The sequence below is a fragment of the Prosopis cineraria genome, unplaced genomic scaffold (genome assembly GCF_029017545.1).
Source record: "Prosopis cineraria cultivar Desert tree isolate PC_DT_omini unplaced genomic scaffold, ASM2901754v1 PC5, whole genome shotgun sequence".
In the NCBI taxonomy this organism is placed as follows: Eukaryota; Viridiplantae; Streptophyta; class Magnoliopsida; order Fabales; family Fabaceae; genus Prosopis; species Prosopis cineraria.
In genome coordinates this window covers 11,534,604-11,597,696 of record NW_026555336.1, presented here as the reverse complement: position 1 = coordinate 11,597,696, position 63,093 = coordinate 11,534,604, and the positions used below count along the sequence as shown (strand labels likewise).

At 32.3% G+C, this 63,093-nt stretch overlaps 1 protein-coding gene across 1 annotated transcript; it reads left to right on the top strand.

Annotated features, from left to right (window-relative positions):
• Positions 1 to 13,130: 13,130 nt before the first annotated feature.
• On the top strand, positions 13,131 to 19,197 carry LOC129310567 (uncharacterized). Its single transcript, XM_054952452.1, has 9 exons — positions 13,131 to 13,200; positions 13,961 to 14,112; positions 14,419 to 14,506; positions 15,393 to 15,627; positions 16,194 to 16,247; positions 17,169 to 17,263; positions 17,435 to 17,560; positions 17,701 to 17,790; positions 18,793 to 19,197. The coding sequence occupies exons 1-9, from the start codon at positions 13,141 to 13,143 to the stop codon at positions 18,919 to 18,921; spliced, it is 1,029 nt and encodes a 342-aa protein (XP_054808427.1). The 5' UTR covers positions 13,131 to 13,140; the 3' UTR covers positions 18,922 to 19,197.
• Positions 19,198 to 63,093: the final 43,896 nt, after the last annotated feature.

Below are 63,093 nucleotides of genomic sequence, written 5' to 3'. Positions count from 1 at the left end.
CTATGATAACTATATCCTTGAACAAAGTATAGTGATTGTCCTAGATGACCTTAGTCAATTATCTATGAGGGATCGTAGATGAACAAGACTAGTATGATTTGATAATTATTAGAGATATAAATCAAAGTCATAAGCATTTGAAAAGGTACAAGGTGCTGGATTGATCCACTATGAGAAGTTACATGGTACAAGTCCAAAGTTTATCTCATTGTAACCATGTCACTAAGCCCTTTGACCTAATCATTATACATTCCTACGATAGCCACTAAACTTTGACCTAGTCAAAAGCTACCTTTAATTGGGTGATCACAAAGGCTATGATTGAGTTTAATGATATTCACGAAAAGGAATATAAGTGGTCAAGATAGAATTTATCCCTCACATTAATTGAGAGATATTGCTAGGCCCCTCGATAAGTAAGACTGAGAAAATGCATAGTCATACTATAATAGAAAGGTTTTTTCATTATTATAGTCAGTCCACTCAAAGATTGAGAAAGTAATGGTCAATAAAGGAGAATAATAATTCCATATCTTACACTTGACCAAAATATCGCGTGACAAAAAGGATGTGATATGGTTATATGATAGGTTACATTAGGATTATCAATCCCTATATGAATTGGGTAGTTACAATGTCTTACTAGAGGTCGCTTGTGACTTGTAGGCTAGTAGCATTATTGGCGTACTACTAACTTCATGTTGGCCTATAGGGTCACATACAAAAAAAGCTCAACTCGGGCGATAATGTCGAAGTTCATTAAATAAAAATGTGTCTAGATTCAATGAATGTAATGCTTTATCTAGGGTGAATATATATATATATATATATAAATATGTATATATAAATATGTATACATATTTTCGAAATGTGTGTGCGTGTATTGTATTGTATTATTTATTTATATTATATTATATTGTGTTAATTTTAAATATAATTTTATATGATAAATTAAATTTAATAACTAATATGATACGAGAGGATATCATATCAATTCCATAATTTAAATTTATAAGATAAATTCAAATAAGATATGATATCATAAATTTAATTTATGAGATAAATTAAATCTTACTTTCACTAGCTCAGGATATGATTTTCCAAATAATTATGATTATTTTCAAAAATTCATAAGGGAAGACATAAAATCTTAATCTATATAATATAGAAAAGGATGAGCTTCCTAAGTGAGAGACAGACTTTTTGATAGTAAAATTCTTGAGAGCCACAGAAAATCCCTAGAGAAAAAGAAAAAAAGACGTCCGACTAAGCTTCTGCACAAACTAACAGACGTTGGGAGCGTTAGCACATTGTTCGTATTGAAACCTGTTTGTGTGGATAGTGACAGAGGGAGCCAATATGCATTGTTTGCCCTTAAGGTCCAAACGCTTGAAGGAAGCTCTAAAGTTTGAGATCTAAAAGGTATTTTTTCCTATCCATCTTGACTTAAATGAATTCGATCAGTCCATGATCGTGATTAAAGTTTATTGATTTTGATTTTAACATTTTCACTTTTCCCCCAATCCAACATATGTTAAGCTACTTTTATCCTTATCAGGTAGGGCTAAATTTTACCAGGCTTGGGTGGGCACACTAGGCAATTAGGCTTTGCAAAATATACATTTTACATCCCTCAATTTATGTTACTTTTAAAAAGTGACATAAAAGATAGAGACGTTGGCAATTTTATAAATAAGTGTTGAATATGTAAGACTATCAACGTTACTTTCCATAAAAGCGATGTTGAAATTTAAATCCATATCATTTTACAAAGAACAATGAGAATTGTGAAAAAAATTATTACTTTTTAGACATTTTTCACATGCTTTCTTAAAAAGTGATTATCCATATCACTTTTTTAAAAAGTAACATGGATTATAAAAAATAAATTATTTTAAATTATTAATTTTTTGGACATTTTCCATGTTGCTTTCTTAAAAAGTGACATGGATTTTAGTCAACTTTTTAAATTAGATCGATCTCCTCCCTTGCTCTATCATTATGTGTTTTGAAACCTGACTTATCTCTCTCTTTCCTTTTAATGGCAGCACTTCTCTCTTCTACTCCCTCCTGCATCTCTCTCCTGTCCTTTACATAGCAACTCTCTCTTCTCCTTCCTACTGTATTGAGATCCATAGTTGATGGACTGAATTAAGACCTAGAGCTAACATGTAATGGTGAGCATTTAACAGACAGCTCTCTCTTCTCCTCTTCTCCTCCTCTTTCCCCCATTCAATAGACAGCTTTATGACCCACAACTTCTCCTCCTCTTTCCCCTGAGCGAGCAATAGTTTGTTACTATCACTTTCACTCATAAAGTGTTTTTCTTTATAGATATTTCCAACCTCTACTTAAGCCTTTTCTATTATCTTTAGTTTTTTCATCAATTTTGGTATCATTTTTTATTCATTTTTGCTTTAAAGTTAATATTTTTGAACCTTGTACAGTTTTTCCTCTAAGTTAATGAATCTTCCCATTACATTAAGGAAAAAAAAACAGACAAAGAGAGAGAGAGAGAGAGAGAGAGAGAGTAGGCTTAGAAAGAGATGAAGGGGATTTTGGGTGAAGCAAATTTTAAAATTTATATTTTTTTCTAAGTTGTGGTTTAGACAATAGATTTTTTTCCTGTAATGGATTTTGGTGAAATAATTAGTTACTACTAGCTAGCTGAAATGATGAAATGAAAATGGTAGATATTTAAATTTAAATTATTTCAATATCTTGTTTCTGGAGAAACCACATCGCTTTTTGTAAAAAAAAGATGTGGTTTCTATAGAAATCACATAGAAACCACATCCTTTTTTTTTGCCAAAAAGTGGTATGAATTCTCCAAAAACCACGTCCCTTGTAAAAATGCCATAGATAAATCAACTTTCTATGTCTCTTATCTATGTCCACTATAATAGGGATGTGAAAGGCCCGAAAAAAGTGACTCGAAAAGCTTTTTTTTATAGTTGTGTAGTGTAACATCCTAAAACTTCAAATCTAGAAAATGGATTAATTAAGGGATAAATTAGTTAAAATATGATTAATTTATTTAAGTATGTTTTTGGGTGGCTAATTGGATTTTTGGATCATATTTGGCTCTAAATTTAAATAGGATGAAAGTTGGATCAAGTCGGGAGGCATTGGGAGGAGCAAAAATCAAGTTGTTGCTCGCTGTACCATGAGCCACGGCTTGCGCGGTGTGCACTACAGCGTACGGCACAGCAGGCAACTTAAATTTTCGGAAATCAATAGAAAAACTCAGATTTTGGGGTGGAAAACCTAGAGCACGAAGGAGGCAACTTTAGGCACTACTAGGGCATCAATTTGGAAGGATTTTGAAGATCATTTGAGCCTTCAAACTCTTGGGTAAGATTTCTACCCTTCTCCTCTACCTTTTCATCTCATTTTCCATGGGATTTGGAAGAGTGAGAATTTGGTCTGATGGGATTAAGCCATGAATCAATGTTTTAAAGGTTTCTATTGACTCTAAAGGTTTAATTTAGGTTTATTGATCTTGGATATGTGGTAATATGAAGCTACTTTATTGTTTAGTGGGAGTTGGATCAAGCTTTATCTTGATTATAGGGTGTTGAAGTGTAATAAGTTAAGATATTGAGTTTTATGCTGTGATAGAGTTAGAAGGAGACTTGAAGAGATGAAGTGAAAAAATTCTAATCTTCACAAGTTTATTTGTTGAGAATTTGAGTGAGAAGTGGGAGAATTGGGAGGTTATTATTAGCTAATGGTGCATGTGTTAATTGAAAATTAACATATAGTACTTGTTGATGTAGATTATGGTGTGGGAAGACTTATATTGATACAAGAAGAGAATTAGTACCACGGGTAACCCTTTTAGTAACAAAAAGGTTGAGGTAACTAGATAATTTACATTGTTTATTACCTTGTATAAGTTATTCTCAAGTGCTTTTCTATGATTTGTTGAGTATATATGCATAAATTCTTTAAAGGTTATCTATTTTAGAAAAAGTGGATTATTGGTTTTGTAAAATTCTATATTTTTGAAGGTAATGGAAAGATTTTGTTATACTTTCTTGAAAAATTGTTTATGCATGGTAAAGTAGAGATATGCAGTGAAATGTGGCATATTAGAGGGTAGGAGGTCACCCTAGTGGAAATAGTGAAGATTAAGTCCATATGGAATTGCTAGCACCTCGGGACGCTAGGTGGAACATTTACTCTCCTTAGTGCTCGAAAATGGGTGCGGTGTTGGAGACTTACTCTCCTTAGTACCCAAATGGGTGTGGAGTTGGAGACTATGCTCCTTAACATCTGTAGGATGCGGTGTTAGAGTAATGACACCCTAATTACTTGTAATAGGGGAAACAGTAGTCCAGAAGTGGTTTGGACACCTTGGCCGGGTAGTCCTACCATGGATGGTGAGCTTGGGGACCATACATGTGGTTTGGTTCTGTGAAATAGCCTACTGGTTTGATTGGGAGTATTAGAGGACCGGATGGTTAGGGATTATGCATGCAAATTTATGGTGATATTACACGATGTGATTAAGTTACTCATTTTAATACTTGTTTATAACTTGGCTTGTTAATCAATAATATAGATTATCTTAGTTATTGAGATTTTTATCTCACCCTGTGGATTTTCATTTTACAGGTGCTACCAGTGAGATTGAGCGTGGGAAGGAATCGGGCAAAGATTTGTAGATTTGCTACATCGAATAGTAATGCTCAATTTTGGTTTGAGTAGTGTACATAAACTTGTTATATGATATTATATGTTACTAACTAGGAATGCAAATCATTTTGATTAGTTACACTTGTTTCATACTATGTTGTTGTGTATTTTAGCCCAATATTGTATATGAGGTGAATATGTGGTAATTTTTATGGTGATGGGCTAAAGTACTGATACAAGTGCAAGGCATGTTTTATCTTATGGTGACAATGTAATTGTAGTATATTATGTGGCAATAGAGGCCAAATAGTGCTTATAGTGCTAATTGTGCATTTTGGCCATATTGGGCAAAATGGCCATTTAGTAGCCAAATTTTGTGTTTGGTATGTTTTTGTGTGTTTGATTGGTCACTCAAGTGTATTTTGGTTTGTTGGACTTGGTTCAAGCCTCACAATGGGTTAATGGTATAAGTTATGAGTTTTGAGTACTTGGATGGATGAAAATTTCTTTAAAAAACTGACTTTTACATCCGAGTGTCTAAAATTCTCATATAGTATTGGATCGTAACAAAATGTACCATTAGTTAGCTTATTGAATAAGCTTCGCGTGGGCGCTTGAATCACTCCAATCAGACATCGTATGTGAAAATGGCGTGCGTTCGAAGTTCGTCCAGAAAAGCTGTTGCTGTCATGGACACGTGCGTCGCGGCGCATTTCGCGCATGCCGCGGTGCACGGTACAGCGAGGAAACTTGGCATCCTATGCCACAAGCCGCGGCATATAAACCAAAACACTCAAAAATGACATTTTTGGCCCTGTTTTGAAGTAGTTTGCTTCCCAAAACTTTTCCATACTTCCAATATCTTTATAAATCATTAAGTTTGAGCTCAAACTATTAATTTAAAGGGTTTTTATGGGATCCCAAATATTCCACAATTATTTTCAAAAGGTTATTAGTTTTAACCCTTTTATATATAATGTGACATTAGGAGCAAATCCTTGCTCCCAATTATGATTGGTTGATATGATTGTGTGGTGAATTTTGGTAATATCAAGGTGAACATTACATGTAGCATGGCCTATGAATGTAACATCTAAGGGTGAGCATTGATTAGTTTGGTACTGAAATGATTGATAGAACAACATTGACCATTTGAATAGAATTGAATCAAATTAGTTGATTGAATTGAACTAGGATCAAAACAACTTTTGATGATTCCATTTGGTTAATTGATTTGGTTACTGGGCTTTACAATGGGTTACATGGACATATGTTAATATACTTAATAGCTAATCTCTTCTTGATGTAATCCCTTTCCATCTTAGGGACCTTCTTGAAAATAGTACTTGGAATCTCAATCTCCTCATGTTAGTTTTACGTAATTAGGCCCCTCTTTTATACAAAAAAAAAATATTTGTCTGTCCATTTACAATGAGTGTAAATGATATTACCAATCCATACATGCATGCATGCATAGATAGATACATATATATGTATGAACATGCAAATGATAATGACCCATATATGATTATGAAAAAAAAGACATAAACAACAAAAATTACCACAGAACACCAAGAAATAGAAGTGGAATTGAAATATAAGTTTTTTACTTTTTCAAGAGTATAAAAAGAAAAAATAAAAAAAACTATACATATAAACTAATAAACCATGTATATGTAGAAAAATACTATATAAATAAGTGAATCAATTTGATCTATTTAGTTTTGAAATTTGCTGATCAAATTGAAGCAATCAACTAAAATTTAAAGGAACAAAACTGAATAAAAAAGTGTAACTGAATAGACCGAATCAAGTAAACCAAACTCAATTTAATTTGATTTGATTTTTTATTTTGGTTTGGTTTTGCTCACCCTTAGCAACATCTCAACCTTTTGAAACATGTTTAGATGTCAAATAAAGGATTTAGTCTCATTTTCTAGTGAAAAAGGGTGAAATGAAGTAGGAAACATGTCATTGGCCATATCCATTCACAAACAACACACCAAAGAGAGGTATCTGCTTGAGGACATCATCAGAGTAGAAGTAGGTAACCTTTGTTGATATCTGATGCCAGGGACAACATTGTTGTGTTCAGTGATGGACATGAGATTAAGTCAACTGGTCAAATACAAGTTTCATCCAATGATAGATACTATTACAACATGCAAGACAGACGCCAAACATAATTGCTTTTAACATTTTAAAACATGAAAATTAGACAAAAATGTTAGTATTTTAAAGAGAAAGTGGATGACAATTAAAGGAGATGACATTATGAGATATCTAGGGTAACAATCCAAGGATTAGAGGCTTCTAATCATCCATTTGAGGTTTGGGGTAATGATTCCTCCTCCTCCTCTTTAATATAATTAGTGCAAATGAGTTATTGATGGAGTTTGGTGTTTTGGCAACAAAGGATTTGAATTCTTGTTAGGTTGAGGAAGTTTTTCTTACTCATTGAGTGGTTAATATAGTGGTTGTTTGGATAAACCCTAGGTTGTTAGAAGAGGAATTTAGAATTTATGAGGATTTAATGGTCGTATAACATGATTAATTACCTTAGATAAATTGTTATGCTTGTTGAATGTGAATCTATGGTTGAATTGAATGTTATGGTGAATTTTGGATTTGACGAATATTTATTTTTATTTTTAAGGAATTTTTGGTTTGGATAATTGGATGGTTGCTTAGCCAAGGAATTGATTTGTTAGAAATTTTAAATGACAAAGGTTTTATGTTTAATGTTTAATAATGATTAGAATTGACTTGGTTTGTCATTTTAAACTTGAGATTTTAGTTTTAAAATTAGAGGAAAGTGTTGTAAATGGAATAATTGAGTGTAATTGGTGATGAATTATATTGTTTAGCTTATAGGCCAATATTAACTTCATTGGTGGACTTGAATAATTCAATTGGAGTCGCATGCCCCCAAAAATATTGGTTGTACCTACCCCATTTAACTTGAATGATAATGGTTGCTACTAAGGTTTTTATTTCTTCTCTTTACTAGTCACCAATTGTTATAAATAATCGTAATTAATGTTGTTGATCAATTATGACATTGATTTTGACATGACTATGAAAAAGTGAATTATGTTATGATATTGAGACCATTGCTATATATGGACATATAAACAAACAAATATACATGCATGCATACTATCCTGGCTAGCTTAGATACCTTTAGCCAGGCAATTCTTCCATGAAAGGTGAGCTCGGGTTAAACTATGTGTTTTGGTCTAGTGGTGTAACCTACAAGTTCAATCAGGAGTATTGGAGGCTCAAATGGATATATAATCATGCATTGCATTTATTTTATATACTTATTTAAAGTGTAAACATGTTTTAAATACCTTGCTATATTACTTGTTTATAATTTTACTTATTAATAGATAGTATAAATTATTCTAGTTACTAGGACTTTATCTCACTTTGTGGTTATTATTTTATAAATCCAAAGATGGAAGGAAGACAAGGGAAAGAGCAAGGCAAAGAGTAGCAAGACTTCTTGTTTGTGAAGACTTTACATTTTAGGTATGGTAAATGAATTTATTTAAAGTTAAGGTTGCTAGCTAGGAATCTACATGATTTTGGACTATTCTTGTACAATATGTTTTGATATTTTAGCCTAGGTTTTATGTTTGTAGATTTTTGAATTACATGTAGAAGGGCTAAAATATTAGTACAAGCATAGGCATATCTTTTAGTGCATATTTGGATAACCACACTTGTAATGAAAAATTGGGGTATTTTAACCTATTAGGTATATTTGTTGAAATATTAAGGGAATAGGTTAAAGGTTTTTACAAGTGTACTTATGATGTTTATATGTTTTGTGTTGAGATGATTTCGCCTAAAAAATGACATCTAGTGAATTTCATGAATTGCCTGATGTGATGTGAAAATGGGCATTAGGTGGTCAAACCTTGATATTGATGTATTCATTACTTGGTAAATTGTCCAATCAGGTGCAAAATATCCTTTTAAACTTCGTTCAAGGTTTAAAAGTAGTTGATAGCATAAGTTTGGTGTTTTGGACACTAGGATACTTGAAAATTGCTTTAAAATTGACTTTATGTATCTGGATATCCAATTTTAAATGAACCATTAAGATTAGACTAATAATTTTCCTTTCCTTCCAAACAAATTGGAGAGATGTCACTTTTCCCTCAAGCTTACCCCATTTCCGACCAAAGAAAATCATAATATTGGGGTTTATAATAAAAAGCCAACTATTGAACTTATTTGCAGAGACATATCACATGGTATAAAATGACAATGCATATTCTCCCTGTGGAAGATCTCCCTTCAAACAATTACAAGTTCATGCCACTGCAAATAACTTATACAACAATATAGTTCTTCATTAATACAATGCTAGAAAGAGTGAATTACATGAACCCTAATAGTAGAGCTGGTCATTCAGGCGAGTTAGGCTTATTCAGGTTGGGCTCAATTTGGGCCAAATTTATTCAAATTGACTTAAAGTATCTAACCCTCTTTAAAAAAAACCTATATAGCTAAGCCTGACCCTAGCTTTATTTGGCTGGGCTTGGGCTAGCCCGTTAAGCTTAGCCAAAATTATCTACTATACATACACATATAGACTGAAATTCCAGAGGTTGGGCTTATTTGGTTCAGGCTATAATCGGGTTGGCTTATTCGAATTGGGCTCAAAGTATCATACCCCCTTAAAAAAGCTCATATAGCCAAGTTCAGCCTTAACTTTTTTTGAGTGGGTTTGGGCTAGCCCATCGGGCTTGGTTCGAATTACCGACTCTACCTAGTAGCTTTAGTCTTTCAAAATCATTTTTAATTCCACTTCCATGCTACCCATACTCATCTATAGCAAATTCTAGCTCAATGGAACCTTTAATAATATGAAAAACACCCTCAATTCTCAAAATTATTAAAATCCCCAATTTCAAATCCCTTATAGAAAATTTTAATTTCATATCTTGGAAATTATTAAAATTCCTAATTTCAAATCCCTATATAAAATTTAAGTTACATATATTTGTTTTGATATTTAAAAATGCCATATATCCATGATATCTAATTGACGTATGAAAAGCAAAAATTAATTTTTAGATATCACATATATTTTAGTTTTTCTTTGATTTATGTGTTTTTTAGAACTGGGATTTATATTACAAGACAAAGAAAATATCTTCTACTTGAGTATTTTACATAGATTTATATATAATTTATGTGCTTATATTGATGAATTAATGCATGAATTAAAGATAAAATTAGCCAAAATATCTTAGTATATTTTCAGGAAAAGGAGACAAAATAGCATAAACAATGCCTTAAAACACAAAGCTCAGAGTCAAGGACTAAAGAATATGGGGGGAAAAAAGCCACATCCAATTGTGGTCAAACTTGTGAAGGATATTTCTACTTGTACATGAAACCCACCACGATAATTCTTTCATATTCTACATTCATCCAGTTGTGGTCAAACTTGGGAAGAGAATCTTTGGTAGCAGACATGTTGCTTTGGTACGCATGAACATGGCTAAACAAAGCTTGACCATGCACGGATTGAAGGCGCTGAGGTGAAAATTAAAATTTTAAAATATTTTAAATTAGATATTAGCATATCAGATGAGATAAGATGTGATCTAGATAGATTTTAAGCCTAATGAAGATAAATATAAATAAACCTTTCAAGAACCTCTCAACACATCCAATCATATATTTGAAGGTTAAGGGGCATATTACAAAATCTGGAGGAGTCCTTCTAAATTGAGAGATTTCTCTTTTTTCATCTTTCACCAGAATGTTCTCTACAACTCCAAGTAGGTACTGCAATGATCTATTTGCCATCTGAAGAGAAACACTAGTGGGCTTCAAGTTAGGGATTCCAAGTATGCAGGCAAAGGCATAAGATTAAAAGAAGGACCCAAATTACACAAGCATTTATCAATTTGTAAGTTAATGATAAGATAAGGAATTCTGGGTCGAACCCAGAGGAAGATAGTGATCCTTGTTATTTATACAAGAAAGAAATAAGAGTTTTGAAATAATTTATTAACTAATTATGCAAATAAATAAGAAAAATGATGAACATGGTGAAAATGATGAGCCAACCAATCCAATAAGTGTTAGAAATAAGGATTTACCCACCAAGATGGATTATCCTAATTTAGTTAATTATCTTTCCTTATTTATAGTGACAACTATTTCTAAGGTATCTTACTTACCTTTCAGTAAATTATGATGTACTTAATTAGAGTTAAATTTAGTTTGCACTAAATTTCACTCTCTAACTAAACTGTGAAACTATGATTTAAGTCGCCACTAATTCCTAAATTATTATTATATCAATCTCGTGCACTTGCGGGAGTGATCACTACTCTCTCTATTTTTTGGGATAATGCAGCTTTTAGTCCCTTATATTTGGGAGAGTTATCGATTTAGTCCTTCAAGATTAATTTTTATCTTTTTAATACTTAACATTTCATAAACTTATCTAAGTAGTCCTTAATCTTATGAGAGAAATTAATAACATAAAATTATGTTGACATGACTAACAAAATGATAATGTGACAACCATGTAGATTAATAATGTGAGAAGAAAAAATAATGACTTGAACAAGGAAAAAAGCAACATATTTAAGGAAAAAAGTCACATAGATTTAAAAAAAGCTATGTAGATTTAATTAAGAATTGTAAAATAGTAAAATCAATAACAAATAAGCTATTAGGACTAGGAGATTTGGCTTAGGTGTATGAATTAATCCACATATATTTTCCTCATTAGTAATTTAATTTACATGTCAGATTTTTTTGAGAGCTAATTTTTCTTGCCACACTTAAAGAGCTAACTCAATAATTGAAGCCTTAAGGACTGAAAGGATACAAATTGAACTTGATGGGTCAAATCAATAACTCTTCCATATGCAAAGGACTAAAACTTGCATTATCTCTTTATTTTTTTTTAATGTTCACTACTTTTGAAGTATTTTTATTTATTATACTACCTTCAGTACATAGACACATTCTAAAAAGATTCTTTATTTCTTAATATAGGACACATGAAAGGGTATTTAATAGTATTATTTTTCAATTTACCCTTATTATAAATTTAATTTTATTACTTAATATATATGTGTATCTCTTTTTCTATTTGTAATTTGGGTAAATTGGAATTTTTTTATTTTTTTAGACATATTTAATGAATTAACTATTATTTATTGGCTTTAATGAAATAGTTAAAAATATCTTATAATAGAAATTAGACAAAGTACATATCATTTAAAATTTAATAGAACATTAATCACTATGCCAGAAATGTGTCTTATCTCTATTAATTTTATAAATAAGACCACATTAATTGCTAAAATAAATTATAGACACATTAATAAGATTACAAATTTTTTGACATATTAATTATACAGACACTCTCTCTCTCCTTTCACCCGATGCATAAGATATTGTTCTGAAATTTATTTTATTCTAATTGGGTGATATTACCCACACCTAATCGAACGGTCATAATTGAAAGTAAGTTCCCCACCTGACCAGCGGCTGAAATAGACTCGATTAATATCAAGTACGTAAAACCGGACCGGTCATTGAACCGGTATTGGCAACTGGGTCACGGGTTAGTGGTTCAATTAGGGTTGAACCGGGGGTTGAACCGGTGGCAAACTGTCATGATTAAAATAATACAATTTAATAAAAAACATTAATTATAAAAATATTCAACTAAATTCAACCATCAAAAGTCTAACATAATAAAATACAATATTTTAAATATCTATCATGATTCATTACACTTACAACTCTTCAATCTCAAAAGTCTAGAGAAGAGATGGAAATAGAGTTGGAGAGAGACGGAGATTGAGCTAGAAAAAACGAAGAGTCAGAGACTAAGTTAAAGAAGAGATGAGATAGCAAAGAAAGAGATAGAGTTGGAGAAGAGATGGAGATAGAGCTGGAGCCTGAAGAAGAGACGGAGACTAAGCTAGAGAAGAGACACTGATTAGGTTAGGGTGAGAGAGGAGAGACACAGATGAAAGGCCGAAATAAATGCTGTCTGAAAATCTGAATTGGACTTAGCGTGCTCTATCTCTAATTTTTTATTTTTTAACTTTAGTTTTACTTTTTTTTATTATCTTATTTCTAAATTCAGCACTCTGAAAAATAAAAAATGGAAAAAAAGTCAAAAAAAATAACCGGTTAACCCAGTCAACCACCGGGTTATACCGGGTTGAACCCGGGTTGATCGGGTTACACCGGTTTTTATTTCGTCACCGGTTTAGGAATAAATCCAGACCAGACAAGGGACCGGGTCACCGGTTTTTGGGTTGACCCGGCCGGTCCGGTCCGGGTTTCAATACCATGATTAATATTGAGCAATATTTTTTTTTATTCATAACTATGAAGCTGAAAGGACCTTTTTCCGAAAAGAGAGCCAAAGCCTGGAATAGAAGGTAGAGCACCAAAATTTTTGTATGGTTGGTGCCAGGCTGACGGCGTGACATCATCATGAGAGGCACAAAGCGTTTTGCTGCGTCGGACCCCAACCCCGATAGCAACGAAACCACCGTAAGTTTATTAGTGATTAGCAACTCGTTTTTCCTGCTCTGGAATTCATGTTATTGAAGTAGCTTGAAGCTTCGGCTGCATTGGAATTTCACTTGTGCTTTTGTGTCCGTTGGCTTTGGCAACTGCCACTTTGATGCTTACTTGCCATATCTTCACATTTTTGTGTCTCCTTCAATCTCTTGCGCTTTAATTGTAAAGAAGAAATTTTTTGGAAAGTGTTCAGCAAAATGCAAATGGGTCCTTTTTTTTCTTTTTAAATTGACACCGAGTGTCCTCGACATGGTTTCGAACTTCTTTTATCTAGAACCGAGAGTTTATCCTTTTTTTGTATTCAAGAACTTTGTTATGAGAGGAACAGCGGTACTGGTGTATGGAAAGTGGAAGATGGAGACTTGGAAGAATAAGAAGTTCAACCTTGCATATGAAGACAATCATCAGCTGATGGTGTTTGACACACGATTTACTGACAAATATATGATTTTAATCTTTAAACGCTTCAAAGCTTGAGAATGGTAAAGATTAATCACGAGATAGAAGAGTTTTTTCAGTTCATTTAAGCACAAAATTTACCTGAAGTGAAGTCCATTGGCTGATCGTGATAAATCTATGCATAATGTGTTTCTGTCCGTGGGTTTTCCTTCCTTTTTTTTTTTTTCGTTTTTTGTTTTTTTGTGTTGCCAGCCTGTTGATGTTAAATTGGCTTTATTCTTTGTGACTTTTTGTTGAAGCTTATTATATCTTCGCTTCGAATATAATGCAGTTCCAGAGTAAAAGAATAATGGAGGGATCTCCTTTTGGATTTCATAGGGCAGAACCATCCCAACCACCTGTGGATACAACACAGCCATTGGATACGAAACGGGCTGAGTCATCACAGCAGCATGTGAGAGCTCTAAACACTCAGTTTGCAAGGTCCATCCTTTTTTCATGTGATCAAATTTGCTTTTGCATTCATGTCCTCTTTTCAATCAAATATATATATCCTCTTTGCAGGCTGAAAATAAATCCTCTTTGTACTTTGACTTTAGCAATTATGTTATCTAATTTGGTGGTTATCATGCATGTTCATGTCCTATTAGCTAAATTTCAGTTTGAAGGATATCACATTCCTATGGTTATGATTGTCATATGCCTGCTTTCTACCATCATGCATTATTCTTAGCTTTATTGAGTTATGAATTTTTCTCATTTTCATGCTGTGGTTTTTCTTATGAATAGCTGGATTCAAAGTCAACTGAAGAATCATCCTGATGATCTTTGGGAAGATGGTGTGAGAGATTACTTGACTCATGCTTCCAGCATAATGGTAATTTTTCATATGATTCAATGCTCTGAAGTTGTCTAAGCTATATAACTTTTCTTTCTAATGTGTTCAGCCGTACTCTATTACAGGTCTGATTGAGTCCTGCTTTTACTATTTTTACTTGTGTTCACTGTAATTAAACTATATAGTTGTACACCCTGATGGACATACCTAGCATTCATATCCGGTTTAATTGTAGACTTATGGCTAGATTTGTAAGTTTCAAAGAATTCTTCATTAATTTAAGATGACAAGTCAATTGCAGCTGTGACTTGTGTGCAAAAAGAAGATTGAGCAATGTTGATTTGTTTAAAACTTGATGTGGGTTATGTGTATTGTAGAGTATGAAGAATGAGTAGCACTATCCATGGCTTATTAATAGTGTGACTTGTTAGATTTTATGTATTATATAATGACATTTCCTAATATGAGACATGTGCACAGCTTATTGTGCCAACTTCAGAAAGATTGTTTTGGTCAGAATCGTGTCAAGTGTCTAGTTGTGGAAGGAATTTGGAAGTTGCTCTACATCTATTGAGATAATGCCTGAGGAGTGATAAGATACTATACATGTGTTGACAGCTTTGCAGAATCAGACTGAGAAGGGGTCATATATGGTTGTTGAGATGGTTCCTGCCCGTTTTTGTTCTACCATGGCATTGAATATGTGTCTTTTCAGCAAGCAAATATTTGTTGTTTAAGGCATCCAATAAATTAGGTGTTTCTAACCATATAGTACAACAGGGGCTGAGACTAATAGGTGTTGATCTATTTTAAAGATTGTTTGCTGCTTGTTTATTTTGAGCTAGTTTGGGCAGCTCCATAGACTAGGTATCATGTTGCTATTGAAGCACATTACATGTTGAGCATATACCATGTATCGTTTCAGGAAAAATTCAGTGACGTTGTCAACTGGATCAAATCAAATGCTGTCAAGGGAGAGAATTTGCCTCCTAACACAAATTTCCATGCTGCAAAGAAATCATTTCCTGAAGTGGCCAGAAAAGAAAATAACATATTTGGTCAGAAAACAGTGTTCCCTCCTGTTAGCACTGCGACAAGTTCTACAATTTCATGGAACCCTACTGGAATATTCTCCAACAATCAAACCCCCGTTTTATTTGGTAAGTCTTGTATTCTAAAGATTTTCCCATCACATTCCACATAAGGCTGCTTTCTCCGTATTAGCAACTCTAGATTGAGATCCCATTGGTGATTAGTTAGAATGATTTCATTTATTGCATGCTACACCCTAGAAGAAATTGTTAAAATTGAAAAATTTGATCATATGATAAAAAAATTTGTTAAGCTTAGATCATTCAATTCCATTCTTAGCCTATAAGAATTATATCTGCTGGTCTGAAATTCTAATGACGGGAAGTGGTCATGTGAAGAACTTAATATTAGGATCCATCTGTTGTTAGAGCAAAACTAATTATTTATCCTTTCTAAAAATGCTAATATCAGATCTAGAGCTTCAAATTGCATTTGCATTTTAATTTGGAAAACAAGATAAAGGACACCTTAGTTGTCAAATAGCATGGAAATTAACAGAATTCAGCTTATATGATAAGTGAGGCATTCTGTCATCTGTTCTATTGGGGTTCAAAGCCATAACATGAACTTTAGCAGAATATCATGTCACTGTTTCGTTTTGAGATTGACCATTGAGTTTCTGCTCACTTTTTAGGGAATCAAAGTTCAGCTCTCTCTAAAGGTGATGCTTCTGATGATGTAGATGAAGGTTAGAATTTGAGGCCTTTGTTCTTTTTCCGGGGCACATTCTCCTAGTTCATGGTTAAAATAGTTCCACATATCTTCTTCTAATGCTTGATGGAGTTAATAACTGTCTTTCTCTACATGGACAATGCTTATGACGTGTGAAAACCTATGCTGAGAAAACAGTGGCATCTGCTACTTTAGTGAGATTATGATGGACTCTATTTTTTATAACTGAACGACGTTTTAGTAGACATGAAGGAAAGAGAGATACAAAGGGAGAGTATAGAAAATGGGACGTTGGAACTTTAGTAATTGCATATCCCTGTCATGCATATATACATACATTGGAGTTGCCAAATTTTGTAAAATAAAATTTGTACCTACAAGAAGTGTAAATGAATACTCAAAATAATAAATTTAACCCAATAAATTACAAAATGAGTAGATTTTAAGTATTAAATAATTCACAAGCTCAGTAATGCATTTATAATTAAGTGAAGCCTAATTCTTGTAATTTAAATATACTACATGTTTAGTGTTGGATACAACCTTGGGAGCTTAAAAAATTATGGGTCTTATGAGTATGTTGCTGATTCATGATTTAAGAATGTCATATTGGTATTTCTTGCCACATTGCAAAGGCGTAAACTTTTGTGTATTTTTGTTCTTAATACTATTTGCTCTATCACCGATTTATTTTTATGTCGCCAATGATTTTCAGTGTTCTGCCCTTTTTTTTTTTTAAATTGATGATAAAATGGAGACATTTCTAGTTCGGATGTAGATGTATTTGCTTATTTTTTCTTATTTTATGCATTTAAGTATCATTGGTGATGGGGATATCGACATTTGCAAACTCTTCCAGTATCACAACTTTTATGGCATGAATGACTAATCTGATAAGGGGGATGGTTAATAAATGTTCTTCGTTTTGTTACATAAGATGAATTGCAGCAGCCTAGCAGCCCATCTGTGAAGAAGTCAGAAGAGAAGGGAGTAGTAGTTGTGCATGAAGTGAAGTGCAAGCTTTACGTGAAGGTGTTATTATAGACTACGTTATATGGTGACTCCAGTAAAGTTTCTTTTTAGTGTATATGATTAATGAGTCTTTGAAATGCAGTTTTTTAGACTTGTGGGCATGTATTGCTTTGACTTGGTTTCATGATGTTAATGACGATTATTTGGTGTCTTTATCCTTGATATGTTTAGTCAACCGATCCGGAGGATAAGGATGCATGGAAAGATAGAGGAATGGGGCAATTGTCGATTAAATGCAAAGATGGCTTTAGCAAGGCTACCAAAGATTCCAAACCAACTATTGTTGTTAGAAATGAGGTTTATTCTTTTTACCCTTTTTCTTATTGTATGTGTGTTGGTAGCTTTGAAAGTAATTGATGCAAATGCAAATCCTTTTTTTTTTTCCCCCAAGAAATTCATTTTTCTAGTTTCAAATTTTTTACTTCTACTGATGGCAGGTCGGAAAAATCCTTCTCAATGCTTTGCTCTATCCAGGCATTAAGACAAATCATCAGAAGAACTCACTTGTTGCAATATTCCATACTTCGGTAAGAAACCTGGGATGAAATATTTCTCATTATGATGCATATGCAGATACAAAATACAAGTTTAAATTAGCAAAATATTTGTAGAGAACTCAGAAAAATGCCCACGTTCCGTATCCCATCAACAGTTTGGTTTTTATACGCTTCTAACATGATTGACCAATTTGCTGCTCGCTTCTGCTTTTTTCCTCATTTTTATGGGCCAGGGTGTATATTTGGTTTTTGGGAGAAAAAACTTGAAAGGCTAAACTTTCAGAATAATGGAAAACCGCTGTGACAGGATCTCTCTCTCTCCCCTTGGTCCCCTTCTTTTCAAGAGGAGTCCCTAGCTTCCTAACTCCTATTGTGTATCCTGAATTGTTTCCAGTCCTGTAGGTTCTCTACTCTCTTGAATTTAAAATGAAAAATCACTGATTTCCCCGTAGGATGTAGTGGGTGGATTGAGCGTGATAAGCAGAGACCATTGACATCTCTGTTTTGCTTTTCTTTGTGGGCTCTATTTATTCTTGATGGGTATCTATCTAAATGGGATGGAAAACCCTATCACAAAAGTTAGCTGTTAAGGGAAGAGAACCAATCTATTTAAATACTCCATTGAATATTCCATACTACTCAATGTCGGAGTTATTATTACTTGGCTCCCCATAGAAAGCTGATATCCTGACAACTACACTCCATGGCATTTAATTGGCTTTCTGCTGATTATAATCTTTCTTAAGTAGCCCTTTCTAGAATTGCTGACAATTAGGCTTTGATACCAATTGATGGACACATAAGTGGGATGAGGAGCTTTACTCTAAAAGATAGCTGTTTAGATGGGAGTACTAACCTATTTAAATATTTAATTGAGCATCCCATTCTCCTTAATGTGGGACTTGGTATTCCATACTACCAAGTCTCTATCAATCCTTTTCAGTTTTTTTCCCCCAACTGGGCTGTAGTTGTCTACTTTGATTAAAAAAGAAAAACCATGAAAAGCAAATGTGAATGCTGAGATTTTTGCAGGATAACGTGGATGGGAGTGACGGAGATAAAGAGAGTGTTGTAGCCCGAACATTCTTGATCCGGATGAAAACAGAAGAAGATAGAAATAAATTGGCATCAGTCATTCAAGAATATGCCCCTGAATCTTGAGATGAAAAGATACATTGGGATGAAATATTGTCTTCCCTTGAGCCTATGCCCCTGAATCTTGAGGTGAAAAGAGACATTGGGATCAAATATTGTCTTCCGTTGAGCCTTTTACCGTAATGTTATAATAGTGGATTGAGCTCCCATTTTCGCCCTTACAAAAATCTAATTTTGTTTTTTCCTCTTTTCTGGAAGCTTCATTCTCATTATCAAAGATCCTTTGTTACAAAACCAACGTGATTTGGAAGATGCTACATAAGTACCATAATTTTTTCCCTACTTTGTTAGCATGGATCTGGGTTTGTCACTTGTGTTCAACGTACTGAAAATCAGAGTGAATATTGAATCCGTCAAAACACTTATTCAAAAATTAATTCAAACTGTGATTAAGTTAGTCATAAATAAAATGCTTTATTGGATCGTTCAAAACACTGATTTAATGATTTATCAGCTCAACTGGATGAGTTAGATTTGAATTTTCATATTATGCTTTTCTATTATGCTATTAATAAATAGATAGGTGAAATTGAAAATTAAGCTCTATCATTATGTGATTTTTTTTACTTAAAGCTCATATTGGTCATGTGTTGGATATCAACGATAAATATCTAAATTTGGCCAGTGTAAATACCCATTTTGTCTGGGCCCACAAAAAATAAATGAATAAACAAAAATAATTGAGAAGCCTTTTTTTTAATAAAATAATAAAAAAAATGGAAATTAATAAATAAAAATTTAAATGAAAAAAATTCTCAAATTTATACTTTAATGAGTCTTCAGTTGAAAAAAATCAAATGAAGATTTGATTCTCAAATTTGTGTCTTGACATATAATGATAAAAGTTAAATAAAATTAATTATAAATTATAATTTGATGGGATTCAATCATTAAAGATAGAAGTTTTAATTCTAATCTATAAAAGGAAAGGAAGAGTCAAGAAAGAAGAAGAAAAGGGGAGAGGGAAACATGGAAAGGAAGAGTATGTAAGATAGGAAGGGGAATTGGAAATTTGTTAAGGGCATCCATTGCATCTTTCATCATGTGTCCAGATGCTTTCTCATGCCAATAAACATCCTAATATCTAAAGTTCTAGACATATCTTTATTTTGCCCGAGACTGTTTATAGTTATCCCATTAATTTCTTTGCCAAATATTCGCCTTGTTATGGTTACTTCAAGATTACATGGTACTTATCCTCCTTGTCGTTAATATGCATACACATCCTCCATTGTTGTTTCTATATTCAACTTTGTTCCCAATTTTCTTGTGTACTTAACATAAGTGAAAGAATTTCAAGAGATGGTGATTGATTCAGGTATTGGCTTGTCCTATATCACTTGTTTATTGTTTATCACTCGATTATTTTGTGTTCAAACGCACGCATCAAGTATGGAGTCCCCTCCCTTTCTGTTGCTTTTATTATTTTTGATTTAAGGGCATTATGGGATATATAGATTTGGCTTGTCTTTAAATTCCTTTCTTTTTATTTTTATCATGTGAGATTTTTAGAATATTTCACAAGTACATGGTTAATTGATATGTCATGTGTAGCAATAGGTTACTACAGGTATATCTTAAATCCATTTAAAAAAAATAAAAAAGTCATCTTTTATTAAAAAAATAAATAAACAAATTAAGAAAATGACTTTTATATTGTGTGAGATTTTGAAATCTCTGTGGGCATGAAATAATTAATCTTCATGTGAGATTTTTAGAATCTCTGCAGGAACTTTAATCTAAATTTTTTTCTTCCAAAATCTTTTGTCAAATATTGGAAGAATTCACCTTTATAAATTAAAAGATACAAACTTAATAAAAAAAAAATTAGTTTTCAAAATTTAAATCATTCCTTTAAAAGTCACCAACAAATGACATGCACCTTACCTTCGAACTATGTGGATTTTGATCCCTCTAAAGGGTATACAAGTTCTAGTATTTATCCTAAGTCAAGTTTAACATGTAAATAAATAATATTTTTCTTGATTTAATCTTAATTTTCTTCTTATTTTCTTTTATTGTTTCATTAATTAAGGGTAATTAAATTTCATTTTAGGTCACATTAATTTTGTTTAGTCAACTTAAAATAACCCTGATGTGGGGTGCCTAACATTTTTTTTTTATGTTCAACTGACACTAGAATCCTATTTTGCTTGCTGTAGACCGTTTTATTTTTTAAAATAGTTTTCAAAATTATCATTTTAAAATTTTGGTGGCAAATCATTGGACTTCAAAAATGCAAAAACACAAGTTATTGCAAATAAAGATATTTTTCTTTTGTGGTTTGGATTTCCAACTTTTGTTTATTCATCAAATCTGGTTGAAAAATGTTTGCCTTTAACTTTTCATCCCTTGAGAAAAATTAGTCTTGGTAGTTGGTGAATACTCCTGTTTTTGTGCCATTATGATTAAGTATCATTGGCACAGCAATGAGAATTTTTATAAAGAAAATATATCAACAAGTTTTATATTTTTTTAATTTTCAATTAGGTCCTTATGTTTTAATTTGTTTTAATTGAGTCCTTACAATTTAATTTATTATATATGTTAATTTTTGAAGATTAAAGTTGATAATGAATTATTAAATTTCCCAAAACAAAAATTCTTTTGGAGTTTAAAGAAAATTTACTTTAATACTTTTACAAAACAAAAAAAAATTGATTTATAATTGTTTATATTTTTATTACTTTTAATGAAAATTAAAATGTATAAAAAATATTTAAAAGACAATCTAATTATATAAATTTTGAGTTATAAAAATTATGTAATTAATTATAAAGGTATATATCATTGAAAAAAATATAGAAGTTTTCAATTTTTTAAAAGAAAAACTTAACAATTTTAACTTTTAGGGATTAATAAATTAAATTAATAAAAATATAATAATTTAATTAAAAAAATAAAATTTAGGAATGTAATTCAAAATTAAAACAAAACTATAAAGACCCACAAATATATTTTTCTAATTTTTATCAGGAAATACATCTATTTGTTTTTTCTTTTGCTATGAAAATACATCCAATTTTAAATATTATATATTATTATATAAAAAAATCCTATTATTAATATTGTTAACACTTTAAAATTCACTTATTCTGATTTGATTAGAGAAATATATTAAGTATATGATGTTAAATATTTAAATCTTGTCCTTTTAAATGTTGTATGAAAAAATAATGAATTTAGAATTTTATACACACAAGGGGAAGGACAAATGAGTAAATTATTTCCTAAACTTTATGTTCAATAGTATCATAGGCCTAAACTCGTTTACTGTGCAAATTATTTCCTCAACTTTTAAAAATAATACAATATAGCCCATGTCATTAACAAAACTTAACTTTGATTGTTAAATGACTAAAAAATTGACAAAAAATGTGTTAAAAATGGCAGAAAAGGATAAAAAAATTACAAACAAGGGCTTAAAAAATTACAAAAGATGACCAAAAATTTTTTGGTCCTCTTTTAAAATTTTTGAGTTTTTTCTGTTATTTTTCTAATCAACTAAATATCAAAGTTAACTTTTACAGCCGAAATTAGATTGTATCATTTTTAAAAGTTGAGAGAATAATTTTTATAATAAATTAGTTTAACATCTATAATACTAATGGATCTAAAGTTTAGGAAATAATTTACTTATTTACTCGATTATATATGCATATAACATTTTTTTAGAAAAAGTTTCAATTCCACCCTCTTAAAATTTTCTACTTTGTCCCCCTATTAATATTTTCTAGTTCTACCTTGTATAAACATGAATTCCTTTTTGTGATTTCAATATATTTTCATATTCTTTCATGTTGCTATCCATTTTTTTTAAAATAAAAAGGGAGAATGACAAATAAGTCCTAAGACATGCATTTACTCCCAAGAAAGTCCCAAGAAATTCCAAAGCACTAGTAAAGTCCCAAGGTCCTTAAGGAAGATTATATGAACAAAATTAATTTACCTAAATATCCTTGTTCAATTCCCAAAATATCATTCTTCTTCCTTCAATTCATTCACTTCTCAAAGTTTGAAACCAAAATTAGGAACTGTGGAAGGTGCCAGTCTCACCTACAACCCATTCTCAAGATTGCTTTACCAACGGTACAATCCTTTGGCTAAGGACTTCGCTAAAAACTCACAAATCGCACCCTCATAGTTCGCCTTGATCACTAGTATCACATTTGTAGACCTAGTGACACTTACGTAGACAACCTTGTGGGCCAAGCTCTCTTCAAAGATAGTGTGGTTGCCGTCATAGTTGGCTCTGCTCTAATCCCTGTGGAGAAGCTTCTATTTGAGATAGTATAGAAGTCATAGTTGTCTTCGTCCTCATAGTTCTCATGAACTCTAGTTGATATTTCTTTAATTTGGAATTAGATCAACTTAGATTTGGTTGACATATGTATGTGTGTGTATATGTATATATTGGTAGTTTCAGGGGGTTTTTTTTTAGTATATAGCAACCCTTTTTTTGTAAATCCAAATTGATGCTTTAATGTATGTGAAGTATTTATATGTGCAGATGCACTAGAAGAATTAATATATGTAGCTGATATGTACAATTTATATCTTCTGTGCCTATTAAAGTGTTTCCTATTAAAATTTTGAAATGGAGTTGTAAAATTTCATAAAGAAGTTACAAAATTGAAAATCTCAGTTGCAAATCACTGAAACTTTCTCTTGGAATAATAACTTGATTGCTTTGCACCTGAAAAACAAATAAAGTGTTTCATGTTGAAATTTCAAACTGAAGCTGCAAAATTTCGAAAAGAAGTTACAAAATTGAGAGTTTTAGTTGCAAATCACTGGAGTTTTTCTTGTGGAATAATAACTTTATTTTTTGCTTTGCAACTTCAAACATTCAATAATGCTTCCTGTTAAAATTTCAAAATGAAGTTGCAAATTTTTTGTAAAGAATCTGCAAAATTAGGAATCTTAATTGCAAATCATTAGAGCTCTCTTTTGGAATAATAACTTGATTGCTTTGTAGCTAAAACCAAATAAGGGGTTTCATGTTAAAATTTCAAACTGAAGTTGCAAAATTAGGAATCTCAATTGCAAATCACTTGAGCTTTCTCTTGGAATAATAACTTGATTTTTTGCTTTGCAACTTCAAACATTCAATAAAGTGCTTCCTCTTAACATTTTGAAATGAAGTTGCAAATTTTTCATAAAGAATTTGCAAAATTAGGAATCTCAGTTGTAAATTACTAGGGCATTCTTTTGAAATAATAACTTGATTGCTTGTAGCTGAAAAACAAATAAAGGGTTTCATGTTAAAATTTCACATTGAAGTTGCAAAATTGAGAATCTCTGTTGCAAATCACTTGAGGTTTCTCTTGGAATAATAACTTGATTTTTTGCTTTGCAACTTCAAATATTCAATAAAGTGCTTCTTGTAAAAATTTCAAAATGAAGTTGCAAATTTTTCATAAAGGTGTTGCAAAATTGGGAATCTTAGTAGCAAATCACTGGATCTTTCTCTTAGAATAATAACTTGATCGCTTTGTAGCTGAAAAATAAATAAAGTGTTTCATGTTAACATTTCCAAACTTAATTTGCAAAATCTCATAAAAAAGTTACAAAATTGAAAATTTCAATTGCAAATTACTGGAGTTTTCTTTTCAAATAATAACTTAATTTTTTTTCTTTTCAACTTCAAACATTCACTAAAGTGTGTCTTGTTAAAATTTCAAAATGAAGTTGCAAATTTTTCATAAAAAAGCTATAGAATTGGGAATCTCAATTGCAAATCATTGGAGCTTTCTTTTGGAATAATAACTTGATTGCTTTGCAGCTGAAAAAGAAATAAAGTGTTTCATGTTAAAATTTTGAATTTAAGTTGCAAAATTAAAATCTCAGTTGCAAATCACTGGAACTTTTTCTTAGAATAATAACTTGAATTTTTACTTTGCAACTTCAAACATTCAATAAAGTGCTTCCTGTGAAAATTTTGAAATGAAGTTGCAAATTTTTTGTAAAGATGTTGCAAAATTGGGAATCTTAGTAGCAAATCACTAGAGCTTCCTCTTGGAATAATAATTTGATTGCTTTGTAGCTAAAAACAAATATCATGATAAAATTTTGAATTTGAGTTGCAAAATTGAAAATCTTAGTTGCAAATCACTGGAACTTTCTCTTAGAATAATAACTTGATTTTTTGCTTTGCAACTTCAAACATTCAATAAAGTGCTTCCTGTTAAAATTTCAAAATGAAGTTGCAAATTTTTTGTAAAGATGTTGTAAAATTGGGAATTTTAGTAGCAAATCACTAGAGCATTCTCTTAAAATAATAACTTGATTGCTTTGCAGCTGAAAAATAAATAAAGTGTTTCATGTTAAAATTTCCAAGCTTAAGTTGCAAAATTTTGTAAAACTTCTTGGAAAACTTAATTGATGTGTGTATGATATAATTACAATGTCTGAAGGTAGGGAAGAAGTCTAAGTGAACTTTAATGATGTGTGTGTGATGTAATTACAATGTTTGAAAGCTTGTACATATGAGTTTTTGTGAAATCTAGTATATTTTTAAACACAACTTGGTCTGCTTGGAATGGGGAATAGACTCCAAGGATTTGTAACTCTATGACCTAATTTTGCAACCAATTTGTATTGAAGTTGCATTTATCTTTTTTATTTTAACTATGAACTCTATTGTTGATCTATAATGTTGAAACATATCTGGTGTAAACAGCACTAGGGATTTACAACTTTGTGACCTAATTTTGCAATCAATTTGCACTAACTTTGCATTTGTCCTTCCCTATTTTAATTGGAAACTCTATTGATTTGTAATGTTGAAACTTAAATTCCCAAATTTGCAACTTCCTTATGAAGACTTTGCAACTTTTTTTCAAAATTCTAAGAGGAAAAGCAATCAAGTTATATATTGCAAGAGATAGGTCTAGTGATTTGAAACTTAAATTCCTAATTTTGCAACTACCTTATGAATGCTTTGCAACCTCATTTTGAAATTTTAATAGGAAGCACTTTATTGAATGTTTGAAGTTGCAAAGCAAAAAATCAAGTTATTATTTTAAGGAAAAGCTTCAGTGACTTGCAATTGAGATTTCTAATTTTACAACTTCTTTTTGAAAATTTGCAACTTCAGTTCACAATTTTAACATGAAACACTTTATTTGTTTTTCAGCTACAATGCAATCAAGTTATGATTCTAAGAGAAAGCTCCATTGATTTGAAATTGAGATTCCCAATTTTGTAGCTTCTTTATGAAAAATTTGCAACTTCATTTCAAAATTTTAACAGGAACACTTCAGTGAGAATAGAAGATATGAATTGTACATATTAGCTATATGTGTTAATTCTTCTAGTGCATTTGCACATATTAGTACTTCACATATACGAAAGCATGAATTTAGATTTACAAAAGAGGGGTTGCTATGTACAAAAAAGAAAAATTCCCTAAAACTACCAATATATATATATATGTCAACCAATCCAAGCTAATCTAATCCTAAATTATAGAAACATCAACCAGAGTCCATGGCGACCATGAGGATTGAGCAAACTATGACTTTTATATTAGCTCAAATAGAGGCTTCTCCATAGGGATTGGGCTAGAGCCAACTATGATGGTGGCCACACCATCTTTGAAGGGAGCTTGGCCCACAAGGTTGTCTAGGTACATGTCGCTAGGTTTGCAGAATGTAACAGTAGCGATCTCAAAGAAAACTATGAGGATGTGAGCCTCTTTGTGAATTTTTAGCGAAGTCCTTGGCCAAAGGATTGTGCTATCGATAAAGCAGCCTTGAGAGTGGGTATTGCAGGTGAGACCTGCACCTTCCATGGGTTCTCAATTTTAGTTTTAGACTTTGAGATATGAATGAATGAGTGGAAAAATAATAATATTTTGGAAAATTGAACAAGGATATGTAGGTAAATTGATTTTGTTCATATAATCCTCCTTAAGGACCTTGGGACTTTACTAGTGTTTTGAAATTTCTTGGACTTTATTTGGATTAAATGCATGTCTTGGGACCTATTTGTCATTCATCCAAATAAAAATTGTAGTGGACTCGGTGTATCTTGGGCTAGCATGAGACATCTTTAATTTGTAAGAGATTTTAAGTCGCAATTGGTGACATCAGGAAATGATTGGCTGAGTAGTTTTGCTATGTTGGCGTAAAAATTAAAACATGTGCTATCTTCAGCTCTGACAAACTTTATTTAAATAATTATGAAGCTTTATTTTATTTGCTTTTTAATTAGTGTCAACAATGAGTGTTGGCCAAAAAGAAAAAGAAAAAGCAATGATGTAATGGATTGTAGCTGATAGAACATCCTTTACAAAAGTAGTGTCATTTATTTTTGTAAACCAAGTTCATCGTCATCAACAATGTCCAGTTCGGCAGTGGCAATGAAATGGAAATTCAAGTTCATTATATTAGGTCGTGGGTTTAGCTTACAGGGTTAAGGTAAAAAAACACAAAATGTTTTTTTTTTAGGAGTTTTCAGTATTCTTAAGTTAACAATAGTTTATAGATATCCATTAATTTTATGAAAGAGATCAACCTTCCAATTCATTAAAATAGCCTAATTTTAATCATTAAATTCTAAAAATAAAACTTTAAGAATAGGATAAGATTGATGTCTTTTATAATTTTAATAGGTATCCCGTATGCAATTGTTGAATTAAGAATACTAGAAGCTCTTGAATAAAAAGTTTATGAGTATTTTATACCTTAATCTTTAGTTAAATGCAACATGGGCAAGCAAGAGTATAGTTGCTTTGACTTAAACAATGGCAGATCGAAGACTTGGAGCTAGCGGGGGCAATTGGTGAAACAAAAATTATACATATTCTAACGGTAGCAAATTTAATTTGCCCCATATGCTGAAAGCAATGAATAGAACCATATGATCTAGGATTTCTACCTGTGCAAAAGTTGAGATTAATTCGAACTCTATCCACTTATTTAAATAATAATGAGACATCTAACATGCACACCAACTTGATTTGTAAACAAAAATAAATAAATAAATGAATGAATAACAAATTGAATATATAGAAGTCAAAATTATTTAAAATATATAAAGAATATTAGGAAAAATCTAGGAAAAAAATTAAAAATAAAATAAAAGATATCCCTAAAAACATAAGAATTAAAAAATTTTAAATAAAAGTTTTAATAAAAGAAGAAAAAATGACAACAAAATCCTACCAAAATATATAAATGACAATTAGGTCCTTAAAATGTCATAATTTCTCTAAAGTCTCTAGGTCCCTTTCTGATACTAATGGTTTTTGGTTAAATGACTAAGTTACCCCTTATTTAAAATTAAAAAAATGGATAAGATTCTATTTTTTCAATCACAACTTTTGTTCTATAAATTACAAAAATTGAACAAGAGATTACAATTTTTCATGTGAAATTTCTTTTATAATTGATAAATAAGTTCTAAAAATAACCAATCTAATCACAACTTTTATTTAAGCAATCACAACTTTGATTATGTGAATTACAAAAATTGAATAATAAATCACAACTTCCGTGAGTCATAATAATTGAACAAGAAATTTTAATTGAACAATCTTTTTTGTCTCTCATATTTATTATTTTTCTCCTAAACTACCCATATCGATAACACCCATAATGTGTGCTATTAATGGGGTAGTTTCCAATAACACACATTTTTGTTAAACATATCTAACTTAAGCAATTTTCTTAATCTATGTAGATTAATTATCTAATATCTACATTTGAAATTGGAGGGAATATTTATTTTATTTTAATTTGATATATATACATATACATATATATATATATATATATATAGTTCATGAAATAGTTAGATGTGTATGCAAAATAAAGATTTATCATGTTGTTAAGAATCTTACCTCATTATATAAATCATTAATAATTAAGTTAATAACAATCTATTATAAATATTAGGGTAAAATGGTAATTTGGCTCTTAAACTATAGGACATGAGTATCTAAAATCCTAAACCAATTTTTAGTGCATTTTTATCTTTAAACATTTAAAATTGACAATCTCTGCCTTATTATTAACTTTGACCATTTGTTGATTAAAATATTACATAAAGAAGACCTCTAAAATGATAGAAAATGACCCTTTTTTCGTTATTATTTTGGTCATTTTCTATAATTTTTGAAATTATATTTTGAATTTTTTTTATCAATTAATGGTCAAAGTTAACAATAGGAGGAGATTGCCATGATTTTAAACGTTTTAGGGGTGAAAATGCACTAAAAATGAATCTAGAGTCCTAGATGATATGGAAGTAGAAGTAGAACACATGCTAGCAATATTGAAGATAATCAGGCAAAGACCTCCAAAAGACTTGCTTAGGCAACTAGATACTAAGAAAGTCACCTATTTGACTAACAATTTTTATATAATGCTATTAACTTATTTTTAAATTTAAAATTCACCTATTCTAACTAAATAAATGGATTCTAATTACTTGAGCATTTTCCATAGATAAATCTAAATATGTAGGTTTGTATTAGGTACACCTTCAATTAAAAAAATATAAATTTTTCTTAGGTAATTTGTTCAAAAATAAAAAGCATTTTGGATCTTTCAAAGTGCAATTAATGATGTTATTCTAAAACTATCCTTAATTAGGGGTGTAATTAATAAGATTTTTTTTTAATTGAGACACACTATTAAATAAGGATAAACATAGAAGGAGTGTGAAATTTTAAAGGCAATTATTTAACATTGGGAGGTGTAATTCAGTTAAAAGTACATTATAACATCGAATAGAGATATAGTTTGTAACATTATATGCATTGTTGATACTTTTGACATATTGATGCCTTTCTTCTCTTTATTCTCATTGCCTTTTCTTCTTGATTATTGAAATAATGAATGTTAAATCTTTAAATTAATAAATTAGTTACTTTCCAACCAGATTTTCTAGAAATAAATTAATAATCTCTTATAGATATGAACAACATTCTATTGTATTTATAAAGAAAATAATCTTATATTAACAGATTACAAGTGATGTTTTAAATTTGTTACAAGTAGTGTTATAAGTTAATAACAAATCAAGGAATGATTCCTTGAGCACTAGCCTCCAGCAAGAGTTGATCAAACTCTTGATTATGCTTGTATTCACCATAAGATACCCATAAACAAGCATAGCTCACAATAGAGTTTAACAAACTCTAAAATAGGAAACTATCTAAACTTGTAATCTACGCTTACTATTTGAGCAGATTACTCCTCAATGCACCCCAATTGCATCTTGGATGCTTTTAGGAGGGTCTTGGATGTGCTCCTCATGCTCCTTCTAAGGCACATGCATAGTGAATTATTTAATCTGGACTCCATATGGGCCTTGTACATCTATAGGTTGGGTTTTAACATTGTAATTTTCATTCTTAGATTTTTCAGATGAATATCATGTTAGAAATTGTGCCTTAGGGCTAATTATTATACTATGCATATTGTTATTTGATGAATTTCTCTTTTGTTATCATAACAATTGCATGTTTAATATGATAATTGTATCCCTGTACAAACTATAGTGATTGTCCTAAATGTCTCTAATCGGTCATCTTTGAGGGATCATAGATGAAACAAGACTAGTATAACTTTGATTAATTATAGAGATACCAATTAAAGTCATAGGCACTTGAAAGAGTACAAAGTGCTGGACCGACACACTATGAGAAAGATGCATGGTATAAGTCATAAGCTTATCTCATATGTAACTATATCACTAAGCCCTTTGACCTGAGATCATCATGGATTCCTACATGATGACCACTAAACTTTGACCTAGTCAAAAGTCACCTTTGATCGAGTGATCATAAAGGCTATGATTAAGTTTAGTGATATTCATGTAGAGGAATATGAGTGATCAAGATGGAATTTGTCTCTCACATTAAGTGAGAGATATTACTGGGCCCCTTGATGAGTAAGACTGAGAAAATGTATGGCCATACTACAATGGAAATTTTTTTTTTCATTGCTACTATTAGTCTACTTAGAGATCGAGAAAGTAATGGTCAAGTAAAGAAAAATGACAATTTCATGTTTCGTATTTGACTGAAATATCACATGACAAAAGGGATGTGATATGGTTGCATGATAGGTTACATTGGATCATATGTGAATTAGATAGTTGCAATGTCTTGCTAGAGACCACTTATGACTTGTGGGCTAATAGCGTAATTAGTCTACTGTCCATTTCATACTGGCCTACAGGGTCGCACACAAGAATAGCCAACTAGAGCTATAATGTCCAAGTTTGTTGAATCTGAAATATGTCTAGATTCGATGAATATAATATAGGATAATGAATATATATATTATATATATATATATTTGAATATTTATTGATGAATAGTTATATATTTTATATGAAGATAAAATTCAAAAATAATTATATCTATATATTTCAATAATATATCCAATATGTATATTATATCAGATATATCTATATATGATATATGTATAATATAAAAATTAAATATATAATATATATATCTATTGAAATATATATGTATACATTATTTATATATATATATATGTATATGTGATATCTATTATATATATTATATTATGTTAGTTTAAATTTACTTATATGATAGATTAAATTCAATAAATAAAAATGATAAGAGAGAATATATATCAATTTTATAATTTGAATCTAAGATAAATTCAAATTAGATATGATATTCTAGATTAATTTATGAGATAAATTTAATTAAATTTTATGAGCTTTTAAGTGGAAGACGAAACCCTTCTTTCTATACTTGTATATAGATAGGGACATCCTTATGAAGGAAGAGATGTTAGAGAAGTTTTGACAGTAAAAATACTTCGAGAGCCATCAAAACACTCTGTAGAAAGGAAAATTACTGTTCAAAGAAGAACAGATGTTGAGAGCACTAGTACGCTGTTTGAGTTAGAGAGCTGTTCGTGTGGATATTGGTATAGAGAGAAAGATCTACATTATCAGCTCCTGAGATCCAAACATGCACCAACTTCAAAGAATTAAAAAGTAACTCTTCTTTCTACCTTGACTTAAATAAGTTTGTTTGGTCAATATCAGGATAGGGATTCTAAAATTTTAATCTTCCACTGCGCCTCCCTATCTATCATATCAATGGCACTATTCATGTCCATACACATGCATAAGCTATTTGACTATCCATTTAGGCTTGAATAAGCTTGATTTTCGTTCATAAACTCCCGATCCATTAGGCAATGCATTTGAGCCCCCCCGATTTAGCATATAAAGCTCCACTAGATTCCTTCATGTGTATATCATTGCATTAGGCCTTTGTCTTGTTGGAATTGACCCTGGTGGCTTTGGGGTGGCCTATCACTTGCTATGTCATAGTCCACACATGCAACTATCCATGCTATCATCCATGACATTCTTTTATACTTTTGGGCCACTTGTGGATTGTGGACCTCTTAACCTAGTAGAATCACTTGTGTATTGTGGGCCTCTCAACTTTGTTAGACTTGTTGGACTTGCGGGACCCATTCTTTATAGAGTAGTTCTTGAACTTTGACTTGTTATAATTTAGTAGTTATGGTTTTGATTTGGTTGTAAATCAGTCCCTAAACTTTGACTTAGTGCAACTTAATCCTTATATATTTTCTAAAATATAAGGACTAATATTTTACATGGTTAAAATTATAGAAATTGAGTTATGCCAACTCAAAGTTCAGAAATTGAGTTACAACTAAGTTAAAATTATAAGAACTGACTTACAACGAGTCAAAGTTAAAAAGTAAAGCATATTTAAGTCAAAACTACAAGGACTAAATGATTAATTTTTCATTTAAAATTATTTTTAAATGTATAATTACTAAGAAGGGTATGACTTTTATAAATTTTTAAATTTTTTATAATTGTTAAATATAAATTAATGAATGACATGATATTAATCTTTTATTTTAGTATGAATGTTGTATGCAAAGAAAGGTAAGCGTGAGATATATTAAATTATGTCATTTATATTAGTTGCATATTATCATTGATTATGTTGATTTGGGCTAAGTTTGTTGTGGGATGAATTCATTGATATGTTTAAAAACTGTAATACAATAGTATCACAACCACTTAGGAACTTAGTGCTTGATCTCTTATCAATGTTCTTGGTATTATTTGATCATTTGGCTAGAGAATTGTGTATGCCCTTGGGACTTATTATAAACCCTATCTAGCTTAGGGTGTATGATGGGGAACTCATGGTTTAGTTATGAGCCTATAGACTTTAGTTGAGCTACACCTTATGATTGGAGAGTTTGGTGTAGTCCAGTAGTATGAGCATTTTTATAATTAACAGCTCATGAGTTCTGTAAGAGGAAATAAGGAGTTTATAAGGAGGTTGATGAATTATCATGTGTTTGTCAAATAATTAAGATGATCATAATTTTATTTGTTCCCACTCCTTTACTACCTGTAATGCAACTTGCATGCTATTACAATTATCTATGATTACTACACACATTGTCTTACCTTGTTATTTATTGATATTTTTAGATGAAAGAGAGGACTCCTAAGGTATAGGGCTACTTGTTGCCTTGTTATTGTCTTTCGGTTTTATTTCATGTGTTGGATTGTCTTATATTTCCATTTTAGGGCACATTCATATTTGTTTTTTTTAAATATTATCAATTAATTATTGATTCTAAAGAGTGTTGGTAGTTATGATCACTGGAAGCCCTTAGGCTTGTTGAATGAAATTTGAAATTTTGGATTAGATGATGATATGAATTTGGTAATGTTAGATTGTAAATGGAATGGATATGGATATGATATTAGTAATGCAATTGTTGAATAAGACTATTTGTTATTGTTGTAAAGCAATTAAGCTACAAAGTCATGTATCATTAAAAGAATAAAATAAACAATGCCCTTAATAAGTGTCTTGTTTTTAATTTATTACAGTATATGATCTTGACTGATAATAAGATTTACAATATGTTATTTATTGGAGACCATGTATAGGATTAAGTTTTTTTAACTATTAATAGTTTTATGTACCAGATTATCAATGCTTGAAATTAAGATAAAAGTTGTAATATGTTAAACTGGAATAAATAGAGTAACTTTTTGTTGATGATTTGAAGAGCCAAACTCCGATGTACACCATGAGATTCGTGAGCCAATTAACTTGCTTATGAATTGCATCTAAGAAGTTAGACATATCACATTAAAAGAATAAGCTTAACTTGTATTTTCATTGCAAGTAGTGGGAAAAGTTTTAGATAAGGTGTCATATATTAGGGATTGAGCTGTAAAAGGCTACTTTTGGCTATTGGGTGTATATTTTAAGTCTCAATATACAATTGGAAGGATAATTATGGGCAAATTAGTTGTTACTCTTCAGAAGTTGAAGAACTTAAACTATTTACAAAAGCAATTTGCAGGTTAAATACTTCTAAATTGATATTGGCTAATAAAAACCACCACACACATAATCACACTTCTTATTTTTATGTTTTCTTGAAATCCGAATATGCATAATTTTAAATTAGTATTTTTTCTTGCAATTTTGTTATTATATAATGAAAATATAGTTATTGAATTAATGCTATTATCATTTATAGAGATAGTCAATAAAGATGATATTTTCCCTTCAAATTGATTCTTTGATGGGATGATAGTCCTCTGGAGCACCTCCCACAATGCATGAAAGTAGTATTTCAAGCTGTGTTAGAGTTATTAATGAAATGGAGCTATAACTATTGAGGAAGGAAAATCATGCTTTGTTCCATATGTTAAACAAGTGGTAGGGATATTTTCTTTTCAACATAAATCAATTACATTTACAAATCCATGAATTTAATTTGTAGGTTTAGCTTAACTAATGTCTTTTATTATACTCATATAGTTCCAACACACAAGAGAAGCTTATCTAGTTGAAGCCTAATGGCATAACCAAGGTTACATCCCAACATATGAAGAGTACATGGAAAATGGAGTCTGGACATCTTATTATCCTTTGCTCATATTGGCTTGCTTACTTAGCCTCAGGAATTCAACAACAAAAGATGTGTTTGATTGGATTTCCCATGTTTTATAAAATGGTAGGAGCATCATCTATCATTAGTAGAGTGATAAATGACATGGGTTCTCACAAGGTATGATATTAATATTTCAAACTTTTGATAACATGACATTCGTGAAGAATTCTAAGTTTTTATAAGCATTGAATGCTTGATTTTTGGTTTCGAAGGTTATAAGAAAAAAGATTACATGTTTATCTATAGTTGAATGTTTGATGAATCAATATGGGATTTTAGAGCTACAAGCCTGAATTGCTATAAAAAAAATTAGGAGATGCATAGAAAGATATTAATGAAGAATACTTGAAGGTAGAATTTGTTCCAAAGGTAGAATTAGGTTTTGTTGTTGCATAGTTGATGATTGTTTCTTTTTAGTGTTATTTTTGTACTATTCTAGTTTTTTTCTTTTTTTTTTTTGTTTTTTGCTATTCATTTTGATTGGTTTGACTATTGTGTTTTTTTTCTGGTTTAGGTTGTGTGTAGAGTCTTGCTGTATAGGCTTTTGAGTGTTCTTTTCTCTTATGGCTTTGGCTATTAGCGTGTGTATTATTTTTTATTGACTACTAAAATTTACTTGTGTTTGGCATAAAAAAGTATGTTGTGAATTTCGCTAGTATGCTGGAGGTCAATGAATGTATAAAAGCTTTTCAGACAAATATACACATGCAGAACTATTAAAAGATCACATTGTAGCAATGGTCATAGATCCCATTGGCATTAGCAACCCAAGTTAATGCTTTTAACACATGGATTGCAAATAGTAGAGTTTATGTGATGGATCAATAAGTGAAAATGATTGTGTAGTGTATATGAATATATATGTGTGAACCATACATACTAATGTTGTTTTACATTGCTTCCTTCCTTTTACCTACTTGGATTGTATAATAGTTATTCTTGTGTATGTATAATTGTAAGCAAAAGTTGTAGTATTCATGTTTAATAACATATGTGAGGTGTTTTTGTTTGATAATAAACCATTGGTTTATGGTAATACAAGCATGCCCTCTTGGAAAAAGGACCATATCATTTTGTCTTTTGATATTAAAAATATCACACTAATTAAACTATTGCTTAAAATATTCTAACATGTATAGTAAACCTTAAATCACAAGGGCAGTTGCACATGAATTGAGTGTTGTAATACTGATGGCTTCTGCAAGTGTACGAGATCTTAGTAATAATTATCTAGAATACTTTAGGTGTGAAACCATAAAGAGGCAAAGATTGCAATGTCAATTAATTTTAATCTAAAAAAAGATTGAGAAAGATATTGAATTGAGAATTAAAGAAAGAAAATAAAAAAATAATAAAAATCATTAATATATATATATATATAGAGAGAGAGAATTCAATCAATATAAACAATGGGATTCATGATTCATCCTATAAGTTACTAATTTCTACCTTTTAAATTCACTCTTTATCAATTATAGGACAATTGTCCCTAAAGTGTCCTAGTTACTTCTTAGGTAATTAGTCCCTACTTAATTAGGATTGAATTTACTCTTATGCAACCCCCACTTGTAATCAAACTGTGAAGCTATAATTTAAGTCATTATGAATCTCTAAATCTATTTTTAGTTTAGTTATCCATGTTTATCTCTAGATCAAGGATTACTATTTACTTCTCAATCCAGTAAGTTTATCCATAAATTAGATTATGTTGATCAGGTATAACATTCCATGAAGAACAAGAAGATAAGTGTAATTGACAAAATAAATCAAAAATATATTATGAATTAAAATCCATAAGAGTAAAATGAAGGAATAGAAACCAACTAGTTATAATTTGACCATATCTCTACCTTAACTGAGTAATTTAGAAACACATAAAATCACAAAGAAAATTGAGTAGAAGAGAGAATGATTAGGATGTAAAGTCTGCCTTAACATTACTAGCACAAAGAACTTGTAATGTCTATCTTGACATTACTAGCACAAAACCATACTTACATCACACAATGGTAATTAGGAATCATTAAACCTTTAAGCTTACCTTACTCAAGAAGGGTTCAAAATAATTTATAAGGCTTTAAAAACAATTGGGACCTTGAAACCCTTCAATTTGCTAGTTTCAGCTCAAACTAAATAAGTATTTTAAAGCATTGGAAGCATATAATAAATTAGAATAAAATCACACAAGAATATAGAGGCAAGAAGTCAGTTTCACTTATTTTGGTACATAGTTGCAGCTGTATGGAATGGCTGTGACATGTAGTAAAGAGGGCCAAATTTTCCTTTTGTACCATTGCCGCAATGCATGTGGCTATTCATGATAGCTTGTTAAGTGAAGTTTCAACATATGCCATTTTTACATCCGAGGTCTAATTTGAGTTATTTAATTGTCCACATAAAGCTTGTTCGATAAACTTAGTGAATGGCACAAGTTTGTTTTAATCCAATAACACATTTAGAAATGGACACTTAATGACAATTTTAAAGATTTTTTTTTATACATCCAAGTACCCCAACACATGAATGTTATGCCCATGTGGGGCTCAAACTAAGCCCAATGGACCCAAATTACCATCTGATTTAAGCAATTAAACACACAATAATGCAGCATATTCAATATATGACCAGCAAAACCCCTAATTCCAATCAGATAGGGTCACATGCTATATCCATGATATAGTCATATCCTTTCACCATATCACATCAAAAATATTAAATATATACTTGTACTACTATTTTATCCCCTTACTGTAACATCCTGAATTTTTAATCCCAAGTTTAGTGGTTAATCGAGGGAGGATGTAATTAGTATATGGGATTAGAGATTTAGATAATTACTAGATGATTGACATGTTGGTGAGTTGGATGAATAGATACAAGCAAGAGGAGTGCATTCGGGTCAACCAAAATACGCATGGTGAGAATAAATCTCAATGTGCCATGCACTGCGGTTTATGGACTAGAAAATTACTTCTTAAGTCATGAAATCTAGGGATTTTAAAAGTGAAAATTTGAAGAAACACATGAGAGAGGAGAGGTGAAGGGTGGAGAAGCTACGTAAGCCATTTCAAGTCATTAGAAGGTGATTTAAATCAATAACTTTTTAGGTAAGCCACATATAACTCTTACCTTTCATTCTACACAAATTCTCTGAAATAGATTATAGAGAAATTGAACCAGTAGAATTCGAGGGGTTTGATTCTTGCCTAATAATATAAAATATTAGTTAAATTAGCGCTTTGTGACTGGTTTAAAGATGATGGTAGAGCTTTGAACCTGTAGGCTTAATTTAACCTTAAGGAGAGAGTTTTAGGGCAAAAAATATGAATTGAGTAAAATAAAATGATTGAGGTGATGTAAAGTATAACTGGGTAAGAATGGACCTAGAATGGCTTAATGGAAAAGAGTTTACAAATGAATATAGCCTTAAGTAGTAGAAATGAGTTTTTGGTCAAAATGGACTAAATGATTAAAATATGTCAAATGTGTCCAGATTGACATTTAAACGTGTGAGTAGAGGAAGGAAGCTTAAGATAGGCTATAAAGGTTATTGAAATCCACGAGTAACCTTTCTATTATTAGAAGGGTTGAGGTAAACCAAATAACTTCCTTTGTTTGATTGTTTTATTGTAACTGTATGTTAGTATGCTATGTAGTAGACGAAATGGTTTTAAACTGAGCATGTTTTATAGTATTGTGTCATTGTTGTGTGAAATGGCTTTAATTAAAATAAAGCATTAAAATGTGTGGTTTCAAATGGAATGTAAGATATATGTGTATGTGTGTGTGTTATGTTTAAAAAATGAATAAAATGATATTGGGAATCTTAAATGGTTGGGAAAAGCATGATTATAGGGGTGAGAGTTCACTTGAGTGGAGGAGATGATAAAGACCATATGGCAAGGTTCCTTAGTACCAATAGGTGTGAATAATGGAAATGGAATAATTTCCTTAATGCCCATTGAGGTATGGTGTTAAAGATTAGAGACTCCTTAGTGTTATTGTGATATAGTATTGGAGTCAACAATATCCCATTATGTGTATTGAGGGAAACCATAGTCCATATTGTGCATTAGAAATCTTTGGTCGGGTGATTCTACCACTATAGGTGAGCTAAAGGCCAATGAGAGTATAATTAGTCTAAAGTGAGCTTATGGTTTTGTGTCGGAGTGATTTGAGGTTCCGTCGATAGTGATCATGCTAGTGTGCTATATGATATATTAAGATACATTATGAGATGGCATGGGATCTTATGTGATTGATGAAAAGTTGACAATGAAATAAGATACGTAGTATAAATGTTATTTTAATGAGATTTGAAGATATAGTATGCTTTACTTTAATATTGTGCATATGATAATCAATAGGAGTGAGTTATTCTATCACTGAGATTTTTATCTCACCCCCATTGTTATATATTTACATGACTAGCAAGGGATTAGGGCAAGGGAAGAGAGTCTAGACTAGCTTGAGTTATAAAGCTGTGTATTTTGAGTTGTTGTAATAAACTAAACTAACATTTTATGTATATATATGTGAATGAGTTGCCATAAGGTTGTATGCATGAATTAAATTGAGATTTTGTGAAATCTAACCAGATTGTGTGTGTATATGTGTTGAAATGAATCAAGGGGCTATTATTGAGTATGTTTGTGTTGAAATGGTTGTTTGTATTGGTGAATCTTAAGCCCAAGAGACAAATTATGTTAAAATGAGTAATTTGAGGCTACTATGTATTGTGAACATGAATATATATGAATGTGATTAGAAAAGGCCAAGTGGGCTTAAGTTATGCCAAGAAATGGCAAAGTGTATAAAATTGTGAAATTGTGAAAATTGGCCGTAGAAGGGTCAAATTTTGATATATGAGTGTGATTGTGTTAAATTATAGTCAATCAGGTATATTAGGTCCTTTAGACTTAATTCAAGGCCTAGTATGGTAATGAGAGAAAAGGATCGATTTGAGTGCTTGGGTGCATAAATTTTTTAGAAAAAGTGACTTTTTGCACCCGATATCTAAATTTTGATCGAACCATTAGATCATGTCCAAACCTGCCTCATTAGTTAGCTTATGAGTTAAGCTACGTGTGGATGCCTTAATCACTCTGATTGAATGTTGTATGTGAAAATGGCACACGTTAAAAATTCATCATTTTTGCTATTAAAATGATAGCAGAAAATTGAACAGATCGCCTCGGTGCATGGTACACATGACGTGGCACATGGCACAGAAAACTTGAGGGTGTGGCTTTGTGCCATATGTCGTGGCGCATGTACTATACACTGGCCATAAACTTATTTCCAACCTGATTTTTATGGTTTAAGGCATGCAATGATAGAGGTAAATGCATATAGATTATTTTTGCTGCATATTCTGCATATTCTTTGATGTGTTGTATTATTTAATAATTTTTGAAACAAGTCTTTAGCTGAAGCTTTCCAAATAAACATTTTTTTACTAATGGTTGTGAATCATATGATAACACCGTAATCTTCTCCTATATTGAGTGGATATAAGAGAAGGTTACACTTACCATGTTTAAAACAATAACATATCTCTTGGGTTAAAATACAACACCCAATAATTTAACTTATAAAAGTGCAAACCAAAAATGTATGCATTCGTAGTTAGTAACTTGCAACTATATATACATATCATTTACACAATTCAAAAATAACAAGGCATTATAATAGTAGTTTGACTACTCTTTGCTCAATTCTTTTCCTAAACTCCTATCAGTGTCTGACCCTAAAAAATAGTAACTACAGGGTGAGATAAAATCTTAATAACCAGGATACTTTATAGCTATATTTTAACAAGTAAAATTATAAACAAGTACATAAAGCGGGATAATTAAAACATGTGCTATAATTTGCCACGTCACATTATCTCATACATGATCATAATATCCAACCAAACCTCTACAATAACCTTAGACTGAATTCAAGCTATAATTTTAGACTAAACCTAAATAAGCTAATTCGAGCTCACCTTTCATAGGAGAATTGTTGGGCTAAAGGCATTCTAACCCATTTCCCGACTACGAACTCTCCTTTTACACATAATTGGGGTGTCATTTATTCTAATGCCATACCCTTTTAGGTGCTAAGGAGTGCATATTATGACCACTTGGATTTCCCATAAGTAACAATCCATAACATGTTTGCTGCATCGGATGTCCCATGGTATCAGCTCAACCATATGGATTGTTCACACTCTACTTTACCTGGCTTGAACTCTCACCCTTACTAATAATCATGACATTCGCACACAATACAATCAACATGCTTTATCATATTCATACTTCCTTATCATTTAACTTTGTTAAAACACAATTAATAAATGCATGTCATTTTCTCAAAAAACCTTTTTCTTTTCCCACTTCACATGTTCTAAAATTATGCAAATACATATTATTACATATTTAATTTGACAAATAACTTATAAACAATTTCATAAACTAATACACAATATAAATCATTTGATTACCTCAACTCCTAAAGCTCCAATAGTCACTTCAACCTCAAAGAGAGATTCCAAATTATAAAATCCAAAAAAATTAAACACTGTTTGTGTGTGTGTGTGTGTAAATTTCCTAACCTAAAATCTCTCATTAGTTAAATTTAACTAAATTTAGCTACTCGAAATCCATAACTTCTATCATTGAGTTAATCAAAACTACAACCAACTCACATTATCTTCATTCAACTTTACATAGCTAAATCATTCACTTAATTAGCTGCTACAACTTCTCAACTTTAAAACTCATGTTAGGGTTTGTCTAAACCCCATAAACCAACAATCAAACCTTATAAAATCACTTATTTAAGATAGTGAACTTCAAATTAAGCTCCCAAAGTTACATACAAGGCCTGGGTTCAAACTTAACACTTCTTAACTTAAAACATTTGTACCAGTTCCTAAAATTCAAGAAAAGCAAGGTTGAGAGGTAGAAGAGTGTAACATCCTAAATTTATAATTCTTGTATTAATAGATTAAGGAATGAATTAGTAATTTAATGTGAGATTAGGATTCTAGATGGTGAAATGTTATTTTGACTCATTGAGATGTTATATGAACAGATATGAGTGGAAGAATGGTGTTGTGAACCAGAGCGTGTGAGTGTGATGAGGAGTTTCCTCACTGTATCACTCGCCATGGTGCATGGCATAAAAATTTTGATTAATTAGGGCATGTATCATCTTATGAAATAGAAGGAAAGAGTAAAAAGAGGTTTAAGAATGGGAAAGAGAGAGGAAGTCTACTAGGGCATTGATTTTTTTAGAAGCAATGATGACGTTTCAACCTGTTACTTATTGGGTAAGTCTTATACTTCTTTAACCTTTGATTGACCCTATTTTCTCTTAGTTTAAACTATTCTAAAATTGAATTCAAAAGTTACAAGGAAATGATTTCTTACCTTATAGTAATAGAAATTTTCTTTGGAACTAAACTAGTACTTTGTGACTATTTGGGTCAGAACGATAAAGTTGTGAAGCTATAAGCTCAATTTAACCTATTTTAGAGAGAGTAATGAGAGAAATTTGATTATGAAAAGGTTGATGCTTGTATTAAGTAGTAGTGGTCATAATATGCGTGAGTGAACATGTATAAGGGAAATGATGGTGATTAGATGCTTAATTTACAATAATTGGCACTTTTAGTCAATAAAACAATTGACTTTGGTTGCCAATTCTGTGTAGGTTCTTGTGTGTAATGTGTTATTAGTAGAAAGAGACTTAAGTAAGGTTGTGGGAAATGAGTAACCCTTTCTTGTGAATAGAAGGGTTGAGGTAACCATATAGTTTGTTATATTTATTAGCCATTATAACTGTGTAAAAGTGATTGTATGATTGTGGAATCATTATTTTGTTAATTTCTATGCATGATTTTGCTTCATAAATGGTTTTAGCATGAAATGGATTTGTAAAATGGAAGATTAATAATTATTGGTTTAGACTAATCTAAATATGTGTGTGTGTGTGTGTGTGTGGCGTAAATTATAGGAAGTAGTGAAATTGAGTGTGAAAAGCATGATTATAGGGGGTGAGAGTTCACCTAGGGTATGTGTGGATAGGTATGTGTGGAGATGTGAGTGAACAAATCCATATGGTCAGGCTAGCACCATGAAACATCCAGTGCAGCATTATACAGGCTAGTACCATGGGTAATCTAGTACAACATTATTTGGGACTGTTACTATAGGACATTTGGGCAGTCTAGAAACTCTTTAGTGCTAGTTAGGGTACGATTGGGAGTTAATGATGCCTCTATCACAAGTGTGTGAAATAAGGAAAACCATAATCCATAGGTGGGATAGATTACCTTTTATAAGGTGTTTGTACCACCAAAAGTATGCTCGGGTTAATGTGTGATTGATCCATTAGAGCCTATGATTTCATGTTAGGGAGCTTTGGAGGTTTGGTGGATAAAAGATCATGCTATTATTGGAAATTGTATGGAAATGTTTCAAAAGGAGGAAACTCTATTTTCATTTGATAAATATGTGTTATTACTTTGATTTTATTATTTTGGCATAGTTATTTATGTTAATAGACATTAAATGAGTTATATTGGTTACTAAGATTTTTATCTCACTCGTGGTTATTTAATTTTTTAGGTTCTGGCACTAGTAGTGCAAAGGGAAAGGAAACTGGCTGAGTAAAGATTTCTCTAAAAAGCCCATTGTAAGATGGTGTAATAAATTTGAGTATAAATAGTAAGGTTATGTATATAAGTTTCCATAGGAATTCATACTTATGCATAAACATGTGAATGTGTATATATGTGTGTGATTTTTAGTTCTAGCCAATGAACTTATGTATATGTGTGTGAGTAATGAAATAGTAATGTGGGCTAGATAATGAATGTTTGAAAATATAGTGGTAAAGCATATGTGATGTATGTGTGCGATTTGGCTTTAGATATGAATTATGCTTAAAAGTATGTGATGGATAGTTTATAGGCCAAATGTGCATTTGTATTATATTATGTATGTAATTGTTCAATTAGGTGTTGTTTGTCCTTTTGGATATGGTCAAGGCCCTAGAATAGGCTAATGACACGTGTTTTTAAATGGTTATACTTAAGTGGTAAATTTTGATATAAAACAGTCAAAGTGCACTTGGATGTCCAATTTTTGAATAAAATATTGGTTTTAAAAGAAACTAGTGTTATTGGTTAGTGTGAGCGCCTGAATCATTCCAATCGGACATTGGATGTGAAAATGGCACGTATCTAAAGTTTGCATCAAATTTCTGCAATTTGATAATAGAATTTGAGGTGTGTGCTGCGACATATGTGTAAATGTGTAACCACATGTCTCGATGCATGACGCAAAGAAATCCATTACAATTTACATTTCACATAATCTAAGTAAGTAATAAAAGAGAAATCCTAGTTGGCAATTGAAATTGTCATATACATAAGTTTACTCAAAATAAGGAGGCCTACTACAAGGAATCACGATCCTAAGCCTCTGGGTGTTTTCCTCTGTCCACACCTCTTGAGTTATTCCTTGTAATATTAAAGATGATGGGGTGAGTACAACTACTTAGTAACCAAGGTCCGACTAACCCATACTAATACATGTCAATTAGTTTAAATGTAAGTGGTAGTTAATATTAATACTTTAACTCATGTGAAACAATTAAAATTAGATATTCATAATTCAGCTCACATAATAGCATTTAGCACTTTTTATATAAATCGAGTTGGTCACACAAATCATTGACAAATATAATGGTAGAAATTAAGGGTAATTAAAAATGTTATCATTATGGATTCAATATAGAAAACAAGTTCCTTTACTTACTATATGCATAATCACACCTCCCTTATATCCTTCTTATTTCTTTGACATGAAACCATGGGCTATAACTCAATGGGATAGTCTATAATCCTTAACTTCCCTAGCCTAAACACTTGTGAAGGGCTTACCCAGCCAAGGCGTACCTAATTCACTTATGGATCACGGTCTCCTCTATTTCTCACAACATGGGGTGTCATACACCCTAAACTAGCCTCCTCATTAAACTGAAGGATAGCTAGTTAGGTTCGAGTCCCTCGTTAAACTAGTAGGATAGTCTCTCATTGAACAAGTGGGATAGTATGGATGGAATCAATCTAGGAAAACCATCACACGAATAGGTCTTACCATGTGGATTTTATCATCTATTCTGTTTCCAAGGTGAACTCTCGCCTCTCAAGATTATATCATATACATTAATTCCATAACTCACACATATACAGTTCATAAAACTTCACATATCAATTTTCATTGAACTTTTTCATTACACAATCATTGAACTTCTCAATTACATTTCATGGAAATTTAAAGCAAATAAGTCGTTGGACTCTTACTTTACAATTATTGTACTTCACACTTTCAAAATCATTAAACTCTACTATTTTAAAACATCATTGAACTTCTCTTAAACAAAGATTCATGTTACTTCTCAATTTGTAAAATCATTGAACTTTCAATAAACATTTATATAAAAATCCACCACTATTGTTCTCAAAGAAATTTTACACCACAAAGCATAAAGCTCACAAATTGGATCTAGTGGATTTCTTAACAAATTAAGCCACACTTGCATTTCTTTTTATTTTACACATTTCAATGATAAATCATAAATCAATATACTAATAAATACACACAAGCATAAGATAGAATTTCCCTAGTTACCTCAAAGCTTTGAGAGGTTAAAGGTTTCACCCTTCAATTACTCACTCCTGAAGCTTCCAAGAAGTTTGAAGGGTGCCAATAGTAGTTACACTACAAGCATTTACCATGCAAAATATCAATATCTATTTTTGAGCTATTTTCTACTAACATTTCATCATTTCTTAATATTCAAGATTTATTCTTGACTCATGTAAAAGTACCCATAAGGCTTCTTAGATTCCTTTAACTCTCATTAATAATATTAAGCTCTTAAATGGGCATTAATAAAGCCACATTATTTCCAACCACCAAATTTACGAGAATTTCGGACGTTTAATGTCCTCCAACCACCAATCATTATAAAACCATAAATAACAAGTTTACTCAGCTCAATCTACTCTCATTAACTCTATTTAGGTCAATGGGTTCGAACCCATAACTTTTATGGATCAAAAATCACCATTACCAATCAAACCCTAACCTCTATCATCAAGAAAATGGAAGAAGAGAGGAATATTTAAGCAAGAAAGCTTACCTTTGGTGTTTATGAGCTTCAAAACACTCCTATAAGTTGGTTTCTTCAAGCCTTAGTTCAGCTCTTTCGTCACTTTCTCAATTGCTTTTGTTTTCTCTTCTCTTCTACTTCTGTTCGTGACATAATACTACAAAATTCTAACCATACGCCATGGCAAACGCACAATGCACTGCAGTGCATGGCACAAAGAGCCTCTTCCAGGCGTGTTGTCACGCATGTGTAATGGCGAACCAACCATAAGCTATGAAGTATGGCACAGAATCACTTCCTTTAAAAATACTTCCTCTTTCATTCTTGGGTGACTGGATTCTCCTTCGGACTTGTGTTTAGAACTGAAATTCAAGACCAAATATGCCCGTTAGGCCTCTCTGGCCACATACCTCACAAATACACTTAATTTATCTATTTGAACTTAATTAAACTTGATTTAAAATTGAGGATGTTACACACTCAATATAAAAGAAGACTATAGTGTTACTACTGCCTCGCATCAATTACAACAATCAAAATTTATTTCAAAAGCTTTGGCCAAAGACTTATTTTTGTAAAATCAATTGATTCACAATACAATCAGAGAAAAACATAGCAGAAGTAAATCATATACTCCTCAAATACATAGTAGACATATCCTACCAGCATTCCTATTCCAATTGCATGTATTTCAGCATAAAAATAAAACTGAAATTTGGTTCGTGTGCTGTGGCATATGGCACAAAGCCATATGCCCACCCTTTCTATGCTGTGCGCCACGGCATGTGTCACCATGTGTCGAGGTGCACCTATCCAAATTTTTGCTGTCATTTTGATAGTAAAAATGACAAACTCCTAGCATATGCTGTTTTCACATACGATATCTAATTAAAGTGATTCAAGCGCCCACATAAGGTTTAGCTCGTATACTAACTAATGAGATAGGTTTGGACATGATCTAATAGTCTAATCAAAATTTGGACACCTGGGTGTAAAAAATCACTTTTTCTGAAAATTTTGTGCACCCAAGTGCTCAAATCGATTCCTTTCTATTATTAGACCACATTAGGCCTTGGATTAAGTCTAAAAGAATCAAATACACCTGATTAATAATAATATATCTCAATCATACTCATATATCAAAATTTAACCCCTCTACGACCAATTTTCTCAATTCACTAACTTCACATACTTTGCCATTTCTTGGCATAACTTAGCCCACTTGGCAATTTCTCAACCCATACTTATACAATCATATTCATAATACAATATTAGCCCTTAAGTTACTTATTTCATCAAAATTTGTCCATTGGCTCAAGATTTACCAACATAAAATCATTTCAACACAATATACTAAAATCATAGCCCCTTTGTTTCAAACAACATATAAACATATAATCGGGCTTGATTTCACATAATCTCAATTCAATGCACACATGCAACCCTATGGAAACTCATATACATATATATATAATCTCAATTCAGTTCATTACAAAACTTTAGAGTACACGGCTTCACAACTCAAGCCAGTCCAGACTCTTTTCCTTTGGCCTGATCACTTCTTGATCCTATAAACATGTAACAACGAGGGTAAAATAAAAATCTTAGTAACAGAATAACTCACTCCTATTGACTATCACATGCAACAATACGAAAGTAAACAAAATATATCATTAAAACCTCATAAAATAGCATTTATATCATGTATCCTATTTCATTCTCAACTTTTCATCAATCATAAAGGATTCTATGTTATCTCAAGATATTTCATCATATCGCATAAGATACTAACATGATCTCTACAAACTAAACCTCTAAATCACCCTGACATAAAATCATAAGCTTATCTTAAATCAATATACACTCTCATTAGTTTTGAGCTCACTTGCAGTGGTAGAATCACCCAGCCAAGGATGTTCTAATGCATAATACAGACTATGGTTCCCCCAATACACACAATGGGGTGTCATTGACTCCAAAACCATATCACAGGGATACTAAGGAGTCTCTCATCTCTAACACTATACCTCAATAGGCACTAAAGAGATCTTTTCCAATACTGCACCTTTCAAGGCATTAAGGAGAATCGTTTCCAACACTGAACCTTATTGGGTACCAAGGAAGCCTTGTCACATGGTCTTTATCATCTCTTACACTCGGGTGAACTCCCACCCTTATGATCATGTTTTCCCAAATCATTTAAGGTTCCCATTTACCATTTTATACTTTCTTACATAATATATACAAATAATACTTTACATTACAAAACACACATTTCTATGCTTATTTCAACCAAAATTCATTTCACATATAATGATCACTCAATGCTATAAAACATGTTCAGTTTAAAACCGTTTCATGTACTACATAGAATACTAACATACAGTTACAATAAACAGTCAAATAAAGGAAGTTATTCGGTTATCTCAACCCTTCTATCACTAGAAAGGTTACTTGTAGATTTCAACTATTACACAAGCTTATCTTAAGCTTCCTTGCTCTACTCACACATCCAATATGCCAATCTGAACACATTTGGCACATTTTAGTCATTTGGTCCATTTTGACTAAAAAACCTCATTTTTACCACTCAGGGCTATATTCGTCTATAAACTCCTTTCCATTTATCCATTCTAAGTTTATGACTTCCCAATTACTACTTTACATCACCTCAATCGATCTTATTTCACTTAAATTAAATTTTTGCCAACTTTCTCTCTCTAAAAGCTAAAATTGAGCCTATGGTTCAAAGCTCTACCATTCAACTTTAATCTAGTCACAAATTTCTAATTTAACTTTCGAGAACCTTTTCATTACTATTGGGCAAGAATTAAACCCTACAAATTCCACTAATTCAATTTTCCTATAACTCATTTTTAGAGAAATTTATATAGAATGGAAGGTAAGAGTTATACATAGCTTACCTAGTAAGTTACCGATCCGAATCACCTTCCACCGCTTACAAATAACTTGTCGTAGCTCCTCAACCTTTCTCCTCTCTCTATCTCGTGTGTTTCTCAATTTTACTCCTCTAAAATTTTTGAATTTTCACGACTTATGAAGGTAATTTCAAGTCCATTCACTGCGGGGCATGCAGCACAAGCCGCAGCACATGGAACAGTGACATTTATTCTCACCACGCGCACTTTATTCGACCCAAAATGCACTTCTATCACCCATATCTATTTATACAACACAAAAATAAGTTAAAATACCAATTAATCATTCAAATCTTTAATCCCATATTAACTTCAACTTCACCCTTGATTAACCTCTAAACTTAGGATTAAGAAATTCAGGATGTTATAGTTCTTCCTTTCTTTTAAGAATTTTGCCCTCGAAATTCATAAAAGACATAAATATATACCTATGGAAATCGATAAGGATACTGTTGCCTCATTCTATCCTCTGTCTCTTAGGTAGTATCACCAGGAGTCATGCCACACTAGAAAACTTTAACTAATCATATAGTCTCGTTCCTCAATTGCTTCTCTTTCACATCTATGATTCGCTCTAGCTCAGCCTTATAGGTTAAATTCTCCTAGAGTTCAATCTCCTCCAGTTCTATTATGTGTGAAAGATTAGTTGATATTTCTTAAGCTATAACACGTGAAATGCCTTAGGCACGCCTGACAAAAGTGGTAGTAAAGTGATCCTGTAGGCAACTGGTCTAATTCTCTCCAGAATCTTGAAAGGACCAATGAATTTAGGAGTCAATTTCTTGGCTCTTATCAATATCTCGATTCCCATCATTGGTGTAACCCTAAAAAACATATGGTCTCCCACCAAGAACTCTAGCAGCCTTTTACACCTATTCGCATAACTCTTCTACCTACTATAAGCCATTAACAACTTTTGCTTGACCAACTTAATCTTTTGAGTTGTCTGATCTATAATATCCATTTTTAACATACTCCTTTCACTCAACCCCATCCAGTAAAGAGGCAACCTGTATTTTCTCCCATACAATTCCTCATACGGTGCTATTTGCATACTAGAGTGATAACTATTATTATAAGTAAACTCTGCTAAAGGGAGATGGCTATCCCAACTACCTTTCAACTCTAATACACAAGCTCTCAATATATCCTCTAAGGTTTGTATAATCCATTTTGTTTGCCTATCTATTTGTGGATGATACACCATATTGAATCTTAACTCAGTACCTATGGCATGCTGTAAAGCTCCCTAAAACTTGAAAGTAAATCTTGGATCTCTATTAAAAATTCTATTCTTCGACACACCATGTAACCTTACCACTTCTTGGACACAAATCTTTGCCAACTTTTCTAGAGAATCAATAATCTAAATTACTAAGAAATAAGCTGATTTAGTAAGTCTATCGACTATGATCTAAATGGCATCATGTCTAGATTGAGTTCTTGGTAACCTAGTTATAAAATCTATAGAAATGCTCTCTTATTTCCACATAGGAATATCCAATGGTTGTAACATTCCTGTTAGTCTTTAGTACTTGATCTTAACCTTTTGACAGGTCAACACTGAGTCACAAACTCCATTATATCTTTCTTCAAACTAGGCCACCACTAATACTACTTCACATCCTAGTACATCTTTGTAGCTCTCAGATGGATTGTGTGCTTGCTACAGTGAGCTTCATTCAAGATAGCTTTCCCAGATCTACATCATTAGGCATAAAATCCTATCTTGGTAAACCATAAAACTATCATCATTGAATCCAAAATCAAGAACTTGATCTGTTTCAATCTCTTCTCTAACCTTCAAGAGACTCTCATCTTTTAGTTGTGCCATTCTCAATTCCTTATAGAAATTATTGCTAATTTCAATAGAATAGGCACCAACTAACACCTTTAATGGCACATCCTACTGCTACTTAACAAACAACTCTATCTATAACATTCAAAAACTTGAAATCTGGAAAAACTAATTAATTAAGGGATAAATTAGTTAAAAATATGATTAATTTATTTAATTATGTTTTTGGGTTGCTAATTGGATTTTTAGGTCATATTTGACTCTAAATTTAGTTTGGTTGAAAGTCGGATCAAGTCAGGAGGCATCAAGGGGAGCAAAATCATCGTGAGTATTGCATGGTATACGCTGCGGTGCATGGCACAGCAAACAACTTGAAATTTCAAAAATGATCAGAAAAAGTTAGATTTTGTGGTGGGAAACCTAGAGCACGAAGGGGGCAACTTTGAGCACTACTAGGGCATCATTTTGGGAGGATTTTGAAGACAAATTGAGCCTTTAAACTCTTGAGTAAGTTTCCTACCCTTCTCCTCTACCTTTTCATCTCATTTTCAATGGGACTTGGAAGAGTGAGAATTTAGTCTGATTGGATTAAGCCATAAGTCTATGTTTTAAAGGTTTCTATTAACTTTAAAGGTTTGATTTAGGTTTATTAATCTTGGATATATGGTAATATGAAGCTACTTTGTTATTTGGTGAAAGTTGAATAAAGCCCTAACTTGATCATGGGGTTTTGAAGTGTGATAAGTTAAGATATTAAGTGTTATGATGTGATAGAGTTAGAGGGAGGCTTGAAGGGATTGTCTGAACAAATTCTAATCTTGACAAGTCTATTTATTGAGAATATGGGTAAGAAGTGGGAGAATTGGGAGGTTATTATTAGTTAATAGTGCTTCTGTTAATTGAAAATTAACATATAGTACTTGTTGATATAGATTATGGTATGGGAAAACTTACCATGACACAAGAAGAAATTCAGTACCACGGGTAACCCTTTTAGTAATAAAAGGGTTGAGGTAACTAAATAATTTTCATTTTTTATTATCTTGTATAAGTTATTCTCAAGGTTCCTTTCTATGACTTGTTGAGTATATATGTATAAATTCTTTAAAGGTTAACTATTTTAGAAAATGAGTGAAGTATTGGTTTAGAAAATTTTATATTTTTAAAGTAAATAGTAAGATTTGTTATATTTATTTGGAAAGTTGTTTATGCATGGTCAAGTAAAGATATGTAGTGAACTGTGGCATATTAGAGGGTGGGAGGTCACCCTAGTGGTGTTAGTGAAAATTAAGTCTATATGGCACTACTGGTACCTTAGGACTCTAGGTGCAGCACTTACTCTCCTTATTGCCCGAAAATAGGTGTAGTGTTAGAGACTTATTCTCCTTAGTACCCAAAAGGGTGCGGAGTTGGAGACTATGCTCCTTAACATTCGTAGGATATGGTGTTAGATAACGACACCCCAATTACTTGTAATAGGGGGAACCAATAGTCCAGAAGTAGTTTAGGACACCTTGGCCAGGTAGTCCAACCATGGATGGTGAGCTTGACAACCACACATATGGTTTGGTTTTATAAAATAGCCTACCAGTTCGATCAGGAGTATTGGATGATCGGAGGGTTAGGGATCATGCTTGTAACTTATGATGATTTTATATGGTGTAATTATGTTACTTATTTTAATGCTTGTTTATAACTTGGCATGATAATCAATAATGTAGATTATCTTAGTTACTAAGATTTTTATCTCAGCCCGTGGTGATCATTTTACAGGTTCTACCTCTGAGATTGAGAAGGGAAAGGAATCAACCAAGGACTAGTAGAATTTCTACATCACAAATAGTAATGCCCAATTTTGATTTAAGTGGTGTACATAAACTTATTATATGATATCAAATGTTGCTAACTAGGAATGCATAGCATTTTGATTGGTTGCACTTGTTTCATACTATGTTGTTTTGTATTTTAGCCCAATATTGTATATGATATGAATATGTGGCAATTTTTTATGGTGATGGGCTAAAATGCTATTACAAGTACAAGGAATATTTTATCTATGTGGTGACAATATATATGTAGTGTAATATGTGGTAATAAAAGCCAAATAGTGCATGTAGTACTAAATGCGTATTTTAGCCATATTGGGTGAAAGGGTCATTGAGTGGGCAAATTTTGTGTTTGGTATGTTTTTATGTGTTTGAATGCTCTCTCAAGTGTATTTTAGTCTATTAGACTTGGTTCAAGCTTTACAATGGGTTAATGGTATAAGTTATGAGTTTTGGGTACTTGGATGCTTAAAAATTGCTTTAAAAACTAACTTTTGCATCCGAGCATCTAAAATTCTCATATGGTGTCAGATCATAACAAAACTTATACCATTAGTTAGCTTATCAAATAAGATTCGTATGGGCTCTTGAATCACTCCAATCGGACATCGGATGTGAAAATGGCGCGCGTTTGAAGTTCGTCTAGAAAAGATATCATGACAGCATTATTGTCATGGACACATGCGCCGCGGTGCATTTCATGCAAGCCATGGTACATGGTACAGTGAGAAAACTTGGCTTTCTGTGCCACATGTGCATGGACCACGAGCCGTGGTGCATGGACCAAAACACTTAAAAGTGACATTTTTGGCCTTGTTTTGAAGTGTTTTGCTTCCCAAAACTTTTTCATGCTTCTAATACCTATAGAAATGATTAAGTTTGAGCTCAAACTTTCAATTAAAAGGGTTTTTATGGGATCTCAAATATTCCACAATTATTTTTAAAGGATTATTAGTTTTAACCCTTATATTTATAATGTGAGCTTGGGAGCAATCCTTGCTCCTAATTGCGATTGGTTGTTGTAATTTTGTGGTGAATTTTGATAATGTCAAGGTGGACATTACATTTTGGTATCAGTTTCTTGAGTTATGAGATCTGGTTGTGCTAATGTCTCTATTACATTCATTCTCATTAGTTAGCAACTTTATGTACACAACTCTTTCCCTTTGTCTCATTTCCTTTATTTCCCACTAATTCCCCTTTTCTACTTGGTTTCTTCCTTAGGAGGGGAGAAAAATGGTTAGAAAAAGCATCCAAAATGCTGGTAATTTACTAAAGAATAATGGGCCTATACCAAAGATATAGCTAGAGATACAAGTGGAATAACAACAAAGGCCCTAGGTAATAATGTAATTCTTGAAGAATTGCGAGATATGATGAGGAATATTCAGAGAACTGTACAAGACCATGACACCCTGCTCCATAATAGAGGTCATGAAAAGGAACAAAGGAGATAAGAGGAAGCTTATAAGAGTAGATTGAAACCATCTCATGATTTCGATAGAAGACTTAGATCGTCTAGGATGAGAGTGGATGGAGATGCTTAAGGCACGGCTGTTGATCGAGCATGGAAGACTTTCGCTCGATTTAACCCTCCAACCTTTAATGGAACTATGAAGGAAGGAGAAGCGAAGAAATGGATAGAGAGAGTTGAAACCATCTTTGAGGTGGTACCGTGCTCTACGGAATAGAAGGTGATTATAGCCACAGTGTATCTTGTTGAAGATGCTAAACACTGGTGGAATTCTGCAAGACCAATGGATGTATGCTAGCTAACATGAGAACAATTCAAGGAAATGTTCTTTGATCATCATTTTCCTTCAACATTTAGAGATAAGAAGGAGGCTGAGTTCTATGCATTTTAGTAGGGAGATCTTGACGAGGAAGCATTCATTCAGAAGTTTAATCAGCTATCAAAATTTTCTACTTATCTGAATGAGATAGATGATAGTGAGTGGAAGGCTAAGAGGCTTTTAGAAAAGATGAGGCCTAAATATAGACAACAAATTACACTGCTAGGAGTAACCACATACGTTGACATATGTAATCGACTCTAAATTGCAGCAAGAAGGGGTTGGGAAGTAGAAATAGAAAAGAGACGAGATAGTTATGGGAGGTTCTTGTCCTCCCTAAGCCTATCTAGAAAAGTCTCCAAGAAGACAGGTTATAGCCTGAGTAGTTCTATAGTACCAGGCAAGAAGAGTTTTGTTAGAGGATCGCAGACTCAAGAAACATTTTAAAGGGGTGGATTTAGGAGTTCTAGTGTTCCACAACTATCCCGACAGGCTTTTAATATACCTGCCCCGACCTTGAGCACAGTTCGATCACCACCATGTGCTAAGTATGGGCGGTCACATCCTGGGAGGTGCTAGGCATGTTTTAAATGTGGGAAACCTAGCCATTTGGCAAGACAATGTCCTGAAGGAAGAGTGGAGATAACAGACCAGGGATCTACCATTCCAGGATGAGTCTACATACTATTTTAGGAGAAGGCAAGAGCATTGCTAAACTTGATAAAATGTATTATTTCTATCTACGAGTAGAAAATTAAAGCATTGTTTGATTCTGGTACTATACATTCGTTTATTTCATATGAATGTGTAGAGAGGTTAGGACTTCTTTTGTATGAATTACCTTATGTGATTAAAGTGTTTATACCATTTGGGTCATCTGATATGACTAGTAAAGCATGTTTGAATATAGAAGTGAGGTTTGAAAATCATTCAACCACTCTCGATTTGATACGGATTCCTATGAAGGGTTTGGATGTGATTATCAGTATAGATTGGTTGATGGCAAATAATGCCACCTTGGACTATACTAGGAAGATAGTTTTGTTACTGATACATACTACATTGGCTAATATTCCTAGCAAGTCTAAGTTCTTATCAGTGGTATAAGTAGAGAAATTGATGCAACAAGAGTGTATGGCTTATATAGTTTTCTTCTCAATGCATGCGATCTACTATGGAAGTATTGATAAGATTGGGGTAATGAATAAATTCCCTGAGGTATTTATAAATGATATATCCAGTTTACCTCTAGAAAGGGAAGTGAAATTCACCATAGACCTAGTGTCAGGAACTGAACCAATCTTAAAGGCACCATACCAAATGTCACCAACTGAGCTAGCTGAGTTGAAGAAGCAGATAGAGGAGTTACTTCAAAAGGAATTTATTAGACTTAGTGTGTCACCTTGGGGATTACCTATGCTGTTTGTTAAGAAGAAGGATGTTAACTTATGGCTCTATATTAATTATAGACAGTTGAATAAGGTGACAGTAAAGAACAAATATCCTTTACCAACGATTGATGCTTTGTTAGATCAATTAGTGGGAGCTTCGATTTTCTCAAAAATTAACCTAAGGTTAGGATACCATCAATTAAGAGTGCGCTTGGAGGATGTGCCCAAGACGGCTTTCCATACTAGATATGGGCATTATGAGTTCCTAGTAATGCCATTTGGGTTAACAAATATGCCTGTAATTTTTATGGACTACATGAACTGTATATTTAGGCCTTACCTAGATCAGTTTTGTCATGGTATTCATTGACGACATTCTGATATATTCTAAAAATGAGGAGTAGCATGGAAAGCATTTGAGGATTGTGCTAGAAATTTTGAAGGACAACAAGCTTTATGCCAAGCTTAGCAAGTGTGAGTTTTGGCTACGAGAGGTCCAATTTCTAAGACATATTGTGTCGATAGAAGGGATTATGGTAGATCCACATAAAGTGGATGTGGTGTTGAAATGGAAAAGATATATTTCTGTGACTAAAATATGGAGTTTTTTAGGATTGGCTGGATATTATCATAGATTTATCCAGGGTTTCTCTCAGATAGCTTCATCATTGACTAAGTTGACTCAAAAGATCAGATGTTCATTTGGGATGACAAGTGTGAGATCGCATTTCAAAAATTGAAGGAGAAATTGATTACGGCACCGGTGTTGATTATTCTTAATCCATAATTTCCATATGAAGTGTATACGGATGCATCTCTGAAGGGTTTGGGATGTGTGTTGATGCAAGATAAGTGGGTAGTAGCTTATGCTTCTAGATAACTCAAGCCGCATGAAGAGAACTACCCAACCTATCACTTAAAGCTTGTCGCAGTTGTGTTTGCACTAAAGATTTAGCGACATTATTTGTATAGAGCAGTGTTCAATGTTTTCAGTGACCATAAGAGCCTAAAATATTTAGTGGATCAGAAGGAATTTAATATGAGGCAGAGAAGGTGGATAGAGTTCTTGAAGGACTATAGCTTCAAATTTAAATACCATCCAGGGAAAGCAAATGTGGTTACAGATGCCTTAAGTTGAAAGTCATTGCATGTCACTTGTTTAATGGTGCAAGAGCACAAATTGATGGAATCTTACTTAGATATTCGATATGACCCATCAAAATTTACTTTGTGTAGCCTACATTCCACAAAAATTACCAATGAGTTTTGGAGATAGAGTTAAGGATAGCACAGCTTGAGGATGAGTATCTGTTGACAATTCAAGAAGATGTGGAGGAAAGGCGAACCACAGACTTTGGTTTTGGTGATAATGGATATGTTTTATATCAAGATTAGGTTTATGTACTAGATGAGGGTGATTTGAGAAAGAAAATTCTGAATGAGGCACATAAGAGTAGATATATTCACCCTAGAGCAACTAAGATGTACCGGATATAAAGTGATATTGGTGGTGGCCTGGAATGAAAAGGGATGTTACAAATTTTGTATCTTGATGTTTAATTTGTCAAAAGGTTAAAATCGAGCATCAAAGGCCAGCAGGAACTTTACAACCACTAGAGATACCGAAGTAGAAGTGGGATAGTATATTTATAAATTTTATTTCAGGATTACTAAGAACCCAATCCAGTCATGATTCTATCTGGGTGATTGTAGATAGATTGACAAAGTCAGCCCATTTCTTGGTAGTGTGAATAAGTAATTCATTGGAGAAGTTGGCAGAGATCTATATTTGAGAAGTTGTGAGATTGTATAGGGTGCCAAAAAACATTGTCTCTGATCATGATCTGAGGTTTACCTCAAACTTTTAGAAAGCATTGTAGAGAGCAATGGGTACTGAATTAAGATTCAGCACAGCATATCATCCACAGACTGATGGACAGACAAAAAGGACTATACAGACTCTAGAGGACATGTTGAGAGCTTGTGCCTTAGAACTGAGAGGCAACTAGGATAGCCACTTCCTTTGGCTGAGTTTGCCTATAATAATAGTTTTCACTCCAGTATAGGGATGGCTCTATATGAGGCACTGTATGAAAGGAAATGTCAATCTCCTCTCTGTTGGGTTGAACTGAGTAAGAGAAGCATCATAGGTCTTAATATTGTGGATCAAACAATGGAAAAGATTCAAATGATAAGGTAGAAACTTCTAACGGCTCAAAGTAGGTAGAAGAGTTATGTAGATAAATGGCGAAGGCCATTGGAGTTTATGGTTAGTGACTATATTTTTTTAAGAGTTTCACTTGTGACGGTAACCAGGAGGTTAATCAGAGTAAAGAAATTATCTCCTCAATTCATAGGTCTATTTGAGATCCTCAAGAAAGTTGGGCCAGTTGCCTACCAAATTGCCTTGCCACCATAATTATCTGGGATTCATGATGTTTTTCATGTTTCTCGATTGAAGAAATATCAACCTGATCCATCTCATGTGATTAAACCCAAAGAGGTAGAGCTGCAAGAGAATATGACTTATTGAGCAGAGCCAGAACGAATAATGGATGTTGAGATAAGCAATTGTGGAAAAAGACTATTCAACTGGTTAAGGTGGTGTGGAAAGGAATGGCTACTGGTGATGCTACCTGGGAGACAGAAGACAAAATGAAGCAGCAATATCCCTATTTGTTTCCCTGGGTATGTGTTGTGGTTGTTGTTGAATTTTGGGGGCAAAATATCTTTAAAGGAGGGGAGAACTGTAACATCTAAAAACTTTAAATCTAGAAAAATTGATTAATTAAGGGATAAATTAGTTAAAAATATTATTAATTTATTTAATTATGTTTTTGGGTTACTAATTAGATTTTTAGGTCATATTTAGCTCTAAATTGAGTTAGGATGAAGGTCAGATCAAGTTGAGAGGCATTGAGGGGAGCAAAATCAACTTGTTGCTTGTTGCGTCATGAGCTACGGCTTACGTGGCATGCACTGCAGTGCACGACACAGCAGATAACTTGAAATTTTAGAAATGATCAGAAAAAGTCAGATTTTGTGGTGGGAAACCTAGAGCACGAAGGGGGAAACTTTGAGCACTGTTAGGGCATCATTTTGGTAGGATTTTGAAGACAAATTGAGCCTTCAAACTGTTGAGTAAGTTTCCTACCCTTCTCCTCTACCTTTTCATCTCATTTTCCACGGGATTTAGAAGAGTGAGAATTTGGTCTGATTAGATTAAGCTATGAGTCTATATTTTGAAGGTTTCTATTAACTCTAAAGGTTTGATTTAGGTTTATTAATCTTGAATATGTGGTAATATGAAGCTACTTTGTTGTTTGCTGAAAGTTGGATCGAGCCCTAACTTGATCATGGGGTTTTGAAGTGTGATAAGTTGAGATATTAAGTGTTATGATGTGATAGAGTTAGAGGGAGGCTTGAAGGGATTATGTGAACAAATTCTAATCTTGACAAGTCTATTTATTGAGAATATGAGTGAGAAATTAGGAGGTTATTATTAGCTAATAGTGTTTGCATTAGTTGAAAGTTAACATATAGTACTTGTTGATATAGATTGTGGTGTAGGAAGACTTACTTTGACACAAGAAGAAATTCAGTACCACGGTAACCCTTTTAATAACAAAAGGGTTGATGTAACTAGATAATTTACATTGTTTATTACCTTGTATAAGTTATTCTCAAGTTGCCTTTCTATGATTTGTTGAGGATATATGTATAAATTCTTTAAAGGTTAACTATTTTAGATAATGAGTCGAGTATTGGTTTGGGAAATTCTATATTTTTGAAGTAAAGAGTAAGATTTGTTATATTTATTTGAAAAGTTGTTTATGCATGGTCAAGTGAAGATATGTAGTGAAATGTGACTTATTAGAGGGAAGGAGGTTACCCTAATAGTGTTAGTGAAGATTAAGTCTATATGGCATTATTGGTACCTTGGGGCACCAAGTACAGCACTTACTCTCCTTAGTGCCCAAAAATGGGTACGATGTTGGAGACTTATTCTCCTTAGTATCCAAAAGGGTGCGGAGTTGGAGACTATACTCCTTAGCATCTTTAGGATGCGATGTTGGAGTAACAATACCCCAATTACTTGTAATAGGGGGAACCAGTAGTTCATAAGTGGTTTAGGACACCTTAGTTAAGTAGTTCTACCATGAATGGTGAGCTTGGGGACCATACATGTGATTTGGTTTTGTAAAATAGACTACCGGTTTGGTTGGGAGTATTGGAGGACCGAATGGTTAGAGATCATGCATGTAACTTGTGGTGGTTTTATATGGTGTGATTATGTTACTTATTTTAATGATTGTTTATAACTTGGCATAATAATTAATAATGTAGATTATTTTAGTTACTGAGATTTTTATCTCACCCTGTGGTTATCGTTTTGCAGGTTCTACCTCTGAGACTGAGAAGGGAAAGGAATTGGGCAAGGACTAGTAGAATTGCTACATCACAAATAGTAATGCTTGATTTTGGTTTGAGTAGTATACATAAACTTGTTATATGATATTAAATGTTGCCAACTAAGAATGCATAGCTTTTTGATTGGTTGCATTTGTTTCATACTATGTTGTTTTGTATTTTAGCCCAATATTGTATATGATGTGAATATGTGGCAATTTTTGTAGTGACAGGCTAAAATGCTATTACAAGTGCAAGAAATGTTTTATCTATGTTGTGACAATATATATATAGTGTAATATATGGTAATAGAAGCCACATAGTACATGTAGTGCTAAATGTGTATTTTGGCCATATTGGGTGAAAGAGCCATTGAGTGGGCAAATTTTGTGTTTGGTATGTTTTTATGTGTTTGAATGCTCTCTCAAGTATATTTTGATCCATTGGACTTAGTTCAAGCCTTACAATGGGTTAATAGTATAAGTTATGAGTTTTGGGTACTTGGATACTTGAAAATTGCTTTAAAAACTAACTTTTGCATCTGAGCATCTAAAATTCTTATATAGTGTTAGATCATAACAAAACTTGTACCACTAGTTAGCTTATCAAATAAGCTTTGTGTGGGCACTTGAATCACTCCAATCGGACATTGGATACGAAAATGGCGCGCGTTTGAAATTCACTTAGAAAAGCTGTCATGGACATGTGCTCCGCAGTGCATTTTGCACAAGCCGTGGTGCACAGTATAGTGAGAAAACTTGGCTTTCTATGACACATGCCATGGCACATGGACCACGAGCCATGGCGCATGGACCAAAATACTCAAAAGTGATATTTTTTGCCCTGTTTTAAAGTGTTTTTGCTTCCCAAAGCTTTTCCATACTTCTAATACCTATATAAATCATTAAGTTTGAGCCCAAACTATCAATTTGAAGGATTTTTATGGGATTCCAAATATTTTACAATTATTTTTAAAGGATTATTAGTTTTAACCCTTATATTTATAATGTGAGCTTAGGAGCAATCCTTACTCCTAATTATGATTGTTTGTTATGATTTTGTAGTGAATTTTGGTAATGTCAAGGTGGACATTACACTATCAATCTGTATTCCTTAACTATAAGACTTATCACATGTAAAGTCTTCCAGCTCAAAGCATCAATAACTACATTAGCCTTACTCAGATGGTATTTCAATTCAAAGTTATAATCCTTAAGAAGCTTTATCCACCTTCTCTACCTCATATTTAGTTCCTTATGATCCACCAGGTATTTCAAACTCTTATGGTCACTAAACACAGTAAACACTACACCATACAGGTAATGGCGCTAAATCTTTAAAGCAAACACCACTGCTGCAAGCTCTAATTCATGCACAGGATAGTTCTCCTCATATGGTCTCAATTGTCATGAAGCATAGGCTACAACTCAACTATCTTGCATTAAGACACAACCAAGAGCTTTCAAGATGCATCAGTGTATACCTCATATGGTAACCTTGAATTGGGAATAATCAACACTAGTATCGTGGTTACTTTCTCTTTTAGCTTCTGAAATGCCACTTCATACTAGTCGTCCCATATATAAGGCTAATCTTTTCGAGTTATTTTAGTAAAAAAGGAAGCTATTTGGAAAAACCCTTGGATAAATCGTCGATAATACCTAGTTAATCCTAGAAAACAATGTATCTCTATGACTGAGCTTGGATGTTCCCATTTTAACACTGCATCAACCTTATGCGGATCTACTAAAATTCTATCTACAAACACCACGTGTCCCAAAAATCTCACTTTTCTCAACCAAAACTCACACTTACTGAGTTTGGCATACAACTTTCAGTCTTTTAGAATCTTCAATACTATTCTCAAATGCCTTGCATACTGCTTCTCATTCTCATAATAGATCAAGATGTCATCTATAAATACCACTACAAACTGATCCAAGTACATCCTAAAGATTTAGTTCATATAGTCCTTGAATACTACAGGCGCATTAGTCAAACCAAATGGCATAACAAAGAATTCATAATAGCCGTACCAAGTCCTAAACACTGTCTTAGGTACATCTACTGCACTAACTCTCAACTGATGATACCTCGACCTCAAGTCAATCTTAGAAAAGACTGAGACACTAGCCAATTAATCTAAAAGATCATCTATCCTTGGTAGATGATACTTGTTCTTCACAGTTGCCTTATTCAATTACTAGTAATCAATGCACAGTCGCAAACTGCTATCCTTCTTTCTCACAAACAATATTGGTGATCCTTAGGGTGATACATTTGGTCTAATGAATCCCTTCTCTAGTAAATCTTCAATTTGCTTCTTTACCTCAGCCAATTCCAATGGAAACATTCTATAAGGGGCCTTTGATATTAGTTCGGTTCCAAGAATCAAATCAATTGAGAACTCAACTTCGCTTTCAGGAGGTAATTTAATCATTTCTTCTGAAAACACCTCTAAAAACTCATTTACTACCCCAATCTTCTCAATCCCACCATCATATACCATGCTGGTTGCAAAGAATACCATATAGGCAACCTATCGAATTAACTTCTCAGTACTTACTACCGATAGAAACTTAGGTTACTCTGAGGATTCCACAACTGCATTCAACATTAGTAGGGAAACCACCCTTTTGGCACAATCAATTCGATCTTAAAAACTCTATCATGAAATCAAATCTCCACATTCTGACAAGCTTGACTTCTAATATTAGACGATCCAAAAGGTATTGTCACTTTAATAAGCATAGAAAATTTTTGTAAAGACAATTTCAATCTATCCACACATTCCTTAGACATAAAAGAATAGGTGGCACCCGAATCAAACAATGCCTCTACTTTGTGACCATTAATAGAAATCATACGT

Coding starts and splice junctions, on each gene's coding strand:
- LOC129310567 (XM_054952452.1), top strand. CDS start 13,141: ATGAGAGGCACAAAGCGTTTTGCTGCGTCGGACCCCAACCCCGATAGC. Junction 15,628..16,193: donor TCAAACCCCCGTTTTATTTG/GTAAGTCTTGTA, acceptor CTCACTTTTTAG/GGAATCAAAGTTCAGCTCTC. Junction 16,248..17,168: donor TTCTGATGATGTAGATGAAG/GTTAGAATTTGA, acceptor TTGTTACATAAG/ATGAATTGCAGCAGCCTAGC.